General features: G+C 40.8%; 1 protein-coding gene and 1 pseudogene across 2 annotated transcripts in view; both read right to left on the bottom strand.

Annotated features, from left to right (window-relative positions):
• The window catches only part of LOC311073332 (inactive serine protease 35), a 5,594-nt gene extending 1,371 nt beyond the window's left edge, over positions 1-4,223 (bottom strand). The window contains exons 1-2 of the mRNA XM_084098980.1: positions 4,086-4,223; positions 1-629 (exon numbers count right to left, since the gene is read on the bottom strand). The exon at positions 1-629 is cut by the window's left edge and continues 1,371 nt beyond it. Of these exons, the coding sequence (XP_083955106.1) occupies positions 1-619 (619 nt within the window). The 5' untranslated portion in view covers positions 620-629; positions 4,086-4,223. The remainder of the gene's footprint in view (positions 630-4,085) is intronic.
• Positions 4,224-25,418: 21,195 nt separating this feature from the next.
• LOC311073083 (protein NLRC3-like) lies at positions 25,419-46,531 on the bottom strand (annotated as a pseudogene). Its single transcript, XR_014609536.1, has 8 exons — positions 46,403-46,531; positions 45,926-46,036; positions 41,671-43,599; positions 39,380-39,610; positions 34,084-34,257; positions 31,952-32,125; positions 26,630-26,676; positions 25,419-26,531 (listed from the first exon to the last, which is right to left on the bottom strand). The product of XR_014609536.1 is annotated as a protein NLRC3-like (transcript).
• Between the last annotated feature and the right edge of the window lie 25,558 nt (positions 46,532-72,089).

The following is a 72,089-nucleotide window of genomic DNA, read 5'->3' as shown; positions in this document are numbered from 1 at the left end:
CCCTGCGTTTGGAGCGAAGCTTCATGATACCCACTCGGAGCCTCTTGGTCCCTTTCAAATAGACTTGGCCATCATGGACACAGTGGGCAGAAGTCAGTACATGTCTTGGAGAAACCAAGATGCCCGAGCAACCCGTAGAGAGCTTCACTGAGGCAGAAAAGGGGTAATTGGTGGTGAAGTGCTTATCTGTGATCACAAAGCGCCCATCCATGCCGTATACCTGCCGTTTTCTGCGTTTAAGGTGTCCTGTCTTGCAGACCACGGAAGAGGTCGTGTTTCTTAAATCGGTGACCCCTTGCAGTTTTATTTTGGTGAACATGCGCGTTCCATTCTCGTAGATGGTTTCATAAGACAGGAGTCGTTCCAGCTCAGCAGGCCTCGCTTCTGGCAGCTTTCGTTGGCACTCGATCCCGCACATCACTCCTGGCTCACTTGCGTCGTCAGCAGTGAATTCTGGGCTTTGAAGCCTCACTGTGCTTTCGTCCAGGATCACTGGGACTTTAATCTGTGTCAAGTGGCAGTCGTCTTCATAGTTTGTGGTAGAAGCACCAGTGGAGACCAAAGAGACAGCCACAGCCCATGCAGTCAGACTGAACAACAGAGATGGAGGGCCTGTCATTTTGCTCTACCTGAAGATAAAGAGACAAGAGTTCAGGGGCCAGTTGCATAAACATAACAATTATCTTAAGACTGTGTCTAAGGGTGTGTTCACACTTGGCATGTTTGGTTCAATTAAAACAAACCCTGGTGTGATTGCTCTTTTAGTGCGGTTCAGTTGAATAAGTGTGAACGCTGCCATCTGAACCCTGGTGTCTCCAAACAAGAGGACCGAGACGCTGAAAATATGAGTCTCAGTCCACTTCCAAACAAACTCTGGTGCGGTTCGACTGAAATATGAACACCACACGCACCAAAAACAGGACATGATGTCACAAGATGTGACCCTAAAATGCTCCAGCATTCCTGTTTTTTCTCTCACTATAGTCGTGATGTTTCCCATCACAGTTCAGTACAGGATCAGAACCGGGTCTCCTCACTGCAGATCTTCATTTGTGTGACGGAGGGATTCCTGACACTGTTTTGACTCCTTTACACATTATATAAGCTCTTCACGAGTTCTCAGCAGGTCAAAATACCATCATATGAAGCTACACACATACAACGAGCGCTTTTAGCCCAGAATACAGCATTGTTTTGGATGTTCGGTAAGTTTTGTCACGAAATATACTTAATATAAGCCAACCAATCAGGTTGTGAACATATCCTTATGCCTTTAGGTTCACTATTTTTAGGTTCAGTGTTAAAATGCCAATATGAACGTAAGCGGACCAGGACTAATGTTTTTTTTTTTTTTTTGGTCCGAACCAAGTGATCCAAACTATGAATGTGAACACACCCTTAAGAATGTCCACCTAGTAGTTAGTCAGGAGTAATCAGTCTTAACATTCGGTATCGAATTAGACCAATCTACGTTTTTATGTAACTGACTTAAAAAGTTATGAATAGTCGTAAAGGGAAAAAAGGAAGACTGACTTGTAAGACTAGTCTCGGCAGTTTAAGTAACTGGCCCCAGGAGTGAGGCTAAAACAATGTTTCGTCAACTTCATGATCAAACACCAAGGTGACAGTCCAGGCCATTGAACAGAGTAGACTTCAATACTGTGTTGGCGTCTATTCTGACGAAGCAGGACTTTACACTGTCAGTACATGTGATTGATTAGATTGCTGATTTAGTTTGCACATTCCATTTACAATAATATACTCCTGGTATTTATATGGAAATTTAACTTGATCACTTCTGGAAGTGATAATGTGGGGATGAAAAGTGTTGGTGCACTTGATATGGCTAATGAAAATTAAAAACAGGAGGTGGTTACTTCAACAATTGGAGTATAAAGGCAATAGAGGTCTGCTTTGCTGAAGAAAGACACTCCCATTGACTGCTCTCATCACATGAATTGCTATGCTGAAGTAGTGCCATTTTGGGAGGAGTGAAATTCACATGTGGCTTCAACAACCATGCATTTACACTATAGGATCATAACACCACTGGAGATCATAAGAAGATGAATGCAGAAATGTGTAAATACTGAACCTCCTAATGGTAGTTCTTGTAGCTCAACTAGATTGTGGCACTGTCAAGTCAAGGGTTCAAATACCCTTGATTAAATGTTCTCAAGAAAAGAAGAGGTAAAACAGAAATACTTTACATTTACGTTATGAAAAGATAAAAATAACTTTTGCTGTGTTAGTGCTATTGCTGAATTTATTCAGTGCACAGAAAAGAAAGAATTGCATGTGCCATTTATGTATCTAATATGCAAGTACAGTTCTGGTCAGGATTATTGGCACCTCTGAAATGAGTACAGAATTTAGAATATCTTCAGAAATCAGAGCAAATTAACCAGTTTTGTATAATCAGAATATTTTAAAGACATGTTGAAAGTTATTGAACAACAACAACAAAAGAAGGCGTTAATATAGTGACATTAAAAATACAGAAAAACCGTACGCTGGACACAATTATTGGCACCTTTTACTGATATTTGGTTGCAGAACCTCTGGCAACAATGACAGCCTCTAAACGTTTCTTGTAGCCATACAGAAGCTTCTCACACACGTCTGCTGGTATTTTCTGCCACTCTTCCATTGCTATGCATTCAAGCTCTTTAGAGTTTACAGGAGTCCTTTTTGCAAAGGCATCACTCTTCCCTAAGTTTTTCAATGGGATTTAGGCCAGTTTAAAACACCCCATCTTTTCCTTTTCAGCCATTCTTGTGTGTTTTGGGTCTTGCTGAAAGAGTCACATCTAACAGCCCTTCATCTCAAACCTCACACTTTAAAATGCTTCATCATTCCTTTAATACATTCAATGCCTTCAGTACCAGAGGCAGCAAAGCCGTGAGAGTTAGGGTGTTTTATTTTTTTCCTTACATGCTTCATTTTGCCACCTGTAAACAAACCAATGCACTGCATTTCCAAAGAGCTCTACTTTGGTTTCATCTGTCCAGAACATTATCCCAGACAGACTGTGGCTTGAAAGATTTAGCAAAAATTAGTATAGTTTTTTGTTCCTGTCTTTCAGTAGTGTTGTCCTCCTTGGCCTTGGCTGAAACCAGCACAGGTCAGCCTGAAGCTCTTCAGACGTCGTGTGCATGGTGGTGTTTCCCCAGAGTCACCAACCAGTTTCTGCTTGGCGCCACGTCCTGGAAGCATCTTGACAGTTTTGTGACTGTGAAACTTCTTGATAACATAATGAACTGTTGAAACAGGGCTTTCAAGATCTTTGCCAATTGCCTTGTAGCCTTTGGATTTGTGAAATCCATCATTGTGAAAAAGAAACTGGAAATTATCAGCCCCTTTTTATGTAGTAAACCCATCATTCATTGGTTAAATCAGGTCATATCAACAGGTGAGTTTTTTTTTTTAATTTTTTTATTATATTATTCTTTAAGGAACTAACTAATCAAAAGTGTGCCAATAATTGTTCCCAGCCTTTTTATTGTTTTTCAATAACTTTGGACCTGTTTTATGATTCTACATAAATTTGTTCAGTTGCATTTATTTCTGAAGATATTATAAATTCTGTACTTAGAACTCAGGGGTGCCAATAATTATGTCCAGGACTGAAGGTAGCATGAATACAGATTTATATACATACATATACACGTGTATATATTTTTATTTAGGCTAAGGGAATTTTTCATCATTTTTAATTTCTTATAGTTTACATGTTTAAAATTGTAGTGTGTGTCTACTAATTAAGCCTTAACTTATAGTAACAGCGAATTTGTCGTATTATTTCTGAATTAAACATGAATAATGCAGAGTAGACCATTCTGTAAGGTTTATACTTTTTATTGCTGAATTTAAGGAGTAACCTAATTCAGTGAGAAAGGGTAAAGCGAATCACTGATATTTCTGCATTTAATAAACACTATTGTGAAACGATATGGATTGCCCGTGTTATTAGCCTATTGTATTTAACTGTCTCCACCTAATTGGCACGTTTTTCGATGCATGTTCCTAATTTACATGGACATTTGAAAAAAAATAAAAAATAGGTCATTAAAATAGGAACTCACCCTCAAACTTAATGATGAGAGACGAAAACTGTGGACTCTTCTGTAACTGCATGTACTATCCAAGTGTTTTGACAAGGATCTGATCGGTGTGTTGAGGAGCAGCGCGCGCTGTACTGTGAATGATGCACAAGACCGTTCAGAGAGAGAGAGGGAGAGAGAGAGAGAGGGAGAGAGAGAGGGAGAGAGAGAGAGCCAAAAGCTAGTTATTGTGGCAAGCACACCCAAGCCTTTTAAACGAGGCTACATGCAGCTTTATATATATAGTTGAAATTTATCTTTAAAAAAAAGTTTTACCAATGTAATTAAGCCTATCATAAAGTATACAATACAAATTAATTTGGAATCTTCTTCACACACTCTTAAGATTTATTTTTGCATAGCCAAGGCTAACTGTGAAGTGCATTATTGTAGGCTAACCACGCATTGTCTATACTGGCCTATGGCTTGATTGGAAATAGGTAAATATCACTTTTCAGTGTGTCATGTACAAACAAGTACAGTAACTTCTGAGGGAACAAATATGGAAAAATAGTTTTTGTTGTGAGCGCCAATTGAGTGACAATCGTAATTGTTTTTGTTTTTTTTTAATGTATAGCCTATAAAACGTTGTCATTGTTTAGATCCCAGTTTTCAACATGGGTGATGGATTTTCATATTTGAATAAATGTCTGGGTCCAGGAAAACGTTAAACCAGTTAAATCTATATAAAAGGCATTTAAAAAGTATTTGATGAAGGCATGGTAAAAATTTTAAGAGGGTTTTAATGTGGCCATCAAATACACTCTGTGTGTAACCGACTACAGATATTCAGTCATGGTTATCTTTGCTCTCTGTCCACTGTTTCTCTCTCCTTTTCATCTTACCATCATTTGGTAAATCAGGTATGTCTGTGGTTATAAAGCATGAAGATGCCAACAGACGAATGCAGTGGTGTCCAGTCGTTGTGCTGACCGCTAAATTCAGCCTTGTGAGAGCCAGGGCCTTGACCTTGTTTTCATGTGTGGACTGTAGAGGTATGCAACTATCTGGCACTTCTGACCACTTCTACTGCTTGCAAATTATCCAACCTATTGCTATCTTTTCTTTGTGCAAACCATTTATTCCCAAATTAACTACGATTTGTGCACTGCTACTTTGACTGAAGGTAGCTCACAATCATGCAACCCTCTTACAAAAATACTTTTCCCCTTATACGCTCATAAATCGGACTGTATTTAGCATATCTTTAGCATGTACTTCAGACATATAGCAAGCTGTTCTACACTGCATATTAAATCATCAACTAAATGTTATAATGAGGCTTCAACACACCCAACATAAAGACCAACTTTCTGTGACGCACATCTATTTCTTAACTGACCGGAATCTCATTGTTGAAAGTCAATGTATATATATGAATTCTGTCTTCATCGACAACACAAGCTAAGCTTAACTAGATGTACCGCATGGCGGTACAAAATATGACCGCCGCTCAGGCCTGCACTGGCTTTCCACAAAAATAAATGACGTGGAGCAATTTGGCTGTATTGCGTGTTTATGTATATAAGTTGTATATTTTAAAAGACTGTCTGGAGTATTCCTGTGGATCATGGATAATTTAGAGTTTTGTAATTATTTGCCATTACTATTTAAGTTTTATATCAAAAGTCATTAGTTTAGACACTTAACATCCATAATGTGAAAACGTCACATCCATAACAGTGGTTAACAGTAAAAAGCGACTGAAGTGCCCTTGAGCAAGGCACCTAACCCCTCACTGCTCCCCGAGCGCCGCTGTTGTTGCAGGCAGCTCACTGCGCCGAGATTAGTGTGTGCTTCACCTCACTGTGTGTTCACTGTGTGCTGAGTGTGTTTCACTAATTCACGGATTGGGATAAATGCAGAGACCAAATTTCCCTCACGGGATCAAAATAGTATATATACTTATACTTATACACTAAGTATGAAAAATCTGTGTTTTTTTTTTTCAAAGGACCCTCCCATTCAATTTATACAAACCTCTACCAAACGGTTGAGGTGCCTGTTGATGGTAAAAGTCAGTTATCTGACTTTGGCATGGGTTTGTTGTGTTTTACTGAAATAAAAAACATTTTTTCCCCAAAAAAGTGGTTTTATCTTGTAGCCCTGGTCCCAGAGTTTAAAAAAAACAATGTTAACAAAATTAAACTCATTCCCACTGTACCTAGTAGAACACTTAAGTAAATGTCCCATTGAAATTAATGGGATTTTATGGATTTAGGTGAAGAAAGTGTACACATAATACATTTTGGTCTGTACCATGAAGAGAAAACTGATTCAACTATATAAACTATATATTTTCTGAAAGCGTAGACTCTCAGGATGTGATCTAACATGGCATGAAACATGTCCCACCCACGTCATTAGTATACTGCCCAAGCATAACACATTGGGTATTGGTAAATCGGGTATATGGCTGATACCTAAAAAAAGTAGTAGTATGTGCATGTCTGTCTGTGTGTGTGTGTATGTGTGTGTGTTTGTGTATGTGTGTGTCTGTGTGTGTCTGTGCGTGTATGTGTGCGTGTGTACATGTGTGTGCGCGTGTGTGTTTGTGTGTGTGTGTCTGTGCATGTGGATTTGTATGTGTGTGTATGGGTGTGTGTCTGTGCCTGTGGATGTCAGTGTGTGTGCATGCTTGCGTTTGTTTGTATTCCTGCATGTGTGAGTGTGACAGTATCATCCTAAACCAGCAACCCTTCGCTCAACAGCACCATCTACAGGCCGATGAGTGTACAGTCACTAAATGTGCACATAAATGAATTTATTTTATACCCCCCCATGGATGAAATTCTACGAAACTTAGCATACCCCCAGAGGATGTCAAGTTAATCATACACATGAAATATGGTGCAGTTCTGAACATCTCCACTGAAGATAGGGGCGATTAAAGCAGAATAATATTGCATTTTCATTTTTTATGGGAGGGGCGCAAATCACAAATGAGTGATTATGGGCTAGGTTGATGTGGGCCCTTAAGACCAACATACCATAAAAATTTCTTCATCCTCGGTTCCACGGTTCAAGTAGTTATTTAGGAAAAACTGCATTTTTTGGGTTTGGGGGGGCCCAGCGCGGGGGGGGAGTGGCCCCCGGGGACCAAACGAAATTTTTCCGTAAAAGTCTAGTGGGGCTACATGCCCACCAAATTTCATGTTCCCCGGTGTTTCGGTGTCCCTGGTATCGTTGACGGAAAATTCAGTAGATTGACGGAAAAAAAAAGAAAAAAAAAACTTTGACAATCCCTATATGACCGCTTTCGCTAGCTATGCTAGCGGCGGTCATAATTATTATTTGGGAAACCACATCATGAAATATAATGAATGTACTTAGCAGATTTCCTCTGAACTGCAGAAGACATCAGTTGTTCTGTTTAATTAGATTGTATAGTTTTATCCATAGATATCATATAAAGGCTAGATGTCTTAAGGCGGAGTCACTTCCGGCATCACCGGCGGCCATCTTACCACAGTGAAGCTGTGAATTAAGGTGAGTGATCAGCACGCACACAAATCCTCTTATCTCGCTGAAATCTTGACGGATTTACAAACGGTTTGGTTTCTTACAAACGTTATTAACGTGGCTATAATTCCGAATGCTTGAACATGTATGTTATAATTATTCATATGTATGCAGTGTCATAGCTACATCTCTGACGTTTATAACAAACAAAACCATTTGAAAATCAGTAGAAAATTGAGCAAGTTATGGTTATTTAAAAGTACATGCACCATGTTACGAGTGAGCGAGCACACTGTGGTAAGATGGCCGTCGTGTGCGGACGTCGACCTCCATTGGCCAGCAGCGCGCACGAGACATCTAGCCTTTATATGATATCTATGGTTTTATCAGCCAAAATGAAAAGTTTAATGACTAATACTTTTGAGCCAACATATAAAAGGACAGCACTGGGGAAGCACAGGATCATAGTGCAAAAACACCATCAAACCGGCAAAGAGTCTAAACACAAAACATTATCAGTTCAGTCCATTTTGTGTGTTAAAAATGGCGAAAAGTTATGGTTAATAAGTCAAGATTCATCATTCTGATTCAGTGAGTTGGTAACTTTTTTTGACCCATTTATTTAAAGGACTAAATCCTAAGAATCATATGTTCACAAATCACTGGTCATGTTCATTTGTTTTTTCCAGTGACACTATAGACAAGCACCACAGGAATCAGCAGTGCGGGTCTGTCAGAGCATTGTATGGTGTGCCCACATAAAAAGACCTTCACGAACCATCAGCGGAACCAAGATTCATGAAAATCATTTACTTCATATATTTTTCTCAGTTCCTAACCATGGCACATGCTGAGTCAGACTTATTTTAGTAGGCATAAACACATTTTGCAGAGGCTAGCAAAATAGCACAAACACAGATGCACTGACGCATTCATATCCTTTTCATCTGTGTTTGTGAATATTTGCAACTGCAGCCTCAGGCTGTACGGCATAAATAGTGATGTTTTTGTCTGCAACTGATTATGTCTCATGAGCCCGTGAATTGTCAGTTTAACTCTGCAGGTTCAATCCATCTGGTTGAAATTTTGATTTAAACGGCCAGTTCATGAAATCTGAACATGAAAATTACTCATATAATCAGAATCAGGAACAAGAATGACTTGTTTATGAATAAAAGTTTGTGGTTTTCTCATGCCTGCTTCTCTTGATTGAAATAATAACTAAAACAGCTATTTCTCAGAAAGATTCCTTTCATCTGAAAGATGAAACATTCCCACAGATTGTACACACGCACACACACACACACACACACACACATACTCACTCATGTCAGATTTCCATGTTTTATGGGGACTTACACTGTTTAATGGTTTTCATACTGTACAAATTGTATATTCTCTCCCCTAGACTAACCCAACCCCTAAACCTACCCATTGTCAGGGTTATGTTCTGTCATGTCTTAGTTTTCATTGTGTTCTGTTTGGCTTTTTCCTTTGACCCAGTTTTCCCATGTGTTTCACTGATTCATACTTTTCACCTGTCCCTTTGTTTGCCCTGTGCATTTAAGCCCTCAGTTCTGTTAGTTCTTTGTCCTGGATTGTTTAATGCGTCTTTTAAAGCTAATAAGCTAATCTCCAGTTTATAGTTTTGATTCTTGGATTAAATATGAATTTGAGGGCCCTATCTTGCACCCAGCGCAATTGACTTTGTACACCGACGCATGTATCATTCCTATTTTGCACCCGCGCAAAGCGCGCTTTTCCCTCCACAAAAGCACGTCGCTAAACTAGGGAATGAACTTGCGCTCCCTGGGCGGTTCAGCGCAAAAAAGGAGGCGTGTCCCGGCGCAAACGTTCCCTCATGCTATTTTGCAGGTTTAGAAAACAATTGCGCCACTAACCAGGAAAAAATAGTTTAAAGTCAGTGGCGCGTTGCGCATGTTATTCATATGCTATTTTAAGGGCGCATGCTTGGCCATAATCAATGTAGCGTGTGCACAACGCGCATGCACTTTGATTCTCTCATCTACACAGAAGCAGCAGTTTTCATTTTTGCAAATCATATATTATTACGATAGATAGATAGATAGATAGATAGATAGATAGATAGATAGATAGATAGATAGATAGATAGATAGATAGATAGATAGACAGACAGACAATTTATTATAAAAGCATACATCTAGCTTACACATTTACCCAAATTATCATACGCCTTTTTAACCGAAGTTAATTTGGGTGGGTTTCTCCATCCCCAACGTCCCTGACGAGAGCGTTGCTCTCCTTGGCTGTGAACCGCTCCTGGCGCGCGCCTGGCAAATCCGCCGTTATAATAGGAATCCGCTTTAGAACAAAGCGCGCCTGCTCTTAAAGGGAATGTGAGATGTCGCTCTGATTGGTTTATTTCACGATACGCCCAAACCACACCTATGAATAATGAAGCTACTTCAGACCAACCCATTTTAGATTTGCGCCTGGCGCAAGAGTCATTTATCCCGCTGGGAAAATAGCAACAGCGCCAAGACCCGCCCACAAAGTTACTTGCACTTTGCACTTTGACACTTGCGTTTCAGATCGTTAAAATAGGGCCCTAAGTATCTTCATTGCCGTGCGCTTTCACTGCTGCCATCCTCTGTAACACTCATCACAAAAAAACTCTGCTATTTTAGATTTTCAAAAAAGATAATTTTGTATGATTTATAAGCTCTTTTCCTATTGGGTACAAAAAAAATGTCCCTAAAAGGTAAAAAATACTGGTATTATACATTTGGTCCCCATAACGTAGGGGATACCAGGACCACACACACACAGAGACACAGACACACACACTTGTAGGGTCATGAAACCTTAAAACACATTTTTGAGATTTGCCTGAAAGCATAGCAGAGAACTCAAAAGCATTTGCAGAACAGACATGAGAGTGGTTTCTTTGATTTGATCTGTTCATGATATAAGTATTAACATTCTCATTATTTATGACATTTCTCAGAATATATGCTATATGCCCAAAAGCAACCTTGTTTTTTGTGGCAATGCTGCCTTGTTCTGAGTCCTGTTCTCACTTTCTTTGTGATATCATGATTTATGAACCTCTGTTTGTGCCATAAATTAATCAAACTCATATGTTTGGTGGCTTGTTTGAACCATATATATGAGCAATTAGATGAGTTTCACCTGTTTAAACATTTGTTTGTTGCAGTTACATTTCACAGGAGTGTATTTGAGTATATTTATTATATATTTTCTGTTTATTCACTAAAAAGTAAATTTATGATGGGTCAGTTATGCAGGACAATTCTGCACAATAGCACCAATGAACAAATATCTGTTTATCAGCCAGGAAAAACTAAACTCAGTCCAATTCAAATTTTATCTAGGCAAACACCAAAAGAAAAACAAATGGATTGTTTGCAAATGCTATGAATACTCTCTCTCTCTCTCTTACACACACAGTTTCAAGTTAGAGGTCACAAGAAGTCTATCCCATGCAAATGTTCCTGGGGCAGATTGTCTCCAACAAAAGCAATCAGGGGTCAAACCGAGGAATCTAGTCATATAAATGTGAAGCTTCCACATGTAAACACACACACACACACACACACACACACACACACAGCATGTTTGAACCTGACATTTATGACATGCTTTGATAAAACAAACAATCAAAATCAAAACAGATGGATGTTCCTGTTTGTTTCCATCAGTCTTGTCTCCATGTTTGTTCAGACACTGTAGTCAATATCTGGTATAGACCAGCCTCAGGCGTCACATTGAAATAAGCAAATTATAGTTGGTCACTCAAGATGTTAGTCAGACAGTATAAGTGGGTGGCTCTCGGCCAGAATGATCAGTGAAAAGGTCCAGACCTTCTGCCCTGAGTCAAAAGTCTCTCTCTGTGAGAATACAATAGGAATGACTTAAAAGTGCTCACACATGATTTTAAACAACAAAGCTTCCGAAGTCAGTCATTTTCAATGAGAGTTGACATAACTGACGGTGACTAACAGTGAGTGTTGGCTATGCATTGCAGGCAAGTTCTGTTATGTGACAACAGTATTACAACGATGTTACACTGCAACAAAGTTTGTTACATTGAAATATTGTTACACTGCAACTTTATGCATATACTGTATGCAGCAATGCCATATGCAACAATGCAGTGACTACCAATAGAAATCAAGACATTACTTCTGCAAATGTAAGGCTTTGTCTAGGGGTTTGGTCACTAGATATACTCTCTCTGCTCCCCTGTGTTGGAGACGCTTCCAACCTCCATCTGATCACCTTCACAATCTGCAAGAATCAGCTGAAGACACATCTCTTCCTCTTGTTTTAGCTAAAGGCACATCCTATAAACTTGTATCTTTTCTCTAATTTTAAGTCCCGCTCTACTTTCTGTAATCATCTAGCTTTCACTTGCACAGCACATACTGCACATATTGTTGATTCTTGTATGATGAATTACTTGTAATGTCCCTAATTTGTTGCTTTGGATAAAAAGGGTCTCCACATTTCCACATAGTGTGGACATTCCCAAACTAAACAACTAGTTATTAATTCAGTGACATCACTCTCTTTTGTCATCTGAAATACAGTGCTAAAATCACAGAAACAGGGGTACGTGTCTTGATTCAGTAATGTAGTTGCTCACACCAATCCTGCATTCTTGGGACAAATGCATAACAGCACAGAGAGAGCATGATGTTTAAAAGCACCAGCTCCATAGGCATAAACAAAACACAGCACATTGTTGACGGTAGTTAAAAAAATAAAAAATAAAAAAAAGATAAAATATCTCTGGTTTTGTCTAACAAAAAAATAGCTAACATTAGGCGGCTGAAACTGTTGTCATCCATGTGTCTTGTTTACAGCAGTGAGATGCCAAAAATGTGCTATGGTTACCTCTGTTACATCTTTATGTATTTCATACAATCAGACTCTTGTCAGGGGTTTTCAGATTTTCCAAATCCAGCCATGTTTATATGTCTTCTCCACATACCCTCCCGCATAATTCCCCAGGGGATTCACTCACAAAACTTGTGTACGTGGCCCAAAAGCCCAAACCAAGACCAGGCAGACTCTGACACACACAGACACAGCAAGATCTGTAATTTGTCTCTCTCTCTCTCACGCTTATGTTCTCTCTTTATTTCCACTTCAGCATGATCACCACAAGATAGCTGATGCACACAGCAACACGTGTGCTTAATCACAGTTTAGATGACTGTCAGTGATGATAGAGAGGAAGATGAATTAAAGGAGAACTGATGATGAGAATGTTCTTTGTGATTCACACTAATGGCTGTTTTTTTGTTTTGTTTTTTACTATTATTGACATTCATTTTTGCAAACATTGACGTGATTGATATTGCACTATCCCAGTAGAAACACCTGTAAGAATTTCATGGTGTGTGCTAAGGGTGTGGTGTACTTTGGGTTTGGGTCTCCAACAAATCCCTCGCCCTAAGTAGACAATTTGGTAACACTTTATTTTGATGGTCCCTTCTGAACGTGCTGTTGACTATAAGTAACTTTGCAACTATATGTCAACTAACTTTCATTGGAGTATAAGTAGACTGTCTGCTTAATATCTGCAAACACTTTATTGTGATGGTCCTCCAACAGACACTCTACTGACTATAAGTAATTTTGCAACTACATGTCAACTTAATCTAACCCTGACCCTACCAGTCTATTAATACTTAACTAACACTCTAATGAGAGTTAGTAGACATGTAGGTGCAGCGTTACTTATAGTCAACAGAACGTGTTAAAAGGACCATCAAAATAATGTGAAACCGACAATTTCAGCATGCAACTCATCTCACACTACTGTATATGCACTGCATACATGAATGACACCTCAAATCCTCAAGGACGTTTTGAAGTGAGGAACCCAACAGACAATAAAAAGCTTGAAAAAGTCAAGAAAGCACTCATGTTTTTCTAAAAAAAAAAAAAAAAAGTATTATATTTAAGACCACCAGTGTACAGTGTCTCCAGTGTCTCTCTCTCTCTCTCTCTCTCTCTCTCTCTCTCTCTCTCTCTCTCTCTCTCTCTCTCTCTCTCTCTCTCTCTCTCTCTCTCTCTCTCTCTCTCTCTCTCTCTCATACACACATGTTGGCAGAATCTCCCCATTTATCAAGTTCAAACACAAACACCCAAATGAGAGCTCATTTTAGAACACAGTATCATTTCACATAATCACAGTTTCTCCATTTAACTCTCACCTCAGTCGAGAATATATGAGCATTTTTGCAAACACACACTAATCTCAGCTTAAATTTGACAACAACTGGTGTTCCATCAAGACATATTTTACAGTAAATGTGAATATCAACACGGTATTAAAAAAAAATATGAATAAGAAAACAGACAATATTGGCAAACAAAAATCCAAGCTAATATGTTTTCAAATCATTGGGACACTTGCTTTATGGATGTGTGTTCATTTTGCTTGGTGAGTTTTAAAATTTGCATCTGTTTGTCTGTCTCAGACACTCTCTCATGCCCAGACGCCTTTAAGCAAAGGGATATGAGGCTGTGTAGTGTCTGTGTTTATGTGTGCTCACATGCCATTTCTTATTGTGTTGTTCTTATGTCATTGGCCAGTGGTTTTCAACTGGTGTGGTCGCAAACCAAAAAGTGCATTAACATACTCGGATTTACCCCACAGCTGGATAGTTCAGGAGGAAGAAGGGATTTGACACATGTTTGTGGATGCTTGTGTGTCTCTATTTGTCATGTGACTGAAATTGTTTTAATTCATTGTTTTGATTAGTCAGAGTTTTATTTATATATATATTCCAATTGTTTATCTTGACTGTGGGAAAATGCTAGAAGAGCCTATGCTTAAAATTATTTTATAAATGAATTGCATCCTCTCTAATCCATCCATAAGTGCTCTAAACATAGAGGACACTGAACTCTCTGCATTGTTTGTTGATTACCTATCCTTCCCTTCTCATCTAGATCTCTTTACACAATCTCACATTATGTGGGAAACAGAATAGCTGATCTCTGATCAGTAGCAAACAGGCAGCCGTGACCTAATGGTTAGAGAGTCCGATTGGTAACCCGAAGGTTGCGGTTTCGATTCTCAATACCGGAAGGAAACATCTGAGGAGCTTGAGCGAGGCACCTAACCCCCAATCACTCCCCGGGCACCACAGTAAAAACGGCTGCCCACTGCTCCGGGTGTGTGTTGTGTGTGTGTTCACTACTCCTAATGTGTTTGCATTAACTTGGATGGGTTTAATGCAGGGGGAAAAATCTGAGTATGGGTTACCATACTTGGCCTTCAAGTCACTTTCACTTCCTGTGAGGTGCAAATACAAAGTGTACTGACCGAAAGTTGTTATTCACTGATACATTGTTATTCATAATATTCAGCATGTGTGGAGAAACAATTCAGGCATGTTTTGTTATTTTAAACAAACAAAATGACTGGGAAAGAGCTACGTTTTTGGAATGAATGAATGAATCATTTGTGAATAATGAATTAGCGGTGAGTAAATGCATTTTCAGGTTTACAGGAAGCACTCATTTTTTTTTAGCAGATTGTGTTCCAAATTGCTTGCTTGCCATCTGTTGATCACAATACTTTAATAAGTGATGCTAAAACAGTTTTGTGAGTTTCTCTAGGTAACAGCATCTGCAAAATGACTTAAATATATTGTAAATGTTGATTTTAAACACCCCATTATATATTGAGTCATCTGATTCCTGGTATATTTCTCAAGAAATATACTACTCGTTCTCAAATATTCTACCATATTCAGTTAAACAGCAAAAATATTATACAAATTCAGTAAAAAGTTTGAACAAAAAAAATCTCAGATGACTGGCATTTTCTATAATTACTATGTTTCTGATTATTGTTGCATATTGACAATTTGCTAATTTCCCAGCCATGGTGATGTTGCAGCAACAGAGATTCACATATGGGACTGATCAAGAGTTCAGCCTAATAAACAGATGCAACACCTGCCAACTAACTACACACACAACCCTGCAAAAACAGATCTATCTATCTATCTATCTATCTATCTATCTATCTATCTATCTATCTATCTATGCATTATTGTAAATACTGCCAAATGTAAATACTGATTTACATCACTCTAAAGGAATATTTCTCTGAACGTCATCAGTGCATCTATTTATTTCTCTCATTAAAAAAAAAAAAGAAGAAAAAGGCAAGATGCTTCCCACAAACTCCTAGTTTTTCAGTACACACCCTTTTTTGTGTGTCAACCACAGACTATAATCAGCATAATGATTTTGTATGGTGTTTTTACAAGCCTAAATAAAGTTTAAGTGTGCTGGAAGGAAGACAAGAAGCAGAGCAGCATGAGTTAAACAGCTTTAAAGTGGTTGATAGTATTCACACACGTCTTTATATATATATATATATATATATATATATACATATATAAAATGAGAATTAACCTACCACTATATACTTCTACTATAAAGTACAGGGATGTCCTGGCGGGCCACTGTCCTGCAGAGTTTAGCTCCAGTCTGCCTCAACACTTGCCTGGAAGTTAATTCTAGTATGCCTACTAAGACCTTGATTAGCTGCTTCAGGGTAGGGTTGCACCAGCCGTTCGTAAGTTCTTTCTTAAATTGGAACGTAAAGTCCACACTAGAGGTTTAGTAACTACTAGCTAGTTTGTAACTAACTCTGAACTTTATTCCGTTGCACCATTTGTTCGAAAGGCAGAACGTAGCTAGTAGGTCGTAAGCTCTCCGTAAAGTCATGCGTAGTCGCATAATATGACGTTTAGCCTCGATGATCCAATAGCAGCCTTCAAATACGTGAGCAGATGTTGTGTTGAAATGCTGTGAATTTCAGTTTATCCTTCATTCTTTTGCCTCACGTTACTAACGGTAAAAATAAGTTTCCATTAAATACGATACTTGATCATGAATAGCATAAGTGTTTTTATATGTAAATAACATTCAGAAACTGTATTTGAAATGAAATGAATAAGGATCAATAAATACATATTGATACAAAAAACATAAGAAATTACATTTATTGATTATGACTGATATTTGACATGCACAACATGGACCGATGCACGCAGCGGCGCACTGTTTAGGATGGGTTCGTGTTAAAGATAGCCGCTAACAAAGTAATCTTTTCACATAATGTTCTCTCTCTTAAAATGTAAGCGAGTGTAAATGTGAGCATAATCATATATGTCTAAAGAATCGAAGTCTGTCAGGTAAAAGAAGAGCTTATTGATGCAGTTCAGTCTGTCTGTTATTTTATTTCATCCGTTACTCCTGATCGGAGGCTGCCGTAAATATTTAGTTTATACGTAGAGTTACGCTTCAACTAAGTTTAATGGTGCAACGCAAAAATATTTAGAAGTGCGCAATTCGTAACTTTTACGTCCATATTGTCCATTTACGTCAAAACTAGGCTAAGTTATAACTTACGCACAGCTGGTGCAACCGGCCCCAGGTGTGTTTAATTTGGGTTGGAGCTGAACTCTGCAGGACATTGACCCTTCAGGAGAATGATTGGACACCCCTGATATAATATGTGAAAAACAGTATGCCAACAGATTTGTATATCCGAATACATAGTATTTGGAAAACAGTTTGTGAGAAGTACCCAGAAGACCTACTACTTCCGGCGAGATTCTGAATCATTCATTCGAAGGACACTTTACTATCCCATGAGGCCACAGGAGAGGATTTATGAATGGATGTGAAGCGACGCAACTAACACTGGTAGGTCACATGAAAGTAACAACATGGCGGATGTAGAATGTCCGAATTTAATTCATGCTACCCACACTCATACTACATAGAATGCACTTTTTTTAATGGTTGCAAAGTAAATTAAAATTAAAATGTAGTGCCTACTCAGACACTATGTGATTTCGGACGCAGCGTTTGATTAGCCTGATCAGGTGTCTTTGATTAGTGATGAAGCCAAACTCTGCAGGACAGTGGCCCGCCAGGGACCCGGACCTACAGCAAGCGGATAATTCAGTAATAGAAAGGCATGTTGGGAATTTAGCCTGAATTAAAAGATGATTGTGTTTCTCTGATGTGAATTAAATTACAGTACAATGTGACATTACATCATGTCTGGAGCATCATCAGTTCACAGTGCCCACATGGACAAACACAGGCTGAGAGTTTGATGAGCCAGCTGGTGTATAGATCACCATATGAAAAACAGCAGTCATCAATTTTCATAGGAAAAAGACTACTCATATTGTTCCTTTTAAGGGTGAAACCTGTACCAAAAATGCAGATTAAAGACTCAATCAGGCTGTTGATTGTTTTAGAGCAGAATATAATATAATACTATGGACTCTCCTGAAGTCACAGCCACAGGACACAATTATATATAATTTGTATAAAGATTTGTATAATACATTTTATATATACAGTATATGTAATGACATTTGTCATTATTTGAATGCAAATCAAGCATTCTAATTTGATATTTGTTAACCATTGGGAGAAACAGGTCCCCTGAGCAATGTTGTTTTATATTGAAGCTTTAAATCTAATTTAATTTATGCATGAAACAGTGATTTGCACAGAAACGTGACTGGGTGTTTATTGATAGTCATAACACAATGCTATGCAAAGATATGACAGCCCAATACTCAGATCCAGATTCCTAGCTGTCTCAGCCCAGTTCACCACATTATGAGCATGTGGTTGTTACTGTGACTGAGTGAATGAATACAGTCATTGCTCACAGCGAGGGACAATGTTTATGAGTTTAAAATGATATTGGTGTAAATCAGAAAACCATAATATTCAGCCAGAAATACAGAATAAAGGGTGGATTTGCAAACGGTTTTGAATATTTGAACACTGATAAAATCTTTAAACTGTTTAGATGCTGAAGCTTGTCCACATCCACTATGATAATGCCGTGCAAATGTAAACAGCTTCAGAATAACAGAGACCCTTGTGACAGAAAGAGTCAAACCTGCTCTTTCACAGTTCTGCAACACTAAAGGAAACTCAACCTCTATATACAGTTTCTCACACGCAATTTTCAACCTCATACTCAAGTCTTGAGAGAATGGTTTCCACAGCCGATCAGATGTAAACAAGACCTTTGGCACTCTTTAGTGGTGGCATATTTTTTGTACTCTTCTTACAACATTTCTCAGTCACTTTGGTACATTTCTCAGATCATATAATCAAATGATTATTTGTTCAACCTCCACATCATCTATAGTCACAATAGCCATCTATACCTGAAATTTTTTCGGGTAGTCGCCAGACTGATATACTAAATAGTATATCAGTCTGGCGAGTACCCGAAAAAAATGTACTAGCCAACTGACCCTTCGCAGGGAGTTTGATTGACAGGTGATCTGACCAATCATAATCCGCTATCTGCCATTTTTGTCCGACAAAGCAGTCAGGAGAGTTAGTAGATTAACGTTGGAGGATTTGAACTTGAAAAACGGTGTGTACTGACGTCTTTCCACGGTTAAAACAACATTCCTTCTTATGTTCATTCATGTTTATTTGATGCTATAAATGAACTAGATTCCAGAGCAGCTTTAACTGGGGCTCTACAGCGATCTGTCAGACACATTAAAGAGCCACAAAACAGTATTTATTGTTAACATTTCTAGAAAAGTATTCTAGAAAATGAATGGAACAGAGATTGTTTTGACTTTATAGCAGCTCTAGAAAAAAAGTTATTGTCCAGCTAAAGTAATTTTTTTGATTGATTCACTTCTGTTCCAAATGTAGTAGTAGGGAATTTCCCTTTCCCTTGTTTTGTGTTCGTTACCCTTATATGGTAATGGGTAGATGAGGTAATTAGGGCCGGTGTATTTAAGTGTGTAAACAGGAAGCCCTAGCACGTAGGCTTTGTCATACCCGCCCCTCTTCTCGTTACTGGTGTCATGTTAGCCGAGGTAAGTGACGGAGGTTATGTACAGTTTTGTGTGGTTTTAACAAGTGCTTAGAGTGTTTTTACCTTTTGAAGTGATGGCTGTAGCCGTCTCGGCGGCGTTCCCTGGGAGTTGCGTCAAGCGCTCATGGAATGTTGAGAACATTCGCGAGTGCATCCTGACCTCGTGACGTGTGATTCTCGTGTGGTATGTATGCTTTAGTGAATGTTTTGTATCTTTTGATTGGAGTAAATCATTGTCTGTTATGTTTTGTTTTGCAGTCTTGCGTACCACGTGACGGTTAACTCAGGTCGTGCTGCTGTTTTTCATCCATCCATCCATCCATCTTCTACCGCTTATCCGGGGCCGGGTCGCGGGGGCAGCAGTCTAAGCAGGGATGCCCAGACTTCCCTCTCCCTAGACACTTCCTCCAGCTCTTCCGGGGGGACACCGAGGCGTTCCCAGGCCAGCCGGGAGACATAGTCTCTCCAGCGTGTCCTAGGTCTTCCCCGGGGTCTCCTCCCGGTGGGACATGCCCGGAACACCTTCCTGGGAAGGCGTCCAGGAGGCATCCGGAAAAGATGCCCGAGCCACCTCAACTGACCCCTCTCGATGTGGAGGAGCAGCGGCTCTACTATGAGCTCCTCCCGAGTGACCGAGCTTCTCACCCTATCTCTAAGGGATCGCCCAGCCACCCTGCGGAGAAAGCTCATTTCGGCCGCTTGTATCCGGGATCTTGTCCTTTCGGTCATGACCCACAGCTCATGACCATAGGTGAGAGTAGGAACGTAGATTGACTGGTAAATCGAGAGCTTCGCCTTGCGGCTCAGCTCCTTCTTCACCACGACAGACCGGTACAGGGACCGCATTACTGCAGAAGCTGCACCAATCCGCCTGTCAATCTCCCGTTCCATCCTTCCCTCACTCGTGAACAAGACCCCAAGATACTTGAACTCCTCCACTTGAGGCAGGAGCTCTCCACCAACCTGAAGCGGGCAAACCACCCTTTTCCGACTGAGAACCATGGCCTCAGATTTGGAGGTGCTGATTTTCATCCCAGCCGCTTCACACTCGGCTGCAAACCGTCCCAGTGCATGCTGGAGGTCCTGGTTTGATGAGGCCAACACGACAACATCATCCGCAAAGAGCAGAGATGAAATCGTGTGGTCCCCAAACCTGACCCCCTCCGGCCCCTGGCTGCGCCTAGAAATTCTGTCCATAAAAATTATGAACAGAACCGGCGACAAAGGGCAGCCCTGCCGGAGTCCAACACGCACCGGGAACAAGTCTGACTTACTGCTGGCAATACGAACCAAGCTCCTGCTCCGGTCGTACAGGGACCGGATAGCCCTTAGCAAAGGGCCCCGGACCCCATACTCCCGGAGCACCCTCCACAGGCCGCCGCGAGGGACACAGTCGAATGCCTTCTCCAAATCCACAACCCCTCCTTGAACTGCCACCTTACCGTGGTGGAGGGGTTTGAGTACCCGAATGAACCTAGGAGCTATGTTGTCTGGGGCTATATGCCCCTGGTAGGGTCTCCCAAGGCAAACAGGTCCTAGGCGACGGGTCAGACTAAGAGCGGTTCAAAAACCCTTATGATGCCAAAAAAAACGAGGACCGTGACGTCGCCCGGTATGGCGCAGCCGGGGCCCCACCCTGGAGCCAGGCCCGGGGTTGGGGCTCGTATGCGAGTGCCTGGTGGTCGGGCCTCCCCCCATGGGGTCCGGCCGGGCTCAGCCCGAAGGAGCGACATGGGGCCACCCTCCCGTGGACCCACCACCTGCAGGAGGGACCGTAAGGGGCCGGTGCTAAGTGGATCGGGCGGCAGTCGAAGGCGGGGGCCTAGACAACCCGATCCCTGGATGCGGAATCTAGCTCTAGGGACATGGAATGTCACCTCTCTGGCGGGGAAGGAGCCTGAGGTTGTGCGTGAGGTTCAGAGATTCCGACTAGAGATAGTTGGGATCACCTCTACGCATGGCTTGGGCTCTGGAACCACACTCCTCGAGAGAGGATGGACTCTTCACCACTCTGGAGTTGCCCATGGTGAGAGGCGGCGGGCTGGTGTGGGTTTGCTTATAGCCCCCCAGCTCAGCCGCCATGTGTTGGAGTTCACCCCGGTGAACGAGAGGGTCGCTTCCCTACGCCTTCGGGTCGGGGATAGGTCTCTCACTGTCGTTTGTGCTTACGGGCCGAACGGCAGTGCAGAGTACCCGGCCTTCTTGGAGTCTCTGGGAGGGGTGCTGGAAAGTGCTCCGACTGGGGACTCCGTCGTTCTACTGGGGGACTTCAACGCCCACGTGGGCAGCGACAGTGACACCTGGAGGGGCGTGATTGGGAGGAACGGCCCCCCTGATCTGAACCCGAGTGGTGTTCTGTTATTGGACTTCTGTGCTAGTTACAGCTTGTCCATAACGAACACCATGTTCAAGCATAAGGGTGTCCATCAGTGCACATGGCACCAGGACACCCTAGGCCGGAGGTCGATGATCGACTTTGTGGGCGTTTCATCCGACCTCCGGCCGTATGTCTTGGACACTCGGGTGAAGAGAGGGGCGGAGCTGTCAACTGATCACCACCTGGTGGTGAGTTGGATCCGATGGCGGGGGTGGAAGCTGGACAGACTCGGCAGACCCAAACGTACTGTGAGGGTCTGTTGGGAACGTTTGGCCGAATCTCCTGTCAGAGAGATCTTCAACTCCCACCTCCGGCAGAGCTTCGACCAGATCCCGAGGGAGTCTGGAGATATTGAGTCCGAGTGGACCATGTTCTCCACCTCCATTGTCAACGCGGCCACTCGGAGCTGTGGCCGTAAGGTCTCCGGTGCCTGTCGAGGCGGCAATCCCCGAACCCGGTGGTGGACACCGGAAGTAAGGGATGCCGTCAAGCTGAAGAAGGAGTCCTATCGGGCCTGGCTGGCTTGTGGGACTCCTGAGGCAGCTGATGGGTACCGACGGGCCAAGCGGACTGCAGCCCGGGTGGTTGTGGAGGCAAAAACTCGGGCCTGGGAGGAGTTCGGTGAGGCCATGGAGAAGGACTAACGGTCGGCCTCGAAGAGATTCTGGCAAACCGTCCGGCACCTCAGGAGGGGGAAGCAGTGCCCTACCAACGCTGTTTACAGTGGAGGTGGGCAGCTGTTGACCTCGACTGGGGATATCACCGGACGGTGGAAGGAATACTTCGAGGATCTCCTCAATCCCGCCGTCACGTCTTCCATTGAGGAAGCAGAGGCTGAGGGCTCGGAGGCGGACTCGTCCATCACCCAAGCTGAAGTCACCGAGGTAGTCAAGAAACTCCTCGGTGGCAAGGCACCGGGGGTGGATGAGATCCGCCCTGAGTACCTCAAGTCTCTGGATGTTGTGGGGCTGTCTTGGCTGACACGCCTCTGCAACATCGCGTGGCGGTCGGGGACAGTACCTTTGGACTGGCAGACCGGGGTGGTGGTCCCTCTTTTCAAGAAGGGGGATCGGAGGGTGTGCTCCAACTATAGGGGAATCACACTTCTCAGCCTCCCTGGGAAAGTCTATGCCAGGGTACTGGAGAGGAGAATCCGGCCGATAGTAGAACCTCGGATTCAGGAGGAACAGTGTGGTTTTCGTCCCGGTCGTGGAACACTGGACCAGCTCTATACCCTCTACAGGGTGCTGGAGGGCTCATGGGAGTTTGCCCAACCAATCCACATGTGCTGTTTTTCATGATTATGTTATTTCCTTTGTTTTTCGTGACTAGATATCATTTTCTGTGTTTTGTTTTGCTTTCATTTTTATGGTTTGAGTTATTTTGTTATTTCTTTAATGACGTTGGTTTGACCAGTGTGATTTGGGCCATAGTGGCCGTGTGGTGTAATTGTATATCAGCGCGTAGTGTCTATCTAACACCTGTTGAGTATTTCGGGGTCCTCGACGAGGTAGGACGGATTATTATGCGTGCACCAACTGATCTGGTCTATTATATTTGTGTCTGATGTGATTGATGTGATTTTTGTATTTGTATCGCACCCACTAATTTCTCTGTTTCTTTTGGTTCGAGTCAAGGCTGAGTGTACAGAGGGGGAGGCTAGTGACCTGGGTGAACACATTTGTTGTGAGGTTGGAGCACCAGGGTTTGAGCACCTCTTCCTATTTGGTTTGCCGTGCACACATAAATGGTTGAGAGCACAATTGTTTACAGCTATCTTGCCACCCCTAAAGTAAACTTTAGCCTTGTTTATATTCTTCTTGTATTTATTATTTTCTTGTTTTATTTTGTGGGGGCGTTATATTAATTTCTTTTGTGATGTTTTGTTTAATGTGATTCAGTGTTTGAATCCGCTATGTTGAGAAGAATGCTCTTTTAACAACTGGTATATTCTATTCTTATTATAAACTTGTCAGTGATTTACACTATGAATAAATGATGCTAGTAGAATATTGTCTTCACAAATAAAATGATTTATTTGTTTATTTGATGACACGACTTTAGTCTTTTCTCTGCACCACCGAACCTGGGTTCCTTTAATATTTCCTTGGGTGCAATTCCCAAGGTGGCGTAGTCCGTGCTATCTGGATTTGGTTATACCAAAAAACAATACCGCTCTGGTTACACAAAGATCATTAGTTATTAACTTAGGGGCCACTTACACTAAACCGTTTAAACTGAAAACAGTTGCATGCGTTCTGGCCATTCATTTGCAAGACAACTGTGTTTGGTGGCTTGAGAAAGCAAACTTTGAAAATTGAAAGAATGAATGAAGCATTTATATAGAGCTTTCATATGTACTACAGTAGACCCAAAGCGCTTTACAATCATATCAGGGGATCTCTCCTCAACCACCACCAGTGTGAGCATCCACTTGGATGATGCAACGGCAGCCACAGAGCAACGGTTCCATTGCGCTCACCACACACCAGCTATAGGTGGCGAGGAGAGAGAGTGATAGAGCCAATTCAGTGGAAGGGGATTATTAGGAGGCCATGATAGGCAAGGGCCAATGGAGGGAATGTGGCCAGGACACTGGGGTTGCACCCCTACTCTTTATGAGAAATGCCATGGGATTTTTAATGACCGCAGAGAGTCAGGACCTCGGTTTAACATCTCATCCGAAGGACGGTGCTTGTTACAGTATAGTGTCCCCATCACTACACTGGGGCGTCAGGACCCACACAGACCACAGGGTGAGCGCCCCCTGGCCTCACTAACACCTCTTCCAGCAGCAACCTAGTTTTTCTCAGGAGGTCTCCCATCCAGGTACTAACCAGGCTCAACCCTGCTTAGCTTCAGTGGGCAACCAGTCTTGGGATATAGGGTGATATGGATGCTTGGAAATAGGTTCCAAGGTGCAAGTTTTGAACATTTTTTGAAAACGTTATCATCTCCGTGTAAACCTCAAAAACGTGACTCTGTGAAAACGGTGACGGCGTGTACATGCATATTATGTGTTTAGTCTATAGGTATGCACGTTTGAATGTATATGTGCGCAGGCGCGTAGTCTTTCTTTACAAAATGACATCGCCACATTACTTGTCTGGCCTGCATTATACAGAATTATGTTAATCGTTTCCTCGGATTCATGCGAATTGGAATCATTTTGATAACGTTTTATCTGTACAGAGGTAAAGGGAAGGAGGCCTTCACAGGGGAGAGTCTAGTTGACACTTCAGGACTGCTTTGTCGTCGTGTCAAGGGCCAGGTCCTTCATCAGATCTGGATACGGCCTGGATCCGGTGGACTACGGTAAACCTCTGGATAAACAGAGAGACTAATATTAGCATAGATGCCATTCTTCTCATGATGTAACGAGTACATCAGGTGTTATGGAAAGTGTTCCCGGTTCCAGCTGACTTAATCTATGCAGCCTAACATTTTACATGATTTGAATTATAGAAGTTTATAATGTGCTATGTGTATGCTAGATTAAAGAGATGTGTTTTTAGTCTAGATTTAAACTGACAGAGTGTGTCTGCTTCCCGGACAATGTTTTGTCATGTCATAGTCAATCATTTTGTATGTCTAATTATAATCAACAAAAGAACATTTTGTTCTGAAAGTTCAAAATTAACTAATTATTAAAAAATGTTAAAACCTAAATAGAAAAAAAAAATTAAAATAAAAACACTTTTGCACTGGACTTGTGAAAGTATGAGCTCTTGAAACAACATTAGGAGTACACTATTGTAATAGAATGTAGTGAATTACTAGTAGTTAATTTAACAGTTCAAGTTTATGTGTGCATTTATGACCTTTTGTGCAGATTTAAAATGTGTATATCTGAATAATCTCATATGTTATGTATAGGCAAGTTAATTCAGTTTACTGGAGTTAATTCAGCACAATCAGGTCAATCAATTTGTTTTATTGAATGGATTATAATTTTTTCTTCTTTTTAAAAAAAAAATAAAATTCACATTTTTAATTTGTCATCATGATTCTCATTTTCCGTGTTGTTTTTATTGTTGATAAAAAAAAAAAATAATAATTAAAAAAAACTTTGTTAGCAACCATTTTCATCAGTAATTTCATTGACAAGATTAACAGTTTTTGGAAGCTGTTCAAACTTACACAAGAGACAATGAGGAGTCAATAAAAACCCTAAATCCAGCACAGAGGGGTTCAGTAAATGTGGAGTGAAATGTGTACAAGTGTGTGAGTGTGTGTGTGTCAGAGATGCTGTAGAAGGACAAAGTGCCATTCGGACAGTCCAGATACACTCCTACTCTCTTATAGGCATATGGGGCAGGTATGTCAGTTTTATTTTTGTTGTGCCAGACAGTGAAAGTGTCATTAGAACAATCAAGGCTCCAGGACTTTTCATTGAATCCAAACCTACAATCATCACTTCCTCCTTTCTTACTAATTTCTTTATGTGCCACTGATATAACAGCCCCCCTCCACCCGCTCCATTCAGCCTCCCAGTAGCAGCGTCCTGACAGAGTTTCTCTACATACAACCTGAGGAAAGAAATCAAATCTGTCTGGATGATCAGGATATGACTGCTGCTCCTCCAAACGTGTCACCTTTCTGTTCTCCTCAGACAGACAGAGATGAACATTTACTGTGTTTGGATCCAGTGTGAGATTACAGGCATCTGAACACAAGAGGAAACAGAGGAAAGAACATTTAGAGCACAACAAAGCAATAGCAAAAGGTGTGTGTGTGTGTGTGTGTGTGTTCTTGTAGACTTACACTTGCATAGTTCTGAGACAATCAAGACCTCTCCAGCATGATCCACACTATAAAAAAAGATTACATTCTGATTAATGTGATACAAAATAGAAATAAACTCAATCAGCAGATCATGGGGGTAACAATGTCAAAGTCAGAGGTTCAATTCCAGAGAGTTGGGATAATAGGATCTGCCAAATGGGATAAATGTAAATGTTCTCACCGACACACCAGTGTGGCATAACACACAAGTCCTGTTAACACCTGGTATTAAAATCTATTTTGGGTGCTCTGATCACAAGTGGTCAGGTAAGACAGACTGCGGTTCGCCATCTCATTATCCTGCCTTTGAGGAGCTGCTGGAGGTTGTGACCAGAGCTGTTGCCAAATTAAACATTGAGTGGCCATCAGAAAACTCGATGAGCGCTTCCTGCAGGCTCGGTCACAGCCTTCGCGCTGGAGTCTTCCATTTTTCATTGATCTCCACACTGAGGTGTCGAGATCATGGAACAAGCCATTCTTACATGTTTATTCTTCCATCCTGGGCTCGAAAGAGAATGGCTATGGGGTGATGCCACAGTTTTTCAGAGACATTAGCATCATATCTCTCACCTGATGCTGCGACTCCAGCTCTGCCCTCCAAACCCTGCCGTACAACATCGGCTTTGGTGGGCAAGGCATATATGGCAGCTGGTTGGGCTGGTGCATGCCTGCATACAATGGAGATTATTCAGGCATACCAGGCCGACCTTCTAAAAGAAATGGATGACAGTGGGGAGGTCGCGCTCGAGGACGTGGAAGAACTGAGTGTGCTGTCGGCCGCTCCATGGCAGCATTAGTAGCTACGGAGAGACAATTGTGGCTGAATCTGTCGGGCATCAGGGAGAAGGACAGGGCTTTCCTCCTTGATGCCCCACTTTTGCCTTCTGGCCGTCAATACCGTCATTGAGAGGTTTCAGGAGGTGAAGAGGCAGTCAGCCGCATTTTAACAGTTCATCCCCCTCTGTCATTCCAGATCTCGTGGGGCTGCTGCCAGCCGCCAGCTACTCATACCTGCAGCAGCAGAAGGAGAGTGTTGCCTCTCAAGACTCTCTCAAGACTGATCCCCCAAGTCGCCCGTACCAAAATCGTGGACTTCCTTCCTTCTTCCGGGCTGGCATTGTCTCCTCGCACTTTCACGAAATGCATGGATGCTGCTCTAGCTCCACTAAGACGTCAAGGCATTCATATCCTCAATTACATCAACGACTGGCTCATCATAGCTTAGTCAGAGTAGATGCCAGTTCGGCATCGAAATGTCATTCTGCGCCATCTAAGGTGCTTAATGTCAAAAAGAGTTAACTGACACCTTAGCAGAGAACTACATTTCTGGGGGTAGGGGCTAGAGTAAACACCATCTTGACTATAGTCACCAACATCATGCTAGGCCAGGTCATCACTGTCAAGCACTTCCAGAGAGTTCTGGGGCTCCTAGCAGCAGCATCCAACATAGTACCTTTTGGCCTGCTGTACATGAGACCCCTAACAGTGGTGGCTCAGGACCAGAGGGTTTTCCCTGAGGGGAAACCCATTTTGCACAATCAAAGTAGCATGCAGATGCCTTCATTCTTTGTTCATGTGGAAGAAACCGTGGCTCCTGTCCCAAAGCCCTGTGTTGGAAGCACAGTGTCAGAGGAAGATAGTGACTATGGATGCGTCCCTCACGGGCTGGCGGAAATGGATCTGTTTGCCTCCCACGAGAACACACACTGTCCGCTCTGGTTCTCCCTCACGCAGCCAGCTCCTCTAAGGCTGGATGCCATGGTACAGACGTGGCCGAGGCAATATCTGTACGCATTTCCACAGATTGCTCTGCTCCCAGGAGTTCTAGAGAGGGTTTGGCAGCACAGGGTCAGTCTGCTTCTAGTAGCCCCATACTGGCTGGCCCAAGTATGGTTTTCAGACATCATAGTACTTCAAGCAGGTCCTCCGTTGCAGATTCCAATCAGGAGCGATCTTCTATCTCAGGCCAAGGGCTCAATACATCACCCTTGGCCAGAGCTGTGGGTCTGGGCCCTAAGGGGGACCAACTCGTAAGTGCTAGTCTCTCAAACAAGGTTGCTGAGACCATTTTAAATTCTAGAGCTCCTTCCATAAGGAAACTTTATGTCTTAAAGTGGAATGTGTTCACTTTATGGTGCAGAGAACATCAGCTGGACCCAGGTAACTGCCCAGTGGCTTCAGTGCTGGAGTTCCTCCAAAGTCGTTTCTCTGATGGGCTCTCCCCCTCCACACTTAAGGTCTGTGTGGCAGACATAGCTGCCTCCCACATGCCATTAAACACTATGGGGAGGCACCAATTAATAGTTTATTTCCTTCTTGGTGCTCGGAGGATGAGGCCTGTCACCCAAGCCAGGGTTCCTGTGTGGGAACTGGCAGAGGTTCTTGAGGGGTTTTCTCTGGCAGCCTTCGAACCCATTGATGAGATGTCGAAGAAATTTCTATCCTTAAATGTACCCTTCCTGCTAGCCATTACATCCCTCACAAGAGTTGGGGACCTGCAGGTGCTATCCGTTGCTCCCTCTTGCCTCGAGTTCACTGGCTATGTGCCCTAGGTGCCATCGAGTGTGGCACGGCCTGTAATCTTGCAGGCTTTCCATCCTCCACCACATGTGTCGGCTGATCAAGAGAAGTTACATTTGCAATGCCCTGTCCAAGCCTTGGAGGCATATGTACATAGGTCCTAGGGCTGGAGGAAGTCGGACCAGTTGCTTGTCTGTTTTGGGTCACCAAAGAAGGGTTCCCCTGCCTCATAGTAGACTACTAGCTAGTGGATTCATTGTAGAGGCTATTTCTTCAGCATATGAGGCACGCGATTTGCCTTCACCTCTCCTGATCAGAGATTCCCTCGAAAGGGAATGTCTCAGGTTATGACTGTATGCTGCTTCAGTAGCGGACGCTGCTATGAGTCGGCGTCCCGTCACATGTGACATCATGACGCAACACCAGTCGAGATTGGACTAGTTCTATTACGTCGGTTTCACACTGCACGCGCTAGCAGAGAGTAAGCAGCGCATATTTTTTTCGGCGCCCTTGTTAACAGATTAGAGCATTCACACCGCACACAGAGGCGGCGCGACAGCGTGTAGCAGGAGCAGAGCTCTGCAGGGCAGAACAAGAGCAGCAGTGCCGTGATAGTTTCGGCGCCCAGTCTATTTTTGCTGCACCGCTTACACTGAATTAAAGTGACAATGCATTGATCATGGCCAAAATACACCGCAGTTTTACCCAAAAAGCGCATTGATGATATCTGTTGTGTTTTAAACAGTCAATCAAATGACCAACAGCAATTTAAAAAGAAAACAAATGTCCAAAAACAAACTTGTTGCCCGAACAATAAAAACAAAGATGAACCAAAAGTTATATAAATGAAATTATTAATAAAATAAGCTTCTTGACAAGTTTTTTCTCTTAAATGTTTTTGAAAACGAAATAAAGCAATGCCAACATAACCATTATAGAGTACTCTGTTTGTACACCCGGTGCGGTTCAGCCGCGCGTGACAAAGGCTGCTAGTGTGAAAGCAAAACGCACGTGTCCTGCTCCTGCTCACCATACGCACTGCTCCTGCACTGCTTACGCTCTGCTAATGCGTGCAGTGTGAAACCGGCGTAAGGCTTCAGACGCAATCATGCTGAAGGCATTCCCCAAAGTGTCATCTTTCGAAGCAGCATCAGGTAACGAGGGTTACAGTCGTAACCAGAGACGTTTTGATGCTTCAGACGTCCTGGCACTAACATGAATCTAAAGTGATTTCTCTAACAACCTGTGATCATTTAGATTTCTGGTTTTATGACTATATGACTCAAACTAGCTGGCTGTGCTATTGCATGTTAATAAAGCACACGTTTTTTTAAATGCAGAAAAAAGGTCAGCACACTGCAAATATCTTGGAACAAATATTGAGTGAATTTCAAATATTGAACTATATTCAATGAATTTCAGATTCAAATTCTGTCTGCTTTGATATCAGGCATTCTGAAGATGTTTCATTAAGTCTTTAATATGATAATGTATAGTTTTTTTTTTTTTTTTTTTCAAAGCTGCATGCAATCTGCAAAACCCTTGTTGTATCCATTACTTCTCAAACATGTCCTGGAGCACCCTCTCCACTGCATGCACATTTTCAACACAACCAATTCAGGTCTTACAGTGTCTACTCATGAACTGATGAGTTGAATCAGTTATGCTAGATGAGAGAGACATCAAAAATGTCCACCACCTGACCAAATTGACCGTGGCTGTACCTGACTGTACGTTCGGTAGTACACGCATGCTCATTGTCAGCTGATCGTGCTCTTCAGTTCCATCAGTTATCTGTTGGAGTTACTGGAGTGACATATACTCCAGGATATTGTTTATTTCGAGTCGGAGTGACTGTCAGGCACATCCGAAAGAGAGTAACTTTAGAAAACTGGATCAGCGCTGACTCCATTTGAACGATTCAGTGAACTGGTTTAACCGTAAAAATGACGTCAATGCATCAAACAAAGCTGCGCGTTTCAAGACTCTTCAGTGGGCCTTTAAACATTCACACGAGTCTCTGTACATGAACATGGTAAACTGAAGCAAACACATTGGAAATGGACACAAAGGTGTGTGACTGTTCACGTCTCTGTTTAGATCAGTGTGCTCAGTAATGTTCCTCTTTGTCTTTTGTATCTAAGGACTATGTTGTGTTGTAAAAAAATCCAAACAATCAAAAAGCCATTATTTTTTAAATCTCTCCTCATTCTTTTTTTTATAGTTCCCTCACAGTCCCACCTAATAGGGTCATTATGGGAGGGTCTTTGTCTTCATGACATTCATGATGATTCACACCTCCTTGCATAGAGCTGTCTTACACAAAACATGTCTTACAAATTTTAAAGAAATATATTGTTTTATGTGAATGAGTGGGCAGGATGTTTTTCACATAGTTTTAAAACAAAAACTCTAGACTACGTGATACAATTTTCAAAAGTCTTGTGAACAAATAGTCAGTAAGGGTTTTATGGCCTTATTTGAGTGACTAAAACTTTTACATACATGTTGCTGACATATTAGTGTAGCAGAGTTTGTGCTGAATACAGTGTAATCCGACTTTAGTCATGAAAATGTTAAAAGTAACAGAAATAATCACAAATGTCAGAGCATGTCAGAACAGGCCCAGAAAACACCTCAGACCCCAGAGGGTTAAACTGTAATATACTATATTAACTCTAAAGACAGTGAATTACATGTTATAACATCCACACATGTACACATACATTTCTTTACACACACATAAACACTGGAAAAGGTGATTCTTAATGCCCAACATACTTGAGAGTGTCCAATTTACAGTGTAGATCATTGAGTAAATCACAGAACAGCTTTACTCCTGAGTTTCCTGGGTTATTGTAACTGACATCCAGTTCTTTCAAGTGCGAGGGGTTAGACCTTATAGCAGAATACAGATAACAACATCCCTCCTCTGTCACCATACAGCCAGATAATCTACAAAGATACACAAAACACTTTTTACATCCTCTAGTCTGGGTCAGACCAGAGAATATCATCAACATTCCAGGTAATGTCATGCAGTATACAAAGTTACTGTAGATGTAGTCAGATAACAAGGTACACTAGAATGTCTCCTTATGAACTTAAGCAAGACTAATGTTCTCACAATGATTTTACAAGCCACCTTGAGTGCTTGGACAACAGTTTCCTTCTCATACTGATTTCTGTCATATTCTATTCAACCTTCAATACATGGCCCATTGTTAATTTAGCGGATATATTTTATCCACCGTTCAATACAGATTCATCTAGAGCAGGGGTCGGCAACCCAAAATGTTGAAAGAGCCATATTGGACCAAAAAAAAAAAAAAAAAAAAAAAAAAAATCTGGAGCCGCAAAAAATTAAAAGCCTTATATAAGCCTTATAATGAAGGCAACACATGCTGTAAGTGTCTATATTAGCTTTATTAGCCCCCTAGTATCAAAATGATAAGTAGGCTACAAATACATAATGAGCATTCATGATTAAATGTTTATTTTCCCTGCAGCGCATCCTGGAGAGAATGACACACCACATGACTACTCTGCTGTACGATGGTGCTTTAAGTTTAACTTCCATTATAATTTTAATGTATTATGTTTCGTTGCATTGATGAAATTAAAGAAATACAATAAAGAAATCAGATTTTTGATGTCATTTTTACTTTAGGATTCGAAAAAACAACAAAATGTGCAACGTGCATAGGCCTCCTGTAATTAAATATTTATTATACACATTTTTACAATGTTGAAACATTTTAAGAATGTTTGTCATGGTTTTCCTCCTACAGAAATTATATTAAAGTAAGTTTAAAATATTCTGGCTGACCCCCCAGCGTGAGTTTTTCAAGACGACCGTTATTTAGAATGTGTCACTTTATGGTTTCCATGGTGACGCGTCATTGCTTGTCACGTGACACACCACAGCAACAACAGAGCTGAATGAATGATGATCTGCTTTTATGTAATTTTTCCTTTTTTATTCAAAATATTCACAATTTTGTTAGATATGGCATGAAATATCTGATATTCCGGTTGTCAAATATATGCAAGTGGAAGTGTTTTGTTGTTTAAACACCTTTATAACGATCGCGTTAGTTCAGCTGTATTCGCGATGGGCTCCGCCATCTTAGTTTGTGCCGCAGACGCAGTTCAGAGAATCGGATCTGTTGGATTTACAATTTACAACACGAGAATTCATCCACTTCTCCCGACATACATAAAAGTATGTGGCAGGTGAACTGGGAGAAGAATAGAGTAAACTTTAAAGTTACTTACACAATGTGTATCTGATATGAATAAAACTAATTGTAATGGAAAGGATTATTATTATTGCCTCTTCCTTTGACATCAGTGTGTATTTTACAAACTCTAAATGTATTGTTTTTTTAGTACTTTATATGTCTGAAACCTAAAATAAACATTATGTGGTTGAAAACACTGAAAAGTTGTGATATATGACAGCTCTGAGCGCGCCTGTCTCTGGCTCAGCGCCAGCCAATGCGCAAAAGCACATTTGAATTTTGCAGTTAATCACGTCATGCTCTGACCGTTCTAATCACACCGGTGTTATCGTACGCTCCAGGGACCAGCCTAGACTGATCACACCAGTGTGATCGTACATGCGAAAGGGTTAAAACAAAAAATATTTTTTTAAAAGCTCCAGGGAGCCACTAGGGCGGCGCTTAAGAGCCGCGAGTTGCCGACCCCCGATCTAGAGTAAAGCTTTGCTGTCAGACACACTTTATACATGTATTATATCTAAAGACATAGAGAGAGAACAGGAAATGTCAGTGTAGTTTACATAAATGTACATGCCGATAAACACTTTGATCTGGGAATTAATAATTAATGATAGAGGACAAAAGTAACTTAAGAATCTTTTGTACAATCCAAGTAATGTTCTTAAATACCTCAGTATCTCCAGTGTGCAGTTTGGACTCTTCAGTCCAACACAGAGCAGTTTCACTCCTGAATCATACAGGTCATTATTACTCAGGTCCAGCTCTCTCAGTGAAGAGTTTGATGATTGTAGAATTGAGGCCAAGCCTTCGCAGGATTGATCAGTGAGATTACAATTGCTCAATCTAGACAAAGCAACCAAAACTAAAGAGGTCACATCTCTGAAATTAATAAATCTCAAAATCAAACAGGAGGAATCACTGAAGAATAGGAGGAATTATAGAGCAAGTTTCACAAAACAGAGACACAAATTAGGTCAAAAGTATAAATTAATTAAACAACAAAACATCCTGTATGATTTTTCTGTCTGGCCATTGGACAAGTAGAAAAGCCATTAGAAAGACTGACTGGCTAAGACTGATTCCCAAGTTTCTAATATATCATGCAGAGCATACAGGACAGAATGTGGAAGACAACTGGGGGTTGGTCAGTCCAAAAGGCACCACTGAATAATTGTAGGGACTAATAAGAATGTTAGAGCCACTAATCTGCCTCTTCAATCTGATCATTTGGGTAAAGACATTGCAGACCTCTGGATTTGCTAAGAAAAGCAAGTGTTGTTGGTGGAAGTGGATAAAGTTTGTTTATTGTGACTTTGCTTAAACCATAATTTTCAAAAGAGGGTGGAGACCTCTGTCTTCCCAAAAAAAGAAGAACAAAGTGTTGGAATGTCGAATTAGTCCAGCAGCAAAGGAGAACCTAATGTATTCTCCCATAGCAGTAGTTTAAAGTCCAGAAAGTGGGGAGAGAAAAAAACTAACACTTAAAATAGGTATAAATCAGAGGTGGGTTGAGATCCACTGTCCTCCAGGGTTAAGCTCAAACTGTCTTAGTTTGGTTACAAATGTAAACAAAAAAGTACTCTTTCTCAAAAATGAAAATACAATCCTGCAGAATTGTAGTTCTGATGATTTTCTGTTTTTGGATGGGAACATTAATTGAGAATTATAGATTAGACAGAAATCATATGGAACCTCTTGTTGCTTCAAGTCGTGTTTTAAAATAATTAATTGAGACACATAGCTTATGTGAAATATGGGGTGATCTAAATAATAATGTAAGACGTGTAAGATGACACGTGGGTATATAATAGAGAAAAAAAAAAAAAATCCTTACCCAGTCTGTGTTATAGACACTCAGAAACACAATGAAGCTCAAGCCACAAGTGTGGTTATGCCTCATTTCAAATCTGAGGATGATATCTCTAAAACTATGCATTCTGTGAATAATTTCAGAAGATCATGTCAGGTAAGTTTTTAGAGAAGGCGGATAAGATGCAATATTTTATTGACCTTTTGCAGTCTCATGTCTAATGTCTGGCGAGGAGAACTGCTCAATTATTGCTCTTTTGTTCTCACCTCTGCCAGTATGATACTTAATCTTCATAATTCTTTTATCGTTAATCTTTTGTTTGTTTTCAGACGTTATTAACCTCTATTCTGGCATTAAATGCCCACTTTCATCCCACTATACATTACTCCAGCTATTTTCTGAAGTCTTTCTGGAAAACAAAACAAAAAAGTGTTCTTGGGACCGCATGTGAATTCTTTTAACAAAATAGATTATAGCTCCTGAAATATAATATAGCTCCTGGCGCAACAGGTGCATTAGAGCTACAATTAGCATCAAGATACATAACACAATTTAAAAGATTTATATTACACTTTCACTCAAAACTCACTTTAAACAACCAATAAGTGTTTGTATTACCTTCCGGTCACGATCCAATGTGGATTTTATTCTCATAATGATGTTAAAATATGTTATATTTAGCATTTTATATGGAGCTAATCGCTACACCTGCTTAGTATTTATAATTTCAACATCCATTATTGATATGAAAATAGCCCAAAACGCATGAAAATCACACACAAACCGTATGCCATTGTTATCTATGTTCATTAGCTTATTATTTCACGTGTAGAAATGTTTCTTTGGTTTGTTCTTCACAGAGCTCAGGACAAGGAAGTGTACAGGACAGCGTCATGCAGAAGGGCAGGAATTAGGGTCATGTTGACTCATGTGAGATGATTGACAGCTCTAGAGATGAATGAATGTGCGATGAGTCATATCTGACGCAAATCAGGAAGAGGAGAGACAGAGCTCAATATGTATGCCGTTTTAGCTCATCAGATCTCATAATTCAGTGGGAAATTAGTGTTTTTTCTATTTTGCAAACATGATAATAAATCAATATTTCTCCAAATATGCGCACTAACGGACACTGTCTAGTGCATGTATGTGAACACAAATAAATTCTTGCAGATTTGCTTGGCATTAAACCACAAGGGGCTCTGGTCCAATCTCTGTTTCAGAATTTAACGCAAATGGATGCACTAAGTTTTTCTTTAGTCTTGAAAAGAAGAATGGTCAGAGTCATTATGTTCACTCCTTACGCAATGAAAATGGGCAAGAATTAACAAAGACATCTGATATTAGAAACGAGCTCTACAATTCTATGACAAATTGTATAGTGGTGAATATAGAAAGGACGAGGAGTTATCTACTGGCTTCTATGAAGGATTGCCACATGTCTTGGAGGACTCAAAAGCAGAGCTGGAGATGCTTCTTTCTGAAAAGGAGCTTTTGAATGCTCTGAAGGGCATGGAATAAAACTCCTGTTAAGTTTTATAAAGAATTTTGGGCTGTCCTGGGCAAGGAATTGCTGGCAGTCCTAAATGAAAGTTTGGCTGATGGCTCTTTGCCTTTGAGTTGTAGTAGAGCTGTGATCACATTACTACCTAAAAAGGGTGATTTGCAAGAGATCAAGAACTCGTGACCTGTGAGTTTGATATGTTCTGATCTTAAAGTCCTTTCTAAGACTCTGGCTAATAGACTTAAAGTAAATGATGGGGCAGGTCATTAATTTTGACCAGACGTATTCTGTGCCGGGCAGGTCAATCACAAATGTCTGTCTCATGTGAAATGTTTTAAGTGTTTTGAGTCTTTTAGGGGGTAAATTTAGGGTTTAATCTATATTGACCAAGAAAAAGCATTTGACAGAGTTGAACACCAGTATCTATGGAACATCCTAGAAGCTTTTGGTTTTAGTTGGTTTAATTTTATTGGTATGGTAAAAGTGTGTTACCCTTTTAAGGTTAGTAGAGGGATCATGGTTGTGCACTGTCTGGTATGCTTGACTCTTTAGCTATTGAACCAATGCTGAATAAACTAAGAAACAAGATTAAAGATTTAATCTTGTATCACGAAATAAACATCAAATTTCAGCTTATGCTTATGCTGATGAAAAAGCGGCTTATGATGATCATGGTAAATAGGTAACAAGACATTAACTAGTTGGTTTCTGTTATGATTTTGGGATAATTTCAGCTGCAAAAGTTAATTGGAAGAAGAGAGCACTGGCTGTTAGGAAAGCACTGGCTGTTGGGAAATGGGAGGAAGGGCTACCAAAATTCCCTAGTGGGATGATTTGGAAAAGGGAAGGTTTTTAAAATGTAACATTTTAAAGCCATGATGAACAGAACATCACACAAAGATAAAGAAGAAAATGTGTAAAAACATACTGGATCAATAAAACTAAGAAATAACATAAATAACTGCAGAAAGGCCACACTGCAGACATGATTTGCATTTCACATGTTGGAAAATCAAATTAAATCGACTAAATTGCCTGTGCGAGCACCCTCTAAGTACAGCGCAACATCGATCCCCCGAAAAATAATCAACAATTAATTTACAGAATTAAATTAGAACAGAATATACCTTTCTAATAAGTAAAATATGGAACGAAATAAGTCAGAATCAAGTAACAAGGTGCAGAACACATGTGTGCAAGATGCCTAAAGTACAGGGGAACATATATTCAAAATACAAGTCACAAATAGTTAAATTAGATAACCCTGAGTGATCAATAAATAAAATAAAATAAAGAAATTATTAAAATAATGAAAGTATAGCCAGAATTGTCAACTTTGTCTTTTTAAAGGGATTTTTTTTTTAAATCTCAAAAAAACATTTGAGTCTTTTCAAATTGTGTGTGCAATAAAGTATACTAACGTTAAAACGCTTAAAGGACAAATCCAGTGAAAAATGAACCTGGGCTTAATTAACACATGGTTACCGAGTCGATCGTTCCCTGCGATGCGTTTTCATGAAAATCGAATATATAGAGTTTTATCTTTAAAAACAGATTAGCTCATAACAGTAGTATATGGGGCACAGAGTAAGTAAAAATAAATCGCTAGTTAATACCATTAACAAGGCTCAAAATAGCCTCACACTAACACGGTAACATAATGAGGGTCCTTACATACAAACCGAAGCATTGAGAACTTTGTAAGTGTACAGACAGTTTAATAAGAAGATACTTTATAAAGACAGTACATTACACGTTGACATGCAGGATCCATCTTGGAAAACAGTCTCGACTAATCGAGCCACGAACGCCGTCGATAGGATAGCTGTTCGATAGGAATTACGTTTGTGAAATCTAACGTAGCACGGCGTTCGTGGCTCGATTAGTCGAGACTGTTAAAATTAGTCGGCCCTATTTTAACAATCTGAAACTCAAGTATCAAACGTGAAACGCAAGTAACTTTGTGGGCGGATCTCGACGCAAATCTAAACTGGGTTGGTCTGAAGTAGCTTCATTACTCATAGGTGTGGTTTGGGCGTAACATGAAATAAATCAGAGCATCATCTCATATTCCCTTTAAGAGCAGGTGTGCTTGTTCCATGGCGGATGCTATTATAACGGCGGATTTGCCAGACGCACACCAGGAGCGGTTCACAGCCGAGGAGACCGACGTTCTCGTCAGGGTTTAGTTCTGTTGCTGGAGATCTAACTTCCTGAAGAGTTCAGTTCCAAGTCTGCTCTAAAACACCTGTCTTTTATTATTAAGTGTTCCTGAAGATCTTATTTAGGTTCAAGTGTGTTCGATTAGGGTTAGAGATAAACAATGCAGGAAGGTAGAGCTCCAGGAACAGCTATGACTTAAAGGTCCCTCAAAAAAACAACACTGAACAAGACTGCATTTTGCAGCTGCCTGGTCCTATCCATTGGGGGTTGCATAATTAGTAAGCATTTTCTCCATACAGTTATCCCTGAAGTGCAGTGGCATGTGGTGGAGTTATAAAATGAGGAGTCACACCTAGCTAAATCTGTAAAATCACCTCTACTGAAGTGGTCTCCTACATCTACTCTTCTGTTGAACATGGCTTACAACTTCCTAGGTCAGGAACATGGCAGAAGGCACATGCGTGCATGTTTAATTTCATAATACATACCTTAGTTTTTCTAGTTGACATTGTGGACTCTTCAGTCCATCAAAAAGCAGCTCCATTCCTACATCCTGCGGGTCTGTCTCTCTCAGGGAGTTTAAAAATTGTACATAATTAATTTGTGGATCATGCAGGTTATTATTACTTAAATCCATCTCTCTCAGGGGGCAGTCTGGTGATTGTAGAAGTAAGGCCACAATTTGACAGCATACATCACTGAGATTGCAGCCTGCAAGTCTGTAACAGAAATAAAATATATAAGCACAAAAGGTCTAGGGCAGATAAGGGAGACAAAATGTGCAGAGCGTTGGGTCGCTAAAAGCCGAACTGAGAACCACTGGTCTACACATTAATAGAGCTACAGCTGGTCTCTCAATGTACTCTTCAAATAAGTATTGTGTCATATATGCTTGAAGTAGGGTGACCAGACGTCCCGAAAAATTCGTGACAGTCCCAAAATCTAAGCTGTTGTCGCGAATCAATCCCGAATCCGGCCCTAATTGTCCCAAAAATTATACTAAAGCAAAATATTGAGGAGTTATTGTCTGATAAAACATTAAAAACTGTCTGTGGAGGTTGAGTTGTCCTGCAGCCAGCCCCCGCCAGCTGCTCATTGGCTGCAGCATCTTTTTTGTTTCTTTTTTTGAAGTTCTACAAAGATACCATAGGTACCATTTTCATTCATTCTTCGTTGACATGGCTGGTGTACTGGAACCCCAACACACCGCTAAAAAGAAAAACATCTCTGCCAGCCAGTCGTAAAGGAGTGATTGATTGGTCGCGGCACTGTGTGCAAAAAAATACTTCTGTCTGATGTCGGGTTACACAAAGCAAATCATCTACACAATTATTTAGTTTTCTTATTTAATGACCGGCAATTTAGTTGTGATAATAATTTTGGAATAAGGCTTATTAGCGTTAGGCCCGAAAGGTCTGATTTACGCACTGTTACAACAGTCATTGTTTTGTTTTGTTTTATAGTAGGACTATGATACCATAGTAGCCCCCCCGAACACCATCCCGAATTTCAGCCAATCTCATCACAACAATCCCGTGCTATGGGCATTGCCATTGATACAGGCTACAGAGGAAGGTATTTTTATGATTTTTATAAGTCGTTACTCTGAGCAAACAGTTTTAATGAGAGAAATATGTTGTTTTAATGACAAAACATTTTGCCATTATGAGAAAATTATGTTTTCATGAGAGAAATTGAGTTTTAACTGCAGCATCTCGTTGTTATGAGAAAATATATTGTTTAAACTACATATCTCGTCATTTTGACATAATTGAGTGGAAAATATAATATTAATGTGGCAGCAATGCACCAACGTACCCTACACCCTTAACCATCCTAATTAAACTTTTTATTCCCACTATTAAAAACCTGTTTAGGCACTTTATTTCCACTTTTAGAATATTTCCTAATTTTGATTTACAATAAATGCCTCTACGAGCTCATATGCGATGTGAAAAGGATGAGTTCGGAAAAATATGTATTCAAACTCAGGTTGGTGGCATCAAGAAATAACACCACCAGCCTCTCTCTCCACTCCACTGCTTCAGTTATCACCGGCAAATTCTGGCTCAATCAGACAATGGTGGGTGGAGTTAGTCTAAATATGTGGAGTTAGTCTCTGCCAAAATTACGGCTATTTTCACTTGGTGTAAATAGACTCTCAGTTTTATTTGTCTTTCTTCCCCAAATTAGCTTTATTTGATTCTCAGTAAAAGCAAGACATTTAAACTATTTCCGTTGTCTGCCTGTTTATGACAAACTGTTTATGCTGGAAACATTTACTGATTTTTAATTTACGAAGGAAACACAAAAGAACGTGTCAAAAGTGTCAACTTTTTAATAAGGATTTTTTTTAAAGGTCTTTTGTTTTCCATCTAGTAATGTTTCACAGAATATATAAGGTATTTAATAAATTAATGAATACAAATTAATAAAAAATAAAAAAAATAACTAAATAGGCTATGGTTAATTTAATATTAATGACATACATTTTAGACAATATTGTCAGTATTGACTGTTTTTGCACAATTTCGGCAACAAAAATAGTTCTAAACAAACTGACTGCAACTTATATGCACTGTCTATGCCACCTCTGCATTGCAAAGATTTATTTGGGTGATACTAATTTCATTTGATTGGTAACAGCCTTATAGTGTCTTATTATTCTATTTTTTTTTTATTACATTTAGGAATTTATCATAAAAGATTTAATAGTTAGAAAAATGTGCTTATAAAGGCCCCTTATTATACAAATCAAATCACACAACTGAATACTCACTGAGCTTTTCTGCAGTTGTTTATAGCTGGTAACAATCTCCTCCTACCCTCATCTGATGTGTTGTATTTCTTGAGGTCCAACTCATCCAGCACCTCCTCTGACATCTGAAGCATGTAGGCAATTGCTGAGCAGTGAGTAGAAGAAAGTTTATTCTCTGGTTGTTTGTCTGATTTCACAAAGTCCAGAATCTCTTTGTGAAGAGTCTGATCATTCATTTCCAACAGACAGAGGAGCAGATTGATTGATCTGTCAGGTGAGATATCAAAATTTTCATCATAATCTCTGATTGTGGATTTAATGTACTGAGCGGTTCTCTTGATACTCTCTGAGGTGTTCTCTGTGTGTGTCAGAAAACCCTTTAGGAGTCTCTGATTGGACTCCAGTGAGATGCCCAGCAGGAACCGAAGAAAAAGATCCAAGCATCCAGTTTTACTCCACAAGGAAATGTCAACTACTGATTCTAGCAGCTCACAAAGTGAGTTCTTCATAGACCAGAGCCACTGAAACTGAGGTTTCAGTGTTTGCATGTTCTTAGTGATATACATGTAAAACACGTAGAAAGCAGCAAGAAACTCCTGAAAGCTCAGATGAATAAAGCAGTAGACTTTCCTCTGATTAATCACTGATTCCTCCTTAAAGATCTCAGTGCAAATCCCAGAATACACTGAGGCGTCAGTGGTATCTATGCCACTCTCTCTCAGGTCCTCCTCATAGAACATCACATTGCCCTTCATCAGCTGTTTAAAAGCCAGTTCAGCAAGTTTCACAATCATTTCTCTATTTGACTCCAGGAGCTTCTCTGGGTCTCTCTCTTCATACTTCTGATTCCTAATATTTGTCTGAATGAGCAAGAAGTGGATGTAAATTTCAGTCAGAGTTTTGGGGATTTTTGCACTGTCTTCTTGTTTCAGGATGTTTTGAAGCACAGTGGATGAGATCCAGCAGAAGACGGGTATGTGGCACATGATGTGGAGGCTTTTTGCTCTTCTGATGTGTGAGATGATTCTGCTGGCTTGATGCTCGTCCCTGATTCTCTTCCTGAAATATTCCTCTTTCTGAGGGTCATTAAATCCCTGAATTTCTGTCATACGGCTGATGAATTTGAAAGGGATCTGACTGGCTGCTGCTGGTCTGGAGGTGATCCAGATGTGAGAGGATGGAAGAATATCTCATTTAATGAGGTTTGAGGTCAACACACCCACTGAGAAAGTCTCAGTCACATCAGAAACTTTCTGAGCATCTGAAAACATCAGCGTAATTCTGCTTTCATCCAGACCATCAAAGATGAACACAACTTTACACTTCTCATAAATCTTTGAGTCCAGATCTTGAAGTTCGGGATGAAAGTCCAGCAGAAGCCTGTGAAGACTGTACTGATGATCTCGGATCAAGTTCAGCTCTCGAAATGGAAGCACAAACATGAAATCTACATCCTGATTGGCTTTTCCCTCTGCCCAGTCCAGAATGAACTTCTGCACAGAGACAGTTTTTCAGATTCCAGCGATGCCTTTAGTAAGAACAGTCTTGATTTGCTCTTTCTCCTCACATCCTGGTTCAGGTGAGGCTTTAAAGATGTCATTGCAGTAGATTGGAATGTCTTGAGAGTGCTTTGTTCTGGCTGTTTTCTCGATCTGTATAATCTCATGTTCTACATTTACTATTTCACTCTCTCCTTCTATGATGTAGAGCTGTGTGTAAATCCTGTTCAGCAGGGTTTGATTCTCTTGCAATTGGATTCCTTCAAATAAGGTCTCATACTTGTTCTTAATTCTGGTTTTGTGAGACTCTTTTACTCTATGCAGGACATCATCTGCTGGTATGTGAGAATCCTGCAGCAGTGTGTGTGTCTGTAGAGCTTCTGCTTTGTTATTCTGCCTGATGTGGCTCTGACAGTAGGAGGAAGTGCAGCTCAGATCATCTCCCTCACCACTGCAGGGACAGGAGATAGAAATAAGACAAGACAAAAAAAAAACAAAAAAAAAAACAAAACAGAATAATATACAGAAAATACCTAATATTATATGAGATTTTTATTGTTGGTAAGAAAACCAGCTCATCAAAACATGGCATTGAGTGTTAAAGGTGCCCTAGAATGTGTTGAAATAATATTTTAATTTTGTCTCTGATATCTACATAGAGGGTATGGCTTATTTAAGGGCATTTAGAATGTCCAGATATGGTTTTACAGGTCCATTTTAAACCCTAGAAATTGGCCCTAGAATGAAATGGTCTGTTTTTACCTTATTTGGAAGGGTCATGAATAGTAATGAGGAGTTCTGCTCTGATTGGCTGTTTCACTGCGGGCTCATAATAACAGTAGCTCAGAGTGACAGCAAACAGGTCCCTGATGTCCAGCGTGACAATGGAGAGATTAGGCGTTCAACCGTACATCAGAGTCCTGCACGGGTCCGATTTTGTAAATCCACACCCGCCCGTACCCGCAGTGCTTCAAATCGCATCCGACCCGTTTTCCGACAGCAGCACTAATTAAAATCCGCACCCGACCCGCTTAAAATAGAACCGACACCCGACCCGCACCCGAAATAAAAAAAGTTTAGCCAATCACATTATAGACACAATTACAAAAATGTTTATTGCCAGGTCATACAGAAGTTATTACACGACAATTAACACAAGGACAACTTCAGCCGAAGCTGTCAAAAGGCCGGTACATGAAGAACACGGCTAACGTTACCACAAAACTGAGTAGCCTTATCACATTTTACCAATCGAACAGACGCGGCTACAACACTATATCTGCCACGCAATTTCGTCTAGCCTACATCTGACAATTTTGGGTTCAAACATGCCCTGCACACCACACATACTTAACAGTGTTACATTTGAAAAATACTGTTCGATAGAACTGCTTGGTTTGTTACCACAGTTATCTGCGTGCTTCCTCAGCGATGAAGTTCCACATTTGCGGCTATCCAACACGAAAATGCATGCAGCAAATAAGCCTTTCACAATATTTTCTTCAGATAACTCCAAATTTCTCCCACACAGATGCATCCATCTCGACGACTGCAAGCAGATCGCACTCGCGGTTATGATGAATTTTTAAAAGTGAAAGTAGCCTAGGTAACGTTAGATCCTGGGAGGGCGCAGTTCCGCCTGGTATTGAACATGGGCTGGCATATGCACATTTTTGGAGGCGTACATATTAATGATCCCAACTGTTGCGTCACAGTCGGTGTTTATGTGGAGATTCGCCTATTTTTCCGGGGTGTTTTTCAAAAACGAGATTTAAATAAGAAGGAGAAAACAATGGTGTTTGAGACTCACTGTATGTCATGTCCATGTACTGAACTCTTGTTATTTAACTATGCCAAGATAAATTCAATTTCAAATTCTAGGGCACCTTTAAAGGGATAGTTCACCCAAAAATGAAAATTAGCCCATGATTTACTCACCCTGAAACCATCCTAGTTGTATATGACATTCTTCCTTCAGACAAATACAATCGGAGTCATATAAAAAAAAGCTTTATCGTGGGAGTCAATGGGTATATTTTTTTGGAAGTCCATCAAAGCACATCTATCCTTGATAAAAGTGTTCGAAATGGCTCTGACGGGTAAGTGAAGTGAAGCGATGCGTTTGTGTAAAAAAAAAAAAATCCATATTTAAAACTTTATCGACTAAAATGACTAGCTTCTGGCAGACAGCCGTACGCGTGACTTACGCCACGAGTAACCTGACGCACAACGTACTGACAAACGCAGCTGCCCAGCCCTGTTGGTTTGAACCACGAGAGGTGTCAAAGCTTTCGCTACTCCTACATCTACATCATGCATCGTCAAGTGTTTCTCTTTTGGCGTAAGTCGACTTGCGTATGGCCGTCTGCCGGAAGCTAGTTATTTTAGTCGAAAAAGTTTTAAATATGGATATTTTTTTTACACAAACGCATCGCTTCGCTTCAGAAGGCCTTTATTAACACACCAGAGACGTTTCAAGCACTTTTATCAAGGATAGATGCGCTTGGATGGACTTGAAAATATACCCATTGACTCCCATTATAAAGCTTGGAAGAGCCAGGACATTTTTTAATATAACTCCAATTGTATTTGCCTGAAAGAAGAATGTCATTTACACCTAGGATGGCTTCAGTGTGAGTAAATCATGGTCTAATTTTCATTTTTGTGTGAACTATCCCTTTAAGGTGCATAAAACATACATCAGATTTTCTAGTTTCTTTTTTCTCAATACAACAGTAATTCAATCCCAGGACAAAATTATGCATGTTTATACTCACTCAGGATCAGAGGTCAATATTCCATTACTGAGATCAGGAGGCTGACAAATGGATTCATTACTCTTCATAGACACACAGCTGGATACTGGAGATGTTCTTCTCTGCCTCATTCTGGTGGTTTAATTAGCAAAGACGTGATTCAGGTTTATATACTTGTCCACAGTGTAGGCAAGGGAGATAAAAAAAAACACAAGAAGATAATCCACAAGGAAAACACAAACGTAGCAGCTTTGTACTTAACACAAAAGACAAGAATCAGCAGTGAACCAAGGAAACAGAAGGCTACTTATACACTAAAATAAACATAGAACAGGTGAGGAATAATCAAACACTATGGCAACAAATCAAACTAAGAAGTAAACATAGGAATGTAAAAACACTATGGAACAGAAACACAGAGCATGTGTCAATACTAAAGAAAACCATCTGCTAAATCTTTATAATTCAGTTTAGTTTCTGATACTAACAACATCATACCTGGTGTTAGAGGTCACTGTTCCATTACTGAGATTAGGAGGCTGACAAATTGAGTCATTACTCTTCACAGACACACAGCTGGAAACAGGAGATTCTGCTCTCCGTCTCATTCTAGTGATATAATTAGTAAAACGTAGAAATAATTCAGGAGCTACCTGCAAAAGAAAACCATTTAATATGTTAATACAATTCAGTTTCTTGTTTCAGTTTATAATTCAGTTTCTCAGTCCCAAAAATGAAAGGGACCATCCAGACTTTAGAAAGTAAGGTTGGTGATGTGACCGACCCGAGTTCAAATTTGCCTTTTTCAGAACTCATTATTTTAAATAAAAATTAAGAAATATTTGAACAGAGGAAATTATGTCCCGCATGGGTATTTAATAGTGTTTTCTGGGTATATATATAGTTGGCCTATAATTGAAATTGGATGTGGTGCCCTCATGTCCACAACAATACACTGAGGTGCAGTGTCTGCAACTATTTACACTTGGTGCAAAGAAAACACAGTTTTTTTCACTTAGTGTAAATAGCATCTATCACTGGTTCATGGTCTCAATGTCACAGAGTCAGCCACACCGTCACAGCCCCACTCGTTCACAATCACCAGAGTACTGACTCGCTGCACCTGCACTCATTACCACAGCCTACATATTCCCAGTTCACCATCCACTTATTGTCTGGTCTCGTTGCTGTTACCACTGCTCACCGTCAGACTCCTTACCTGTCTACCTACCTGTGATTCATCTCGTCAAACTTCCAGTCTTCTGTCCATCTTCGATCTGCTGTCCTGTTCCAGATCTCCTGTCTTCTTGTTCACTCGTCACCTGCACAGAGAATCCACGTCAAGCTTCACCAGTCACCATCATCTCACCATCATCTGGCTCCCGCTGTTTCTCACCACTCTGGTCAATAAACACTGTTATCACTATAACACCTGTCTGTTTCCTTCTGTGTTGTGACAGAAGACCAGACCACAATGCAGAGTCCTGCCGAAACCAGCGAAGAACATCCACCAGATCCGTTTGCCGAACTCGTGCAAGCAGTTCAGCAAACTCTCCCCTCTGCACCACCTGCTCCTTCACCACCTCTTCTGCCAGTCCCATGGCCCGACCAGCGACATACAACAGTGAGGCGGATGATTGCAGTGGGGTTCTATTATGTTCATTGTACTTTGAGATGCAGCCACAGCTTTTCTCTACCGAACGGGCACGTATCGTCTTCATGATCTCACTGTTGTCTGGACGAGCGCTGCATTGGGCGCAATCCATCTGGCATGCCAATGGCCCTGTCACGAGTTCCTTAGCATCGTTCATCAACCACTTTAAAGAAGTCTTCGGTCAAACTGCATCGGTACTATCCGTCCATCATCTGCTGTTCAACCTCCGTCAAGGTAAAAACCCCATCAATGTGTATGCCCTTCAGTTCCGCACTTTAGCAGCATCTAGCGGGTGGAATGAGATGGACTTGCTGACAGCCTTTCGCCAGGGTCTCAACCCGGAAGTGCGCCACCAGATGGTAATTTATGACGATAACATTGGATTGAAAAGTTTCATTCAGAAAGCTGTGCGCATCTCTCAACGTCTGTCAGCCTGGTCACTTGATCACCCCGCTACGCATCCTCCACCCTTCTCTCCATCTGTCGCTCTCCCAGCACTTGAACCCATGCAGGTCGGCGCATATAACTTCACCAGCACGGAGCATAAAAGGAGACTATTACAACACTTGTGTCTGTATTGTGGGGGAGAAGGACATTTAATCGCAAACTGCCCGATTCGATCACCATGCCCAGCAGTAAGTACAATCCAGTTTCTCCATAAAGTCCAAATTCTCACCCAAAAACGTCTCGTTCCAGCGCAAACGCTCATCGACTCCGGGTCTGCAAGGAACTTCATCTCTCATCAACTTCTCCAAAGACACAACCTCCCAGGAACTAGCTATCCACACCATTCTTGGCAAACCGCTGGGCTGTGGTCGCATTTGTCACTTCTCCCCCACAGTAACGCTCCGCGTTGGCTGCCTGCATGAGGAGAAGATCACGTTCATGGTGCTGGAGGGATCAACCGCTGACATCATCCTGGGATGCCCATGGATGAACCAACATGAGCCCACCATCAACTGGAACTCTGGAGAAATTCTGCAGTGGGGTGACTCCTGCTTCAAGAACTGACTTTCTTCTCTGCCCAAACCATCTACCCATCTGACCTGTCAACACCCCTTGAAGTCTTCATCCAATATTCAGGTGAACTCCACCTCTGTAGAGCAAAACTGAAATTCCTCCAGAGTACTGGGCGTTCCAGAATAAGTTCAGCAAGCGTGTGACAACCTGTCTACCACCTCATCGGCCATGGGACTGTGCCATTGACCTGCTGCCTGGGCCTACTCCACTGAAGGGTAAAGTATACCATTTGTCCATCCTGGAACAGTAGGCCGTGGAGGAGTACGTACAGGAAACATGTTTCATCCGACCGTCGACGTCCCCTGCCGCTTCTAGCTTCTTCTTTGTGGCCAAGAAGGACGAAGGCCTGCGGCCATGCATCAGCTACCGGGCACTCAACTCTCAGACCGTCAAATTCATCCTCTTCCTCTTGTCCCTGCCGCCCTGGAACAGCTCTTCTCCAAGCTGGACCTGCAGAGCACCTACAACCTCATTCGGATATGTGAGGGGGACAAATGGAAGTCGGCATTCATCACTCCGACGGGCCATTATGAGTACCAGGTGATGCGGTATGGCCTGTCCAACTCCCCCTCTGTATTCCAGGGGTATATGAATGAGGTGTTCCAGGAGTACCTCCACCGCTTCGTCATCGACGACATCCTGATCTACTCCCGGAACCTGGCCGAACATCGCCAACACATGACGCAGGTCCTCAAAAAGCTGAGAGAACACCACCTCTATCTCAAGTTGAAGTGCGAGTTCCACATGCCATCCATCCATTTCTGTTCCCAGTTCACCATCCACTCATTGTCTGGTCTCGTTGCTGTTACCACTGCTCATCATCAGACTCCTTACCTGTCTACCTACCTGTGATTCATCTCGTCAAACTTCCAGTCTTCTGTCCGTCTTTGATCCATCGTCCTGTTCCAGATCTCCTGTCTTCACTCGTCACCTGCACAGATAATCCGTGTCAATCTTCACCAGCTAAGTCACTATCATCAGTCAACAAGTCACCATCCTCTCACCATCGTCTGGTTCCTGCTGTTTCTCACCACTCTGCTTAATAAACACTGTTATCACTATAACACCTGTCTGTTTCCTTCTGTGTTGTGACACTTATATTGTTATTGTAACATTTGTCAGGAACGGAAGAGATGAGAGGCAAACGGTGAGAGAAAACGGTGCAGGGGAATTATTTGAACGAACAAACCAACAAAAAACAATAACAGAGGAAAACAAAGAATGCAAGGACCCTTACGAAAAAGTATACTTCAAGTTAATTTTATGAAGTATAGGCTACTCAAGTAATGTTCAAATATATATTTTAAGTATACTTTATGTAGTAAGTATATGTGTACTTGTAGTAAACTTGTAAATGTACTATTTCAATACTGCTGGGGACTAAATTGGCCTACTTTTAGTATATAAAAGTATATGTTTAAGTGTACTATGAGTGTAACAGTAGTAAACTTTAAGTACACAACTAGGTTTCTCATTTGTAATGCATCTGTACTACAAGTGAACTTGTAAGTATACTAGTAGTTTACTATTTTAATACACGTAGTACATTTTTTAGTTTATAAAAAGTACACACTGAAGTGTACTCTCAGTAAACTAGTTTAGTACTTTATACCAGTGGTTCTCAACTCCAGTCCTCGGGACCCGCTGCTCTGCACATTTTGTATGTCTCCCTTATTTAACACACCTGAATCAGATCATCAGCTCGTTAGGAGAGACTCCATGAACTGAACTGAGTGTGTCAGATAAGAGAGACATACAAAATGTGCAGAGCAACGGGTCCCAAGGACTGGAGTTGAGAACCACTGCTATATACTGCAAGTATACTTGTAAGTTTTCTTTAAGTGAACATAACATTATACTTATAGTTTACTATTTATATATTATTTTTGCACTTGCAGTAGGCCTATACTACTGTGTTCAAATTTAGATATTATTTTATTTATACTTGAAAAATACCTTTCACTGTACTTTAACTGATTTTAAAAACATTTTATTAGCTTCATGCATCCTTTTTTATCAACACTTGAAAGTTGGAAAGTTTAATAAAGGGGCAACATTTTAAACAAAAAAGTTGAGAAAATCACATTTTTGTCTATATACGCCTTGAACAGATTCAGAACGATGATCTAAACACAGAGCTTCACACCCCCAAAGCTTCAGAATCGTTTTCTCTTCATGGGTTCGACATTTCATTTGGTAACATTAAGCAGTTTTGATTTACATGCTGTTTAATGTTTGATGATCACGTTATTTTACATTTGCGTGAGCAATCAGCTATCACTTGTTTCAGCTTCTTTTTCTCCTGTGTTTTGATCCGGAGATTCTGTACCAGAAGATGTGTCATAGCGCCCCCTACCATATAACAGTGAAAACATGGATAGCTGGAAAATTCAGTCAATGGTGGGAAAAGTAGAATTAGAGTAAATTCATATGTACACTACCAGTGGACTAGCCTACACAAAAATTCAGATACGCAGAATTAGAAACATATCTGTTTTATATCAATATTCTAATCAATATTTTCAAACAATGTAAGTTTCATAAGACTGTATATGAAAAAACTATGTAAAAAAAAAAAAAAGAGTATATTTAATAGGCTACTTGATCAAAAGAGTTAACACAACTACAAGCCAAGAATACTTTGAATACTTAATTATACTTTTAAGTACATCTCGATCAAAAGACTGAGTATAAGTACAGGCCAAATATACTTGGACTTTTCTCTGCAGTATAAGTCAAGTACACTTAAGTGTAATCTTTACTGAGAAGTACATCAAGTATATTTCTGAGAAGTATGTAAAATGTAGACTGAAAGTATACTTTTTTTATTTTTAGTTTAAAAGAAGTATACTAATAGAACACTTGAATAAACTTCTTTTTCATAAGCGGAACAGGAAATATGAATCATCTACAAGCAACAACAAACATGCTAACCCTTTTTGTAAAGACTTATGGAACAGAAAACAGGAACTATAACAAGAAAAACAACCTTTGGACACACTGTTCTGTCTATCAGAGAAAGTCACTTGTGGAACAGCCTCCCAACAAGCATTAGAGAATGTCCCACTTATTGCACATTTAAAAAGCACCTTAAACAGTTTCTTAAAAGTTCCCAGTTATGTCCTCATTTTGACTAATTTTATTTATGTAATTTGTCTGAATGCGTGTTAATGTGTTTCTTGACTGATACTGTATATTGTCATATTATCCTTTTGTGTTGTTGTCTTCCTGTCTCGGGACTACAGATGAAAATGAGCATGTATGCTATAATCTGGCTCATTTACAGTCTGTACAGAAGTGTAAGATTGTTCATTAATGTACACTGTCCCGAATAAAAAATAATAATAATAATAAATTAAACAATCTTACCTTGAATTAAAAGCTTTTCTCTCTCTGAAATGGCATGGCATCTTTTGGTCTGTTGGTGAGTATAGCAAGTGATTTGGTCCACCCAAGATTGCCACACCCCTGTAGAGTTTCAAACCTGTTTTAACACAGCCGTACATTATGGGAGTGGCTTGATGTAGCAGCAGATGCTGATAAAAAATAAATAAAAAAATCTGTCTGCTGTGCCATGAGAAAAATGTACTTGACCCTTAAGAAACTTTAATGCTATCTCGTAACAAATCTGCTTCACAGGTAAAATTAAATGAATTGCTAATTACAACATTGAAATAAAAATGTAAAGCTTGTACAAATATTAGAAATCATGAAATAACAGAAATAACTGGGAATCATGTATCAAACATTATACATTTCATTTATCTATTATAACTTTTATGTTGTTTTTGTCGCTTGGTTGTTTCCTTATAAAGGTCCAGAAATTCAAGTTTTTCGTCAGTATGATATGTTCTTTTTAAATATGATGTTATACGTTGCTGTCCTGCCGCCAGGCAATCACTGCATTGCTGATCATGGTTTGAGTATTAATATATCTCCCCTTTCCAATGAACACAAGAACGTGCAGTAATCTCAACTTAATTCAGATATTTTAATCAAATTCACAAATGTGTTTGAAGAACCAAATTAGCCAGAGATCAGTTGTCACGATTATAATTCTAAAACAATAAAGAATGATGAAATTTTTACAGAGATTAATGAAACTGGTGTGCTGAAAGTTGTGTCACGAAAGTTAGTTGTGTCCCAAATGATGCACTATATTCTTTTTTTGTACTCTATTTTGTCATTCAACATCAGAGTCTTGTAGTCCCTCCCCCTCCACTATGTAACTAAAGTTGCAACAGTTGAGTGCATGAAGTGTCTAGCATTCCACACTTTCTTTCTTTTTTTTCATTCATTAAGTGCACCATCCGGGTATTTAAAGTGTATTTTTTCTATGTGGAATTGTAAGTGTAAACACATGCACTATTTATGTTAAGAAACATCATAGAATAGTGTGTAAGTACGCAAATTGGGATGCACCTAATGTTTTTGTTTTTTTCATTCATGGTATCTATCAGTTCATGTATTCATCAGACCCACAACTTGGCATTATTATATGCTACTGTTTGAGATACTGAAACAATCAAACTGCATATTGTCGGTATGAAACCTAGATCATGTGATAAAGGTAGACAGTTGTCCTGTCAGTGTACACTAATGTTTCTGTGAACCAGTACCTTGTGATTGTAATTTATGACTTTAGGAAAAAAAAAGTGATGGTGATGAAAGCTGTCCAAATGTGCATTTGGAAAGTTGAGTTGGTCTGTGGAAAAGTGTCTGAGGTATGCAGAGGTACAGCAGTTTGCGGAAGATGAACCAGAATCCCAGAAGTCCAGACTCAAGTACAAAAGAAATGTTTGAGGAATTACAGCCGTCTGACAGTTTACCAATTTCCTCTTTTTATATATTTACATTTTATATATTGCACATTATTATATGTACATGAAAAACGCTAAGGAAAAAACATTTCCATTTTGTAAACGTACCCTCAGAGAGCAGAAAGAGCAATGCTTCAGAAAGGTTCACTTCTCCCCTGCTCCAGACTTGTATGTTGAGAAAGCTTTTGAATGTGTAAACCTCTTGTCCTTTTTCAATTGCAACTAGTGTGCACACTTTGTGGTTAAGTGTGTTCCTGTGATTAAGCAGTGTTGTGGTTTTCTATCAGGTATAGTAATATATTTCTTTTGACCATTGCTAAGGTATTAAAAGGTATTGTATCTCTCTCATGTTGTTTTTGTTATATTAGAAGCTGTAGGGACTAGGGAGAGGGTGCCATTTTCTTTTTAACCCTCTGGGGTCTAAGGGGTTTTGGGGTCCTTGAGATGTTCTGACATGCCCTGACATTTGTGCTTTTTTCAGTTGCTTATAAACATATTAATGGCAAAGGTGTAATTACACTCTATTTAACACAAACAGGGCTACCATAATATGTGAGCAACGTGCATGTACATGTTTGTATTTTTGAGAGAATAATGGTTATGCATGGTTATTGAAAAAACTAAAAACTAAAGTTTCTGAAATAAGGCCACAAAACACATACTAAATATGTGTCAATAAGACTTTTGTTTTTCAATAAGTTTTTTCTTTAAAATGATGTGAAAATCATCCTCCCTAATCATTCTCATAACACAATACATTGATTTAAATCTTGTAAAACACTTTTTGTTTGGAAAAGCAATATGCGCAAAGGGTGTCAACGATTGAACACCATCATGCATATTTAGTGATTCACACCTCAGGAGACAATGGGCCCCACATACTTAATGAGCCATTCATTCAGGTGTGTCACCTATAGCCACAAGAAAGAATGCAAGAGCATTGGTTCACAGTTGGAAACATCTCAAATTTTATTTTATTTTTTTCACAAATTGTGCTTGCAAATTGTATAATATCCAAGGAAAACATGTCTAGTAATTGTGCAGTTAATTCTCATACTGTATTTTCAGTTTTGGAATATGTATCCTCTCCCCAAATTTGTCAATAATAAAACACAATAAAAATCGAAATAAACAAATATGAAAACATTAATACACAAAACAAACACTTCACATAATACTGTCAATTGACTTCACTTTATAAATGTACTTCCTATATATAAATAAAAGAAAAGGAAGCAAAATAATCCGTGGTGTCCCCTGGGCAGAAACCGGAATGGTTGCAGCCCGAGCAGGCTCAACCAACATCCGCCACAACGGCTCAAACGAGAAGCGCTGTTTCGTTCCACTTTTGTTTCGTTTGCCATTTGATTAGTGGTGGGCAGATCAAGGCTTCGCGGAACACTGAAACAGTTGAAGCAAATATGCCGTATTGTGTCCAGTCTTCGAAACAATCCGACACCCGTCTTCATGGTGACCCCTATAGTGGTCAGAACAGTGTAAATGCAACAAAAACCCTTGGCAAACATGCATCATTTTTAAAAAAATTTTTTACAGTCTATGATAAAAACACCTTTTACAAATCTATTGCACATTTTTTATTGAAAGTAAAAGCTTTCAAATGCAACTATCTAATCATCTAATAAGATTATCAAGTATAGGCTATGTTATTTTATTAATTTGAGTTTGTTTTATTTTTCTATGAATGGCTCAGCTAAACAGGCCAATAAGAGACTATTATTATACTATTATTCACTTTCATTATAATAATGTCTAATTAAAACGCCTACAAATGTATAAAACTGATCAGAGATCAGGTAAAACCCACAGACACTTGTTCATTCCAGTGACTCATGGGCTGACAGAGATCATCGCCCCCAGCGGTGAACCATTGAAATTTTTAAGTGTTTCGAAACGTTTCGAAACGGTTATGACGTAATGAAGCCTTGTTTCCTGAAATCATGTGACTCTGGCAGTTTGATACACGCTCCGAACCATTGATTCGGAACAAAAGATTTGTAAAGGTTTCAAAGCTTCATTAAGCAGTGTTTTGAAATTGCCATCACTATGTTTGATGTTTCTCATATGTACCAGAAATGGCAGCTCTTATCAGTTGGGCAATGTGGTTTTGGCACCAGTCAAGTCAAGTCAAGTCACCTTTATTTATATAGCGCTTTTTACAATACAGATTGTATAAAAGCAGCTTCACAGTGATAACATGAAAATAACACAACAAAGTTTGTTTCTAGAAGAAAATTGCATCATTGTCCACCAAGTAAGGCAGATCAATAATATTGTTGAATATTAAATGTCCCCAATTAAGCAAGCCAAAAGCCAAGGCAACAGTGGCAAGGAACCAAAACTCCATCAGTGACAGAATGGAGAAAAACCCTTGGGAGAACCCAGGCTCAGTCGGGGGCCAGTTCTCCTCTGGCCAACGAGCGAACAGTGTATGATTATGATTCAGGCAGCATTACAGGTCAGAAGTCAAATTGGATAAGAACATTCAGAATATTTATCCAGTTTCATCTGATTCAAGATCGGAGTCATCACGCCGGTATGGAGACGAGTTTGTTGAGGATCAGTGCAGATTGCTGTCGTGTCGATGAGGCCTTCACAGGGCTGATGAGGCTGGCACTTCAGGGATGTGTCGTGGATGGGTCCAGGGGGCGCAAGTCCACCATCTGATCTGGATACGGGCCGAATCCGGCTGACTTCAGTACACAAAGTTTAGGTGCTATTAGGCGAAGGATCTACCGCCAGCAGTCGATTTTAATATTCTAGGTATTATCAACTGGACAGAATATTGAGATTGCAGTAGACGTGAAGGACTATAATGTGTTAAGAGCTTGTTCAAGTACTGGGGAGCTAAACCATTTAGTGCTTTGTAAGTAGTCAGCAATATTTTAAAATGTATACAATGTCTAATATGGAGCCAATGCAGTAACAGGCTAATATGGTCATACTTCCTGGTTCTAAGAACTCGAGCTGCTGCGTTTTGGACCAACTGGACTTTGTTTATTAAGCGTGCAGGGCAACCACCCAGTAGAGCATTACAATAATCTAGCCTTGAGGTCATGAACGCATGAACTTTTCTGCATTTGTCATTGAGAGCAAATGTCGTAATTTAGATATATTTTTAAGATGGAAGAATGCGGTTTTACAGAAACGTGACTTTCAAATGAAAGATTGGTATCAAAGAGCACACCCAGGTTCCTAACCGACGACCAAAACTTGACAGTCTTGTTAGACAGTATTCTTGGTTAATCCTTGCAGAGGTTTTTTGCCCAATAATTAGAAACTCTGTTTTTTCAAAATTAAGTAGTAGGAAATTACTAGTCATCCAACTTTTTATATCAGCTATGCATTCCTTTAATTTTGTGAATTGGTGCATTTTGTCGGGGCGCAAAGAAATATAGAGCCGAGTATCATCAGCATAACAATGAAAACTAATTCCATGCTTCCTAATGATAGTAGCATGTGCCGAGTGAACAGCAACGGTCCTAGTACTGAGCCTTGAGGTACGCCATACTGAACTTGTGAGCAGTATGACATCTCTTCATTTACTGCTACAAACTGACTGCAGTCAGATAAGTATGATTTAAACCATGCTAATGCAATTCCACTAATGCCAACATAATTTTCGAGTCTATTCAAAAGAATGTTGTGGTTGATGGAATCAAATGCAGCACTAAGATCGAGTAACACTAATAGCGAGATACAACCACGATCAGATGATAAGAGCATCTATGATCTATGACCTCTGGAAGCATCTCTTTCAATAGCTTAGTCGGTCTAACATACATGTTGTTGATTTAGATGATTTAATGAGTAGACAATTCTTCCTCTCCTATAGCCATGAATGAATCGAATTTTTCCTTAGGGAGACTACAATGCACTGTCTGATACGATACTGTAGTGGACGGTTGCATAGCTATAAATTTTTCTCTAATATTATCAATTTTGTAAGTAAAGAAGTTCATGAAGTCATTACTGCTGTGCTGTTTGGAAACGTCCGGTGTTGAAGCTTTATTTTTTGTTAATTTAGCCACTGTTTCGAATAAATACCAAGGTTTGTGTTTGTTTTCTTCTAAAAGTGTTAAAAAATAAGCAGATCTAGCAGTTGTTAAGGCCTTTCTGTACGCAATCGTGCTCCCTTTCCACGAAATGCGAAAAACTTCTAATTTTGTGTTCTTCCAGCTACACTCCATTTTTCTGGCTGCTCTCTTAAGGGCCCGAGTGTGCTCGTTGTATCACGGTACAACAAGCGCGATGGAGCAACTGTGTCTAAAGTGCTGGAAAAGAGAGAGTCAATCATTTCTATTGCAACATCGAGTTCTTCTAGGCTGTCTGGGATGCTGACGAGATGAAACTGATCAGTAAGATTATTTATAAAGCAATCTTTAGTGGCAGACGTGATAGTTCTACCATATTTATAACACAGAGTCGGCTTTCTAACTTTGGCTAAATTAAGTATACATGAGATTAAATAATGATCTGAGGTGTCATCGCTCTGCTGCAGAATTTCAACGGCATCAACATTGATTCCATGTGATAATATTAGATCTAGAGTATGATTACGAGAATGAGTGGGTCCTGACACGTGTTGTCTAACTCCAACAGAGTTTAGAATGTCTGTAAATGCTAATCCCAATGCGTCTTTTTCATTATCTACATGGATATTAAAAACACCAACAATTAGAACTTTATCAGCAAGCAGTACTAACTTTGACAGAAAATCAGCAAATTCTTTGATAAAATCTGTATGGTGTCCTGGTGGCCTATATACAGTAGCCAGAACAAATGTTAAACGGATTTATCACTTAAGCAAATTCAATGAAAGGGGATCATTAGGAGGCCATGATTGATAATGGTCAAAGGAGGGAATGTGGCCAGGACACCGGGGTTACACCCCTACTCTTTGCGAGAAGTGCCATGGGATTTTTAATGACCACAGAGAGTCAGGCCCTTGGTTTAACGTCTCATCTGAAGGACGGTGCTTTTTTAGTGTATAGTGTCCCTGTCACTCTACTGGAGTGTTAGGACCCACACAGACCACAGGGTGAGCACCCCTGCTGACCTCACTAACACCTCTTCCAGCAGCAACCTGGTTTTCCCAGGAGGTCTCCCATCCAGGTACTAACCAGGCTCAACCCTGCTTAGCCTCAGTGGGCAAACAGTCTTGGGCAACAGGGTGATATGGCTGTGGCTATGTTTTTGTTTCTTTTTTTTTTTAAACTGTGTTTGCACCTTATTTCCTCCTTTTTGCACTTACTTCCCCACTCTGTTTGGCACAATGTTTGGTCCTCATTGAAGGGGAATGAATCTGTGAAGGGCCCCCATAGAGGCTTGGACAGGCCTACACTCCTGTGCTTATCCTGATACATCTACCTGCTGAAACCATTCATGTCCTAACAGCTGCTTTAATGTTGCTCTTTTCTCTCTATCACGCTTCAGGCACTGGCTTATCACATCACTGCATTCTGAACAAGTTTTGAAAAAGGAACTGGTTAATCATGTTCTTTACAACTATGTGAATCACAAACATTGCCATGTATGAAAATAGTTTGCTGTGTTTTACACTTGGCTAATTTATCATCCTATTTGATTTTGTGTTGATTTGATTTGATTTGGTTTTGAGTATTTGTGTGTGCATTGAACAATGTTGTTGTCAGTGTGTTATTGGTAGTGCTGTTATCTCACCTTTGGACACATTGACAACACATTTCAGGTCTTCAAATACAATGATGAAAGTTTGAATTACATTCACCATCCTGAACAAAATAACACCCAGAGACAAGACTGTTGCAGGGTCTGTGTAGGGCTTGCGTTGGCTGAGTCCTGTCCATGTAGAAAAGAGAGATTTAGAGTTAAGCGAACACTTCATTTGTCCTCAGTGAATCATTAGTCTACTGATAACATTCAAATCTATAATAGCATATAATTAGTTATTTCCCTTATTGTGCTTTTGGAAGAACTTTAAGGAGCTGTTCTTGTACCCAGAGTTTGGTGAAAGGATCATACATGATCATATATGATCACTCCAAGTAAGATTACGCACTCTGACATCATTGTAGGGCTTGTTTCTATGGCAACCAAAAAAAAAAAAAAAGCCAACTCACCTCTGAATTTGCTGCCTACATATCCAGAATTTAGAAGAAATCCACAGCCGAAGTCTATCAATTTGAGCTGCAGCGTCTCTGTATTGACTAATATGTTATCCATCTTGATGCCATTATGGTAGACACCCCGGTCCAGACAGTCTTTCATTGCAAGGACATCTCCTGCAAAGTCTCACAGGGATGTGGATGTTCTAAAATCAGGATCCACCGTTCTGGTTCGTCAAACCACTGATACATTTGTAGAAATGGTTGGCTTCTGGGAGCTTTTTGCATCAGCAGATTTAGAGCCACTTCGGCAAACAGTGGCTTGCAAGAATCAGGCTAGAAAAAAGTTAAACATAAGGTTAGTTGCCTATGGGTAATCTGATAATGCCATGTATAATTCGTATCGAAATACAGTGGGGTTCAAAAAGGCTGAGACCACAAATATGTATTTTATGTATTATTACTTAATAACTTTTCTTTGGTTTACAATTGGTTTACAATTGGTTTACAAACAACAAGTCCTAAAACTATATTTTTTAAAGATTTTTTCCAGGTTAAAAAGATTTTCATTAGGTGCATTTACGTACATGCACCCACATAGTCTGTTTATAAACAGAACTTCCAGAATCTGAAATCAGATTGGATTAGTGCATGTAAACATTCCTATCAATTGTGGTCTCAGAATTTTGTATATATTTATATATATTTATTAAGCCAGCTTACAATATGAATGAAATGGTCATTCACCCTCTTGTGAATGAATTTGATGGCAACCTGCAAAACAAAGCATAGCTGTATTGATTAAAATATTAGGAATGGGGGGGGGGGAACAGAAGAGAGAAAATAAAATGAATACAGACGGATTCTACCTGCTGGCTATCATATATTGTAGTCCCTTTAAAGACACTGCCGTAGGATTCTGATCCCAGCATCTCTCCAACTTCATAAAGGAGGTAAAATGGCCCTGAAAAAAACACATTTAAACAAAACATGATTGTGTGATTGCACACATGTGAACATAAGTGATTATAAATAATCAGTATCAAAGCATGCAACATATTTATATAAACAGGGAAATAGGTAAATAATGACAAGGAAAAAGATCAAGAGGACTACATTCATATGAATGCCACATTGCATAAATAAAACATCAGGGGAGAACAAGAAAAAGTTGACAAGAGGAAAATAAACTTCACAGAACACATGAACAGGAGTAACAATAACGGTAGACTCACTTTTGGCTGGCTTGGGATCTGCTAAATTTGTGTCTGGGGTCGGTTCAAGTCCAGTTGGATAAGGCTGAGGATCATCTGAATCCTGGCAATCGGGTGCCTTGAGTCCAGATGGACCAGGCTGAGGATCATCTAGATCTGGATCTGGATGAGCAACTGGCTCGAGATCGGATGATCCTGGCTGGGGATCATCAGAATCCCGGCATTCGGCTGCCTCGAATCTAGATGGACCAGGCTGAGGATCATCTGGATTTTGTAAATCCATTTGCTTGAGGTCCACTGTAAAAATAAAAGGTGCCTGGAGGAACCTTTTGGGGTTCTTCACTTTGCCACACCGTAAGATCCTCTAGGCACCCTTTAAAAAGGGGCGGTTCTCTGAAGAACCACATAGGTTTCCTGAGGAACTCTTATATTAGGCACTGTGTGGAACCACTTTGGGTGCCTCCAGGAACCAAATTAATAAATTAATTTAATTTTGATTTATTTAATTTCATGTTGTTACTATGGTTACCATTGACTTATATTATAATAAACAAACTGAACCAAATACAAAATAAGAATTGTTTATTACATATTTTAGATCCATTTTAATACATACACTTCCATGCACATGGGAAAAAAAGCTAGTCATAGATTAATATCAATGAATACACAAAAAAATTGTATAATACATAAGAGTAGTGAATACAACACACCACCTGTCAAAAAATGATTGATTGACAGGTGCCACGCCCCTTCCGGTGACATGTCCCACCCCTGTCACGGTTCATAAATCCATTGTCTTCTTCTTGTCTCGTGTTCTGTTGTCATGTGTGTGTTGTGCATTGATTGTGTGGGCGGGTCGTCTGATCAGCGATCATCAACAATTAAGCTCATCACTCCCGTCACCAGCTGCAGCTCATCTCATCACCCCATAAATACTCACCACTTTCTTATTTCCCCTGTCAGATCGTTGTATGTGGTTTCCCGGTTGTGTTCCCAGTCTTCGTGTCGAGTTTGTGCCTGCCTTGTTCCTGTTTCTGTTCGTGTTCACTTGGATTTGGATTACTCGTCACCTGGGATTCTCACCGTACCACTTAACCGTCTTCACTGGAACATCTGACCATCGGGGTCCCTGCGTTACCATCCTGTGTCTCAGCTGATCATTGTTCTTTGTTTATCACACTTCAATAAATGAGTATACTTGCAATTGCTTCCTCATCTTTTACCGTTACAGAACGATCTGACCAAAAGCATGGAAGCAGCGAGTGGTTCCTCCAGTCCTATGGAGGATTTTCTGAATCAATGCATGAAGAGAATGGACACGCAGGAGAAGAATCTCCATGAGACAGCTCGCGCTGTTCAGGCTCTGGTAACGCAGGTGTCCGGGCTCACCCAGCAGCTACAACAACCACAGGTTCCCGCTGCGCCACCCGCACCGCCGATTCCCCCAACACCATCAGCGGACCCATCCCAGTCAGAGCCCCGCCTGCCGATTCCGGAGGCTTACGCAGGTGAACCCAATTACTGCCGATCTTTTCTGACCAGATGCTCTATGCATTTTTCTCTGCAGCCCCGTACTTTCCACGACGAGCGAACCAAGGTCGCGTTTGTTCTGGCGCTTCTGACTGGGAAAGCGGCGCTTTGGGGAACGGCGGTGTGGGAGAATCAGGAAGAATGCTGCTCCTCGTTCCAGAGGCTCTCCGAAGAAATGAAACAGGTGTTCGACCGTTCCGTGTCCGGACGTGAGGCTGCCAGAGTATTAGCCGACCTTCAACAAGGAGAAAGATCCGTATCTGACTTTTCGATCGAGTTTCGCACTCTGGCAGCCGAGAGCCAATGGAGCGAGGAGGCGCAGTGGGACATGTTCCTGCATGGGCTGGCTGACCGCGTCCAACGAGAAATCTACGCCATGGACCTTCCGGCCAGATTGAGTGATCTCATTGCCCTGGCGATAAGAGTGGATGGTCGTCTTTCTCGAGCTGATCGACGTCTTCAGTCCCAGCGGGTCCCGGGAGGGATCGAGGGACAACGATCCAGAGAGAGGGACGCGGTCAGCCCCGTCGAAGATCACGAGCCCATGCAGGTGGGTCGAGCCCGGCTTTCCCGGGAGGAGAAGGAAAGGCGGAGATCCCTGGGCCTTTGCATGTACTGTGGAAGAGCGGGACACTTTGCTTACAGCTGTCCATTAAAAGGCCCAGCCCGGCAGTAAATATGAGGCTACTGTCGGGTGGGATCTCTGCCGAGAAGACCTCATCCACATCTACTCTCCTTCCGGTAAGGCTCCGATGGTCCTCTCACCTTCACGACTGTCGAGCACTTCTGGACTCTGGGGCTGAAGGTAATTTCATGGACTACACTTTTGCACTCAAGTTTCAAGTTCCCCTCAGATCCCTCACACATCAGATTGCAGTACACGCACTCAACGGTCAAGAACTCCCCACCATTTCACTTGCCACCGAAGACATCACCCTCATCACATCAGGCAACCACACCGAAACCATCTCATTCTACATCATGGACACTCCCCTTGCACCCATCGTCCTTGGTCATCCCTGGCTCACCCGTCATAACCCCAGAGTGGACTGGTCATCACAATCTGTGTCTTCGTGGAGTAGCTTTTGTCATAAGTCTTGTCTAGTGTCTGCCTGTCCGTCTGTTTCTGTCCCTGTGTTTCAGGAGGAGACAGTGGAGTTATCTAACGTGCCCGCGGAGTACCTGGACCTGAAGGAGGTGTTCAGTAAGTCTCGGGCTGCTTCTCTTCCTCCGCATCGTCCCTATGACTGTGCTATAGAGTTATTACCAGGTACGTCTCCGCCTAAGGGCAAGTTATATTCACTCTCTGTTCCGGAGAGAGAGGCCATGGAGAAATACATTTCTGATTCTCTAGCAACGGGGTTCATCCGTCCTTCCTCTTCTCCAGCGGGGGCGGGATTCTTTTTTGTGGGGAAGAAGGATGGGTCGCTGCGACCTTGTATTGACTACCGGGGGTTGAACAACATCACGGTAAAGAATACTTATCCTTTACCGTTGATGTCTTCAGCTTTCGAGAGGTTGCAGGGAGCATCTATCTTTACGAAATTGGATTTACGAAACGCTTATCATTTGGTCCGCATCAGGGAGGGGGATGAGTGGAAGACCGCTTTTAACACCCCCAGGGGGCACTTTGAATACTTGGTTATGCCTTTCGGCCTTTCCAACTCCCCAGCGGTCTTCCAGGCACTTGTCAATGACGTGTTACGAGACATGGTCGATCAGTTCATTTATGTCTACCTGGATGACATATTGATTTTTTCTTCGTCTCTCCAGGAACATGTGCAACACGTCCGACAAGTGCTTCAGAGGATGCTAGAGAATGGGCTTTTTGTCAAGGCGGAGAAATGCGTTTTTCATGCACAGTCTGTTCCTTTCTTAGGTTACATCATCTCGGTTGAGGGAATGCGCATGGATCCTGAGAAGGTTAAGGCTGTGGTGGATTGGCCAAACCCAGATTCCCGTAAGGCCCTACTGAGGTTTCTGGGGTTCGCCAATTTTTACCGGCGTTTCATTCGCAACTTCAGCCAACTAGCCGCACCTCTGACCGCCTTGACCTCCCCCAGTACTACGTTCAGGTGGTCAGACGCAGCCTCGGCTGCGTTTGCCAAACTGAAGGGTTGCTTTGTTTCAGCCCCTATTCTGATAACCCCTGATCCATCACGTCAGTTCGTGGTGGAGGTCGATGCGTCAGAGGTGGGGGTAGGTGCAGTGTTATCCCAGCGTTCTCCTTCAGACGACAAGATGCATCCTTGCGCGTTTTTGTCACATCGTTTATCCCCTGCCGAACGTAATTATGACATTGGCAACAGGGAGTTGTTGGCAGTCAAGTTAGCATTGGAGGAGTGGCGCCACTGGTTAGAAGGGTCGGGGGTACCTTTTATCGTCTGGACCGATCACAAGAATTTGGAATACATTCGGACTGCTAAAAGATTGAACTCCAGGCAGGCTCGGTGGGCTCTTTTTTTCGGTCGTTTTGACTTTACTCTCTCGTACCGCCCGGGTTCTAAGAACATCAAACCCGATTATTTATCGCGCATTTTTGACCGTTCCGAACGCCCGTCTACTCCCGAGTGCATTTTACCAGAGAATCTATTCATCTCTTCACTCACATGGGAGGTCGAATCGAAGGTCAAGAGGGCCTTAGAAGGGGTAACGCCTCCGACTCGTTGTCCACCGAACCGTTTATTTGTGCCTGAGGGTCTACGGTCCAGCGTTATTCAGTGGGGTCATTGTTCCAATGTGGCTTGCCATCCAGGAGTTAATCGTACTCAATTTTTAGTCAAGCAACGATTCTGGTGGCCTGGTATGGCTCGTGACGTTCACAGTTTTGTTTTGGCTTGTTCAGTCTGCGCCATGGGTAAGACTTCCAATCGGCCCCCGGATGGGTTACTTCAACCGCTGCCGGTGCCTTCGAGACCCTGGTCCCATATCGCTCTAGATTTTATCACCGCCCTCCCACCCTCCCAGGGTCACACGGTAGTTTTAACCGTGGTGGACCGGTTCTCGAAGGCGGCCCATTTCATTCCCTTGCCCAAATTACCCTCAGCCAAGGAGACAGCGTTGATTGTCGTTAACCACGTCTTTCGGCTTCATGGCCTCCCGACAGACGTGGTTTCTGACAGAGGACCCCAATTTGTGTCCAAATTTTGGAGAGAGTTTTGTAGACTTCTGGGGGCGACTGTCAGCCTGTCCTCCGGGTTCCATCCCCAGAGCAATGGTCAGACCGAACGAGCCAACCAAGATTTGGAAAGAACGTTGCGATGTTTAGTGTCCAAGAATCCTTCCTCTTGGAGTCAGCAACTGTCTATGGTGGAGTACGCCCACAACACGTTGCCAGTGTCATCCACGGGCCTATCACCGTTTGAGTGTAGTGTAGGGTACCAGCCACCTATTTTTCCTAGTCTGGAATCCGAAGTCGCGGTCCCCTCCGCCCACGCCTTTGTCCAGAGGTGTCACCGCACTTGGACTAGAGCCCGTGAGACTCTACTCCAAGTGGGGGCACGCACCAAGGCCAAAGCCGATCGCCACCGGCGTAGGCCTCCCGTATATGTCGTCGGTTCCAAAGTGTGGCTTTCTACTAAGGACATTCCGCTCCGCTCCGTTTCTAATAAACTTGCACCCAAATTCATTGGCCCGTTCTCTGTCACTAAAATCATTAGTCCGGTGACAGTCCGCCTCAATCTTCCTCCAGTGTACAGGAGGATTCATCCCGTCTTTCATGTGTCTAAAATTAAGCCCGTCTTTTTTGCACGCATTAATCCGCCAGCCCCGGTTTCCCCCCCGCCGCGACTCGTAGATGGGGAACCTACTTATTCGGTTAATCGTGTTCTGGACTCGAGGCGAAGGGGACGCGGATTTCAGTACTTGGTGGACTGGGAAGGTTACGGTCCGGAGGAGAGAAGTTGGGTACCTGCTAGAGACATTCTGGATCACTCCCTTATCGATGATTACAATCGACAGGTAAGGGAGCCTGGGAACGCCAGGAGGCGTTCCTAGGGAGGGGGGTACTGTCACGGTTCATAAATCCATTGTCTTCTTCTTGTCTCGTGTTCTGTTGTCATGTGTGTGTTGTGCATTGATTGTGTGGGCGGGTCGTCTGATCAGCGATCATCAACAATTAAGCTCATCACTCCCGTCACCAGCTGCAGCTCATCTCATCACCCCATAAATACTCACCACTTTCTCATTTCCCCTGTCAGATCGTTGTATGTGGTTTCCCGGTTGTGTTCCCAGTCTTCGTGTCGAGTTTGTGCCTGCCTTGTTCCTGTTTCTGTTCGTGTTCACTTGGATTTGGATTACTCGTCACCTGGGATTCTCACCGTACCACTTCACCGTCTTCACTGGAACATCTGACCATCGGGGTCCCTGCGTTACCATCCTGTGTCTCAGCTGATCATTGTTCTTTGTTTATCACACTTCAATAAATGAGTATACTTGCAATTGCTTCCTCATCTTTTACCGTTACAGCCCCTTTTGGCATAGGATCAAAGGGATCAAAGAAGATGAGATGAGATCAAAGGGCTTTTGAAGTCTTTTTGACAGCTAGTTTTGATTTTTGATTGACAGGTTGACAGTTAGTTTTGATTTTTGATTGACAGGTTGACAGTTAGTATGATTTTGAAGTCTTTTTATGCCTTTTGATATGGACAGAAAGTGTTTTAATAATTACATCATGGCTATGACAGCTAGTTTGATGCCTTTTGATATTGACAGAAGGTTTTGAAGACACAGTTATAATAATACGTCATGACAGCTATAGTGTGTGTTTTTGAAGTTGGTATCACACACGATCCTCCCTACATATTCCCTAGCGTATCCGGGCTGTACTGTGAAAACTGATAAGGAAAAAACTGTGGAAGTTTATCTCACACAAACGTTGAAAAGCCATTCAATTCTTTTAAAACAATATAAATGATTATACAATAAATAAAGATCTTACTAAAACCTCACACCAAAAGTTTAAATAAATAAAATGGAGTCACAAAAAATTGCAATGAGTCTCTCAAAGCGTGTGTGTGTGTATGTGGGTGGAGATCAGACTTTAGAGGAGATGTGACCATCTGTGTGTGTGTGTGTGTGTGTGTGTGTGTCACGGGATTCCCCTCTGACATCTGAAACGTGCTGTTCAGACACTGTGATTAAACAATGTCACAAAATTACAATCAGTTAAATGTTTAGGGGTATTAAACAAGTTTATGAATGGGTTCACAAAAATGCGTTAAATATAAAATCACATATTGGTTCTCCATCCCCCTCCGTCTGCTCCTCCACATTCCAGAGCACAGTGATAGTGAGAAACAGAGATTTTATAAAATAATGTATATTTCACACAAATAATATAATATACAATAACATAAAATAACATCTTACTGAAATCAATTCTTTCAGTTTTAGATAAACAAAAGAATAAAAAATCATCTTACATAAACATTCTGTTCTTTAAAAGAATATAAATGATTATAAATAAATAATATAAAATAAAGATCTTACTAAAACCTCACACAAAAAGTTGAAATAAATGTAGAACTATCCAGTTTAAATAAAATGGATTCACACAAAAAAATGCAATGAGTTAAATGTTTAGAGAGTTGAAGAAAAAACATACAGCTCATGAAACAACGCAATGTATGAATGGGTTCACAAAAATAAAAAATCATTTTACATGTTTAGAAATCAGGGCCCTCTGGCCTCTCTTTACACCAGCGTTTGACCTGCGGAGCTTTCAAAAAGCACCAGCCAAAGGGTGTGTGTGTGTGTGTGTGTGTGTGTGTGTGTGGAGATCAGACAACAGAGGAGATGTGACCATCTGTGTTGTGTGTGTGTGTGTGTGTGTGTGTGTGTGTGTGTGTGTGTGTGTGTGTGTGTGTGTGTCAGAGAGTCACACAAATTCAGCGATCAGGATACCAGGTGCTGAGTTTATTTATAAGAAGTATAATCTTAAAAGTTTAAATGATATATTTTAAAAACAAAAGACTGTTTAAATAAAATCTTTAAAGTTTGAATACATACGCATCTTCTATTTACCTTATAGAAGATTACTGTAATGATTTTGTTTAAATTGAACCTAAAGCTTAATTGTTATTAAACAATGTCTGTTCAAAAACTTTAGATGGATGAAAAACTGCACTTAGTCGTCTTAAATCTCATTTATATGAAAAGATTCAATCAACATTGTTTTTGTCCATGCGGGGTTTCAATTTTGATGGCTTTTCATAGCCATAATGATTTTTGTACCCTAACTGCATATTCTATCCCGTACACCTAAACACGACCATCACAGAAACCTACATTTTCAAAAATGAAATAAATAAAAACACCATACATTTTTAGAGAGTCACAAAAATCATTATGGCTATGAAAAGCCATCAAAATTGAAACCCCGCATGGACAAAAACAATGTTGATTGAATCTTTTCATATAAATGAGATTTAAGATGACTAAGTGCAGTTTTTCATCCATCTAAAGTTTTTGAACAGACATTGTTTAATAACAATTAAGCCTTAGGTTCAATTTAAACAAAATCATTACAGTAATCTTCTAAAAGGTAAATAGAAGATGCGTATGTATTCAAACTTTAAAGATTTTATTTAAACAGTCTTTTGTTTTTAAAATATATCATTTAAACTTTTAAGATTATACTTCTTATAAATAAACTCAGCACCTGATTATTGAGGTGCCCCTAGGGACATTATTCAGAATTACCATGCATATACATGTACTTTTCCTCTCACATACACATATGAAACCAAATTCATTCACATACTATAATGAAATGCTCACACACATACAAGTGAAATGCTTTTACAAACACAACTGAAACGCTCTCATACATACAACTGAAAATGTTACGCTCACACACACAACTGAAACACTCACACACACACAACTGAAATGCTCTCATACATACAACTGAAAATATTACGCTCTCACACACACAACTGAAACGCTCACACACACACACAACTGAAATGCTCTCATAAATACAAGTGAAATGCTTTTACAAACACAACTGAAACGCTCTCATACATACAACTGAAAATATTACGCACACACATACAAGTGAAATGCTTTTACAAACACAACTGAAACGCTCACACACACACAACTGAAATGCTCTCACACACACAACTGAAATGCTCACACACATACAAGTGAAATGCTTTTACAAACACAACTGAAACGCTCTCACTCACACAACTGAAAAGCATTTCAGTATGTTGTATGCAAGCATTTCAGTTGAAACGGAAGCACATTTCAGTTGAAACGGAAGGTGGTTAAAGTCCCACTCCAGTCCATTTGGTGGCAGTAGTGCACCTCAAGACGAAGAACTAGAAGCTGTTGAAGCGAAGCACGCGCAGTAAAGTTGGCAATAAATTCACTGATTCGAACTTCACGGGTCAATAACTCATGAGCTAAACATTGTTACTACACAAATAACACCTCTTTTTAATCGTAGTAATGTAGACAAGCAGCTACAACCTAATTTTCCTCAAAACGAGCTTTCCCTCGCAGTGGACAAAATTATGGAGCGAATTATGTGCCATAATTATAACAAACAAATCCAGCATTTTGCAAACAAACTCAATCTACTTCGCAAAGGAAAACTCCACTCGCAAACAAACTCGATCCGCTTTGCAAAGGAAAACTCGACTCGCAAACAAACAGAAAGCAATGTGCAAGCACAAAGGTCAGTTTGAGTGAAAATGCAGTGGAGTAACAAATATGTATTGTGTTTTACAAATATAAATAAATGAGCCAAGATAATACTTCACAAATATATACAAACCATCCTTCAAATTGCATGTAACCTTTGAACAAATACCAAATCTAGTGCATACAAATGAATATCTGTCTGTTATGATTGTGTGACGCTTCGCTTTTTATGAGATCTCTCGGCTCGATTTTCTCACAAATGTATCCAGGCAGATTTTCTCACAAATGCGTCCAGGCAGATTTTCTCACAAATGCAGTTGAGCAACTTCCTCTTCTAAAACAGTAGATGGCGCTAAACTAGAGGCTAATTTAGCGCTAGTCTCCCAGGAGAAGCACTGATTTGAAACTTGCCTTTGCCTACAGCTGAGGAAAATGACCGGTGAACGGGTGTGTTTCTGTCTTATTTGATCTATAATTAACCTTTTTGAGGTTTTCTCTTGCAAAATGTTTATTGCCTATCTAGACAGAAATCCACATTAGCACTTAGTAGCACTTCATTCTCTCTAGGATCGGGGAATCTATAAGCTGAAAGCTCTGCCATCTTGTTGCTTTTTGTCATTTTTTTTCTGCATCGGACTCATGCGAAATGACTAAATTAGTGATTATGTCTACACTGAACAAATCTATTTCTTTCGTTCTCCATAAATGAATCAGAACATTTCATTTAATTGAGCGGCGGGTTTCATTTGTGTGTCCAAAATAATAATTTGGGCACGGCATACGTCACAGGCAAGTTAAGAAACAATTGTATATTGTTTGTTTTGTTCATTAATTATTTTATTACATTAACAGTAAAGCTGACTGAATTCCAACTAAATAAATAAATAAGTGGGACCCTCCTTTCAATTAAATGAAATGTTCTCATTCATTTATGGAGAACGAAAGAAATAGATTTGTTCAGTGTAGACATAATCACTAATTTAGTAATTTCGTCAAGAGTCCGATGCAGAAAAAAATGACAAAAAGCAACAAGATGGCAGAGCTTTCAGCTTAGATTCCCCGATCCTAGAGAGAATGAAGTGCTACTAAGTGCTAATGTGGATTTTTTGTCTAGATAGGCAATAAACATTTTGCAAGAGAAAACCTCAAAAAGGTTAATTATAGATCAAATAAGACAGAAACACACCCGTTCACCGGTCATTTTCCTCAGCTGTAGGCAAAGGCAAGTTTCAAATCAGTGCTTCTCCTGGGAGACTAGCGCTAAATTAGCCTCTAGTTTAGCGCCATCTACTGTTTTAGAAGAGGAAGTTGCTCAACGGCATTTGTGAGAAAATCTGCCTGGACGCATTTGTGAGAAAATCGAGCCGAGAGATCTCATAAAAAGCGAAGCGTCACACAATCATAACAGACAGATATGCATTTGTATGCACTAGATTTGGTATTTGTTCAAAGGTTACATGCAATTTGAAGGATGGTTTGTATATATTTGTGAAGTATTATCTTGGTTCATTTATTTATATTTGTAAAACACAATATATATTTGTAACTCCACTGCATTTTCACTCAAACTGACCTTTGTGCTTGCACATTGCTTTCTGTTTGTTTGCGAGTCGAGTTTTCCTTTGCAAAGCGGATCGAGTTTGTTTGCGAGTGGAGTTTTCCTTTGCGAAGTAGATTGAGTTTGTTTGCAAAATGCTGGATTTGTTTGTTAAATTATGGCACATAATTCGCTCCATACAAAATACATTGAACTCTATGCGCACAGACGGCAGAGGGGCAGATCCGAAGGGACCGTCTGCAAAGTGCAAAACCTGAAAAGCGTTACTACGAAAACAGTCAATAACTTCACTGTCACACACTAGGGCTGGTCCGAAAACCATTTTTTGAGACATCGAATATTCGAAGCTTCAGAGAGCGGGGGCTGAACATATTCTTCTCTCTAATAAAGGCAGTATTCTCTATGTGTCTGTCTGTCCGTCCGTTTGCATTTTTATTATTTCGAGAACCGTCCATCCGACTTCACAAGGGAGTGCAGTGTTGCATTTGGTGCAATATAGACACGTGAGACGCCACAGGCAACACGTTCAGAATTAAACTTTTAATAAACTACAGAACAGCGCGAGCGGGAAGCGGCGCACCTCACACGGGCAGGGCTTATATACGCTGCATCTTCCCCATGAACAACAC

Source organism: Abramis brama (assembly GCF_963993115.1).
Source record: "Abramis brama genome assembly, chromosome: 22".
Classification (NCBI taxonomy): Eukaryota; Metazoa; Chordata; class Actinopteri; order Cypriniformes; family Leuciscidae; genus Abramis; species Abramis brama.
This window is presented reverse-complemented; position numbering and strand designations above follow the sequence as displayed.